Here is a 72,089-nt window from a genome sequence, read left to right on the forward strand (position 1 = left end):
GTGAGGTGGGTGTGTCCTGGGTAGAAAAAGACAATTAGTTTTATGCAAAATGATCCAAACAACGATTGTAATTAATGTGCCTCAACAAATATGCTTAGGAGTCTATTGGTTGGCTTTTATCAACACTCTGAAGCAAATATGCTAAATTGCTGGTGTAAACCTTAAACTCAAACTTTCACAGCAAATTGTTCAAAAGGTTACATAAGATGGCTTGGAATGTTAGTAGCAGTTCCACCAAAGCTAAGTAAAAGGCTTTTCTTCATGTCAACACAAGCAATCATTTAGAAGAATGTAAGGTGTTTTGGGTTCAATTGGTCAACACGATACATGTGCACACATTTATCTCTATCACCATTGGAGTTTGTGTAGCGTTCTCTCTCCCTCTTACTGTCTATAGATTGAACCTGACACATAGTAGAGACTTACCCTTTGGAATTCGGAGGGCCAGTTGTGGACGGAGCAGATGTGTCTGCTCCCCTGATCTCCTTTCCGCCATCCCAGCTGTGTTAAGAGAGAAGAAAAAGTTTATCAACAAATGGACTCACGCTAACTGTAGGTTAGGCAGTCATGAAAACGCTCTAACACCCACTCATTACCCCTCCACATTTCCCTGAAAGTTTTATTTAGACTTTGATATGGTGGTGATGCAGATTTGTACAGTGCAAGCGTCATTCTACTGGGTGAAGCTTGTAGCGTTAAGGATACGTACTCCCTGCTTTTGTGCTGATTGTGTTTTTCGGATGTTTTTGGTGCCTCAGCCCTGCCTGTTCTAAGTGTTGGAAACATATCATTTTGGGAGGGCTGTGGAAAACTAATCAGGTTAGACTTACACTCTCTAGGTTTTTGGGGACAAGATAAATAATCCTCCTTTTTACATGGCCCCTGTACACACCTCTAGGCACCTCCCTCCTGTTGGTTGACCCCACAGCAGGCAGCTTGCTATGGAGGCACATGAGATGAAGCCAAGCACCCTGTGCCTGTTCAGGCACTAGGCTGTGAGCCAGCCTTGCCCCCCTCCCTTCCGATGGTCTCAATGATTAGGAGTGACAGCATCAGGAGGCAATATTGGCATGCTGTCACCTCAGTTAAGGAGGAGGGGGAGTCTGTTCCAGACAAGTATTAGTGCAAAAATGTGGACAGTAAAAAATGGTCCCAGTAAGTCTTAGGGGGAATATGCACACCTATCACTTGGAATACTAATGCATAGAATGCATTCACATAAAGAACCTGCTGCCTTTAGAGGAACTTGAAGCCTGAGCGGGGACATACACAGTTAGCATTTCTCCACTTACTAAGTAGACACATTACTGGAAAAGCACACAACTTACCATCATCAGTTTTTTTTTGGGCCCCCGAAGTTGATGGCGTGGCTGGCTCGGGAGAAACTGCACAAAAAGAACACAAATTGTGAACTGGAATGTGGTACATTACCGAGGAAGAGTATTTATGAAAGATTGACAAACACACATTTTCAGTGTTGACTAAATCAGGACATGATTAAATTACAATGTCCACAAAAAATTTACAAGTACAAAGCACACCATTTCCAATGTAGAGAAACTAACACCAATTTAGAATAGGGTGGCTTGAGATAACTTACAAAAGATAACATGTCCTGTAAAGCTGCCCAAAACCACCTTTCAAACATTAAGGTTAAGCAAGAGTGTTTCATGACCAACCTTCCTGTCACATATAGCAAAACTACACTTGCTTAGACTCCAACTTAGATTATCCTAGATACACATCATCCTAGCACACACAATTCATGTGAGAATCTAATTTTAGGTACTTACAGACTAGTTCAGGGGAGCCTGGAGTGGGGGAGGATGGGGGAGACCCTACATGGGGGGATGGTGTCCCTTCATGGGGGGATGGCGTCGTATCTCCTAGAAACACAAAGACACAAATACAATCCTTGAACCAAAGCTATTTGATAAAGGCACACAGAAAGTATTTGGGAAACATTGAAGGTAGTAGTTACTTTGGACTGGGTAAGCAGCGGCCCCTCTTCCCCAGTCCTCCACAACTAACATCCTCAATGTCATCTGCTACATAACCCCAATGGCAAAATATATATATTACAGCCCTTAGATTTCCCAGGACACATTGAACACACAAACACATGTAGAATACTTACTTCCCATTTGAGGAGAGCCCAGGTCCTCATCCGTTTGAGACCAATTGGCCTCTTCTTGGGCAGCAATGTGTTCCTGGCCCGGATCCAGGCGACTTGGCCCTGCCTGAGGCTCCTCTCTTGCTGAAGTTACATCAACCACAAAAGAAAACAAAACAAACAATCATTCCTCCAAGTTCGACCTAATACACAACACACCAGCACATCCACATTACTTACAGGGGGCCTGAGAAGGCTGAGCCTCCACATCCTGATCACTGGTTTCTAAAATAAAAGAAAAACATTATATATTATTTATGGACACAAATAGGCAGTAACCTCTCATCATGCTAGCACCATACTCGATGCCCCTACAATTCAGAACATAGAAGTGCACTTACACCAATGAGATGCATTGACCATGTTTTAAAACAGGAGGGCACCATGCAAATTAAGCGGGCGCCTAAGGCCTCACACCTACAGGGGCCTTGCGGCCAGTAGCGGAGCACCAACATTTCGAAGGGCGCAGTCAGGGAAATCTCCCAAGTAAAAGATTGCTTTCAATCCTCGGATCAAAAAGTTGCAGCAGTGTGCTGCAGTCCCTTCACTGCGTCTGCCAGGTGTCTGTTGTCCGCTGACACTTACTCCTCCTTCTCTGACTGGGGATTGGCCGTCTGATCATGTTATCCTAAGATGTGGAGGAATCGGTAGGTGTGTACCTGCACCAGTAGGAAGTGACTGGCCGGTCAACTCACTCTGCTATCATCATTTGTTGCTCTGGGAGGAGAGCTCCGCCCTGGACCCGGAACATACAGGTAACCAGGCCCAGACTTGATATTTTGCAGGCTGGTCATAGATTTGTTGTGTCCACTATGCAAAGGGGTTGAGTTGCCCAAGGGAAGTTGGAAGAGTCTGAAAATGGTTGGTGGAGGAGGAGGAGAAGAAGGCCCTGGGTGGCTGGGGGACAAGGAGAGGGCCCCTGGGTGTTTTCTAGAGGAGGAAAGATCCACAATGACGCCAGAGTCAATTGCCAAGGAAGAGAGTGGAGCTGAGCAAGTCCTGCCTATCTGACCTGAAAGCCAAACATGGTGTAGATGGAGCCCTTTGCCCTACACAATGACAGCACCAGAGGTGGAAGGTGAGTGGTAGCGGGTCTTTGACATTATAGAGCATATGGACTCTGTCCATTATTGGTAGTTTTGTTTGGAGTTGTCCTTTAGATGTTTAACTGTGTTGTTTTTGACCCGAGCTGTGAGGGACTGAGGTATGACAGCCCACTATGCTGAGACTTATAGTGCCCTAGAATGTTGAGGACTGAGGAATCCTTAGTCCCTAACAGAGGGCACTACAAGTCTTAGCATAGCAGGCAGTATTTCCTCATTCCCCTACAGAGAGGATTACAAGTCCAAGCAGGTAGCCTTCTGCAGTGGGACTTGTTGTGCCCTTGACTGTGGTGGACTGAGGAAGGGAAGTGTAAGAGGGTCTCTGTAAGCTCAGATGTATGGGGGAGCTTTGGGGAACACAGAGTTCCCTTTTACACCAGAGTCCCCAGCTTCCCCCCTCAAATAATGGTTCCCAAACTCTCCTTATATCAGAGTCTTCACACTTCCCTCTTACAGTGTAGTAAGTCTGGAGACTCCGATGTAAAGGGGGCTCTGTAAAATGTGATTAGAGATTAGAAATTTCTAACATTTTTATTTTCTACTTACGATCCACAATTTTCAGCTGCTCAAATGGCTCGCTGCCTCTGAATGCATATTGGAGTGTGGCCGTCCTCCTCCTCCCCTTCTTCACCAAAAGCACAAGAGGGTGCCGGCCGTCCGCTTTGGCTAGAAGCAGAAGAAAAAAAAGAAACATAAAAAATACGAATGTACATAGTAGTATTAAAGGTTGTGAAGAGACACTTGATGGAGGTAGGAAAGGTAGGAGCGAGAGGGAAGGGGGGGGGGGGTGTTGGTATTAGTGTTGTTGCATAGCTAAACACATGTCCACCTACCCAAAAAATTGTAACCTATCTGGTCACATGTAATGTATATTTTTACTTACCAGAGATTTGCTCCACAGCCTTTAGCAGGAGCCTGGGTGAGCGCCTTTTGGCATCACTCCAGGCCCGCTGCAGATCCACTATCTCAGGCAGGAACTGAAATCTCCGCTGCAGCCTCATCCGGAGACGACACATCATCTTGTGCTTTTGGTGAAGATGCGTATAAACTTTATCATACCCCCAGAGGAGGAGGAGCTGTGGAAAGAGCAGTGTATGTTTGAGTCCAAGTATGTCCAAAATAGTACAGTCTTCAAATAACATGCTAGGTCGTCTTTGAGATATTGTAGAACAAAGAATTCCATTTCTGGTGATACATATACATCGATGTCCAAATCTATCTCCATGACATAGGTTGCCCCACACTGGTGATTTCCTCTACATGATATAGCCATTTTCTCAATTGGCCTTTCATGACACACCCAGGGCCGCCATCAGGGGGGGACGGGCAGTCACTGTATTTACAACCTTATTGCTGTCCTTTTAGCAGGGTGCAAGTAACTTTACACACATGTAGCATAGGTATCAACTTTTGTCACCATGTTAAAAGGACAGCAGTATGGGTAGCATTACAGTGACTGTTATTAGTCCAGGCTCACTAAACTAGCCAATGCTTGGAAAAGCAAGCCATGCAGATTGCTTTTCAGGTCCCTTTTAACACGAGCTGTCTGATTGGGTGTGGCTGTTAATTTTTAACGCAGACCTGATAAGCCCCTCAATTCTCCTTTATGGAGTGTTATATGTAAATGGGATTGCTTCATTTGAGATGCAGATTTAAACTGTGTATGGCCAGGCTGAAGGTACCCAAGTTGATTGGTCGATCACCTGGAGGACAACGTACAACCAGTCTGTCAGATTTTACACACACTTATCGCTAGCATCTCTTGTAGCCACTAGCAATAATCACTGTGTTTTCCTGGCAGGGGCAGCACCAGGAGAACACAATGGCTCCGCAGGAGGGTTTCCCCTGTCTGTGTTGATGGTGGAATCAAGGCAAAATGTTTTTCCTGCAAGCCACGGGACAAACAAAGATAGTTTTTTAATTAATCCATGATTTTGCCAAAATGGAAAAAAAAAGATGTTTGCTTTGTATATTCTTAAGTTTGCTACATAACTAGAACATGTAACAGTGTTATATCATTGCAGGAGATTTCCCTTCACTTCCTGTCTTGGTGTCACCAGGACAGGAAGTGAGGGAATCTCCCGTGGGGATATAGCCAGCAATTCTTTCCTTTTATATATACTATGGACATTATAAGGCAACAATTGCAAGCTATTTCCCCACAGTGATATTCCCCTCACTTCCTGTCTTGGTGACACTAAGACAGGAAGTGAGGGAAAATCTCATGCAATGATATCACCCTACTAGAAATTGTAGTTCCGTCTAAAAAGTATACATAAAGTAAGCACTTGGTTTCCAAAGTGGCAAAATTATGGAGGAGTTAAAACCCCATAGTGTGATCGGGTAATCTGACGGTGTGTTCCTACCCTCCTCAATGTGTCTGTTCATTAAGCTGTGCTGAATTATCCTTGATTCACAATTCCTGCAAGAGTTGCACATGGTATGTGGGAGATGCAAATTTAAGGTGGCATAATTATCCACACAATCACACATAATCCTTTTTAAAGGTCCCCAGCAGAATTTGATGGCATAGTGGTTCACAGCAGTGCCATCAGATTCCAGTTAGATCTGTAAATTAACAAAGCAATGTGATCTGGGGGTGTATTTAACTTGCAATGGACACCCCCATTCATTATCATATGGCAGTGTGAGATGGGTGTGTTGGGAATGTGATCCATTGAGACAAGTGATTATACACTCATGTGTTTCTTTTAGAGGTGATTTGTTCAAGGCAATCCTTTGAAGACATGACCATTCCAGATTTTTGTGATCACTGATTCCATCTCAGGTGAACCAATTAGCTGCTGTGTGCAGATCCAGCTTATGATGGTAAGAGTGTCAGACAAGACAAACGGTGCAGAGCTTGCAGTGTGTATGGATGTATGTAAGGCAATAATTTTTGGCATTATGCATTTAGGGAATATAATGTTTCTAATCTTGCATATATGAAAAGGGTCAATACATTTGTCTTTATCGAGACAGATTCCAAAGCGTCAGAGCAATCTGTCACAGATAATTGTGTTTCATTTTGTGTAAAAGTTGAAACGAATCAAATCTATCTATATACAGGCATAGCCCACTTTAAGTACACAATGGGACCAGGGCATGTATGTAAACTGAAAATGTACTTAAAGTGAAGCAATCCCTTTTTTCTTTTCTCGATGCATGAAAATACACCAGCTCCATTGTAAATTTTGGCCACATTGACATGGCCTTGCTCCCAAACCATGTGGGAGCATGTTAAGGGGATCCAGGACTATGACATGATAGATTACCTAGGCAAGCTGGCCAGCCACAAAATGGATATGGTGTAGTCCTGGGTACCTGGGTACCCTGTCGTTGCTCCCTAAGTTTGTTATCCCTGTCACTTATGGTTTGTGAGCAGTGTCATGGCAAGCTGAACAAGCTGTGTCCTTACTCACGATTGTATATAAAGTGAGTGTACTTAAAGCAGGGTATGCCTATCTATATCTATATAGAAAGTTCAGAGATGTGAACCTGTTCCCTATTATATACACTAATATATGGTATATAACATATTCTATAATGTATCTAATGTATATATATTGTATATAATATATACATAGTATATATATTGTCTAATATATATATTTTGTATAATATATATTTTTTATATACACATATATATATATATATATATATATATATATATATATATACACACACACACACACACACACACACACACACACACACACACACACACACACACACACACACACACACACACACACACACACACATATATATATATATATATATATATATATATATATATATATACACACACATACACATATACACATATATATATATATATATATATATATATATATATAGGGAACAGGTTCACATCTAGGAAGTTTCTATAACAGGAAGCTTCTAGATCACGTCTAATAGGCAGAAAGTGCATGCGCAGATCAGCAGACCAAAAGTTTCTTGCACACCCGCTAGATAAGCGACCCACCCAGCCACCATCCCCCATCCCCCATCCCGCACCCTGCACATTCACACCCCCTCCTTACCTTACACACAAATGCCACTATTTCGGCAGTAATCAGTGCAGGAGCCATGATGCACACTTACGACAGGGCCTGGACAATTTCCGGAAACGTGTGCACGCACCAAAAGTTTCGTTTCCGGTTTCATGTATAAATGTGAGAACGCGGTTTTGTATATTCGCGAATTCGCGAATAGTCAACATACACAACCATTAAGCAGATTTAACTTATAAAAAGAAATACAAATACATACATTTGTGGACACCAGAAAACTTTATTTAGACACATGAAGACATTTTAAAAAAAAATTGGAAACATGCTGTTTATTACATTTGTATTTTTCAAACAAAAACAACCTTTGTACAACATTTAGACCATATACATCGACAAAGAGCCCATAATCAACAGATGCATGTGCAGATTGACAGAATTATGTTAACAGCAATAAATACTTACAGAGAGTCAACACACAACACAGCCAAATCTCACCTCCATAAATAACAAAGGGCCAAAAATGTTACCCATAAAGCATGTGACACACAAATATATTGGACCTCTTCGTAGGTCAAATCTTTCCTGATGTCTGAGTGAGCTATATATAATCCAAGCAAACACACACCCAGAATGGTAACGCCCAGTCAAAAAATTAACTGTGTGTGTCCTGTGTGTTTTGGAGCATGCTCAGTTGCCAAAACAAGGGAAATAGAAATGAGGAATAGAAATGTATGTAGGTGTGTATAGTATATGTGAATTGAAAAAATTCTCTATTCAAGTTTGCTAGTCATTATTTAGAATGTTTAGATACAGGAATACATACATATATATACAATTACGTGAGAGAGAGAGAAATATATATTTAGGTAAACAATTGAAACACACCTTTTGGGATTTGGGAAGTGAGATTGTGACAATTGACCAGATATGTAAGCCAACAATCTGACTCATCACTCATGAACATCCCTAAATTTGGCGTGGCAATTATATCAGGCGTTCTTATGTGCATTTTGGCTGGCGTTTTCACAGGCGTTTTGACATGCATTTTTTGGGCAGGCATTGTTATATGAAATCACCTACAAAAGCCCCAAAAACAGACCACAAACACGTACATGTGAACGTAGCCCGTTTGGGGGCGTTTGAGGGGGATTTGTCCAGCTCAAGGATCAGCTCCCAAAACAGGCAAAAAATCCAATCCTATTCAGTTCAATGGCCCCTGTTCCCATGTGAGCATTTTGACGGCATGAGGAAAACACCCAACGCTCACTGAGAAATAGCACAATGATTAGGGAGTCTGCCTTCCTGCTGTAGGTTTGTAAGTTCGAATCCGGAAGGAGCCCTCTGTATGGGCAACACTTGGATATCTCCAATCCTCCAAATGTTGACATCATTAATTTTGTTCATGTTTGAAAAAGGCATGTGTATCAGCAAACTTTTAATCTAAAGACATGAACAAAATACAAAAGATGCCACATAAAGTCAATATGTAGCAATATTGTGAGCTAAAGCTCTATTTGTTTGTTGGGCATACTTTGCTAATTAGCCAAGTATAAGGGATATATATATATATACCTTCAGTTAAATGTGTAGTAAAATGGTAACACTTGGCCATACCCATATGGAAGAAAAGGTAGTATTTGCAATATATTTCTAAAAACATTCTTTGGAAACACATAAAATATTGTCAAAATTGTGACATTTCCTTGATATGTGTGAAATGCTAATAATCTTTCTTTGAAATATGTTTTACATCTATTTTTTTTCTATCTGACGACCAATTCCCCAATGTAATATTTTGTGGGTTTTTTCAGAGAATGTGGAGGTTCTATATAAACACTGTAGATTTGCCTGCTATGATTTCGGAGTTAGCAGGAAAGGTGTATGGAATGTGATGGTGTTTACTAAAGGATCCCTTGTTGGAAGTGTGCATGTTTTTCCAATTCCGCCGGTTTTTGCCATTTTCTATGGGCGAGACAGCGGATTTGCAAGCGGTATTCAAAAAAAAATTGACCCAAAATCGCGCTGGCGAAATTTTTTGAGCCTATTTGGCGTTGCGCATGCGCACATTCGCGCGTTCGCAGCTCGCGGCTGGAGGAGCTGTTTAACCTTTCCACACTTTCGCAGATATCTCTCTTTCTAAGTCAGTTTTTGAGATTTTTTAAACGCAAGTCATCTCCAAATTGACTTCCACACCTTCCACAGTGATTTGGGATTTTTGGGGGTACAGGGGAAAATTTGGCTAAACTTTAGTCGAGCTTTTAGCTGGCGTGGTTTTAAGTCGCGCTCTGACCATATTGCATCTTAATAAATCTCACACTAGGCGCTATTTTCCACCCGCCGTTCTTTGAATGCCAATTTCAGACTTAAATAATCGCCGGTTCGCAAAATCACGCCGAAACGCCAATTCGCCGTACTATGAATCAGGCCCATAGTGACACTGTGACAGGAAGTGAAAGGGTTAACTGGTGGGACAATCAGGGGGTTAAATATGTGCCTATGTGTACAGGTGTCAGTGCAGTGCTTGTGTACTCACTGTTGATGCTCTCTCCTCACTCGCTGGAACCAAAAAGGTCTCCAGGAGTGGAAATTGCATTACATCCTGTGCCTGAGTTTACATTACACAGGCACAGGATTTCTGTGATTCGCATCCGAATCTGGAACTAATCTGATCACTGCCGTGTCGGCGGGCGCGCGCACTCTCTACCCATGGACGCGAGCGACATACAGGTACGTTGATTCACGCAGCTGTGCCACCTGGTCGGCAAGTGGTTAAGATGTGTCTTATATGCCAGATAACACTTTTTAAGCATCAACAATTTTTTCCTTTTGGGATAAAAGTTTTACACACCTGAATAAAAGCTGAAAATTGTAAGCACCCCTGTCAGTGTTAAATGATTTGTCTCAAACCCCTAATTGCCACTTTTGCTAGATAGCTTGGTCTTTGAAAGTTGAAAAATAACAGACTTACTGGCCAAATCACTAGGTAAAAATAAATAAAAATAAATAAATAATGCATCCACCACACCTAAAAATTTGTTAACATGTAACATATAGTTTTTAGTTTTTGAGATTTATAACCACTTTAACTATTCAATACTTTATCAGATAATAAATAAATAAATGCATTTTTTTTAAATCCTTTGTTTTTTTGTTTTTTTTTAAGTTTTTCTTGATGTGACCACAAAGCTCTTGCTCTGATCTGTGCATTTATGAAAGTTCAGCATTAGTATTTGTCACGGCACTGCCGTGTACTCACCCGCTCCTTGGCACCCGCGGCATCCTTGCGGCAAAGTCACGACACTCGCCGCTCTCAGAGACCCCTCTCCTGGATCTGTGGTGGTTCCCTCTCGCCGATGAGGTCCACGGCGAGCATGCCGTCGCGGCAAGATGGCGGCCACCATACGGACCCACCATTCTGCACAGGGAGGAGATGGAGGGTTGCGGATCTGGTAGGGGAGGGAAGGTCAGGGACTACGGTGCAAATCAAGATGGCGCCGGGTCCCTGACTTCCCTTTATAGCTCCTGTGTGCCCCACATACTGGTGGGAGGTGGTTGGTCATGTGATCCTGGCTCTTTATTTAAACCAAGTACGACTTCCAGTCAGTGCTTGGTTATTTTCCTTGCTCTTGTATAACCTGCCTTTTGTCCTGTTTCTCAGTTCGTGTTCCAGGTTCCTGATAATTGATCTTCTGTTTGACTCGCCTTGCCTGCCACCTGACCTGACTCTGGATTGATCGCCTTCTCTTGCCAGCCGCCTGCCCTGACTTTGGATTGACTGACCTCGCTTTCTGCTTCTTCCCATTAAAGGCCTCTGTGCCACCACAGACCCTGTCCCCACTTCCAGGTGCTTCTGAGGGTCGTGATTGTAGGGAGTGCTGTTCTGCTGCACTTGGGTTCCATTACTGCTGCAAAACCCCAGGAGGGTTGTGACAGTATTTAAAGTCTTCTATAGCCATGATGTCATCCCGCTAGCATTCATAGCTCCCAGTATTTCAAGGTGCTGTTGGCCACTAGCTGAAGAGATAGAGAGAGGATGAGCCGGAGCACCACACCTTTTTGGTCATGTGATCGCATAGAAAAGCTCTGAAAAATATTCAAAAAGCAATGAATTGGAATATGTTAGCGGAGAGAATCAGATTAAAATGGTAAGCATCATTTTATAAGTACATTATTGTGTAGCTTTTTCTTCTACTTAACTTACTCTTTTTTAGGCAAACTTATAAATACATGTTTTTTTTTTAACATTTACACGTTGAAATTTATTGTTATGGTGTTTAAAAAAGCACCAATTAATCACCTTTGGATACATCTTTTGATGTATAAAATGCCAAAAAAGGATTTCAGAAGGCGCTAATTATTACTTGCATATCACTGGATGCAATTGGATGGCCAACTGAATATTTGGAGGCTTGAAGCAAATCAGCTGACTCACCAGTGAAAAGGATTTTTCATTTTTTGCTCACTGTTGGATATTTACTCACTTACCGGAGCCTGATCCAAATTTCCTACATCAGTACTATGTATAAATGCATATAAAGCTATATTATAGCAGAGGATAATTAGTGTGTGTAACACTCCAACACGTTGTATGCATTTCAAATTGATCCTTATTAGAGAAAGCTACAAATACACACAATTAATCTATCTGACACCCAGTCATGACTAATATACTTAGTTACTGTGTAATCTATTTCGGAGCATTAAAAAAAAAAAAAAATAAATAAAACAACCGTTTTATAAGTAATTATCTAATTTATCTCTAAAGAAATTAAATCTCTTTGTATAGCTCAGACATTGAATAATATGAATAAAACCAATATTATAAACAAGAAATAATACAAAACTATTTAAATTCCTCATTTATCACTGTTGTGAATAAAAGCCCCATCAGTATCGATTCAAATTATATGCCTGAGTCTGCCCTGCATACAACAATAAAAGGAAAAATGAATTCCTAATCACATAACCTTTTTACTTAAAGGCTAAGTTCACCTTTGTGAAAAAAAAATATATACTGTAAATGCACATATTTTTGCATTGAAAAACAGTGCATTTCTTATTTTTTTTTCACAGGAGCCTACAGAGCCTTGCACTAGCTATTAATGGTTCGTGGATGCAATATCAGGCTCCATCTGACTCCTCCTACAGCTCTGAGCCCTTACCAGCTCAGAGGTCCAGCTAATGTCAATGAACTACAAGGGTGCTCATTAGTGCCCTCACAGTCCACTGAAAACTACAAGTCACAGTGCCACAGTGGTAGATGGGATTTGTAGTTTCTTCATTCACAGATTCCTGTAAAATAAGGATGGGACTATGTGGGCGGAGCCCCGCACAGCTGCAATGATTTTCCAATGTGCCAATGAAGTACAGGGGGGTGGGGTTGTGGGGTGAGCGCTGCAGGTAATGGAACAATAAATATAGGTGTAAGATGTTCCAAAGGTGAACTTAACCTTTAAAGTTAATCTAAACCCAATTGCTAAAATCTCAGATAATATGAAACATATTATTATAATTTAAAATCTTTGTAAATCTGCAGAATTTATTAAAGTAATACTTAGTGATCCTGCCATGGGGGTCTGTATTCATATCCTTCATGTTATATGGTGACAACTGTCTCCCAGTTGCCCTCCTGAATGGTCACTCGCCCCTTTTGGAGACCACAAGCATCCAGTCGAGACACACTGCACAGGCATGGCATACTATTGCCACTATCAGGAAGCTGGTCCATGATGTATAGCCAATGTTAGGGCAATTGCATGTAGATAGGAAGTGACTTGTCAGCAGACAGAAAAATCAATGAAAAGAGATGAAAAAAATGGCAGTTTTTTTTTTTTTTTTAATGACAGCTTTAGCAAACTATATGTCATTCAGTCGGGGATTGAATCTACTTTAAAGGAAACCTGTACTGAAATATGAAGTTACCGCAAAGAACCACCTTCTGAAAATGCTAGTTATCTGGCTATCGCTAGTTAGAATATTTTTTAAGTCACTAACATTAGACAGCAAGTTAAGCCAGAATTACCAATCTCCATACTTATTTAAGGCCAAGGACTCAGAAAAGTACTGGGGCACAGCTCTTGCTAATCTTGGAGCACCCAACACCAAATGGTATTACAAGGCAGTCTTCTTGAACCAAGCAGAACAGTGGTAGTTCCCACTACTTCATGGCTAAAAGTTGAAGTTACAGCAATCTCTCTACCTCCCCATCTACTACTAGCGGCGATTTGAATGGACTTTCATGCATCCCATTCCTTTTTACCTTCCATCAATGCCACAATTGCCATCTGGAAAGCTATATGACAACCCTCCCAAGGAATCCACATAAAGACCCTGCAGTCTCTTCCACTCCTCTCTCTCCAACTACTATGACCAAACTTACCACTAGAGCATTGGTTTAAAGCGGGGATCCACAAGATTGAAGACCTATACTATCAACTTCATCTTAAAGATTTCCAGCAACACTCTGCCTCATACAACCTTCCTAGCAAAGACTTCTACATTTACCTCAGGATTCGTCATATTATCTCCTCAATATCTGTCACTGATGGGACTGTTTCTAAGTATCTGCTCTCCTTCTGCCCCCAACTATCAACCAAATCCAAGGGTGGTGCTTTTATAGCAAATGATTTTGTTAGTTATTCTGGGTTAGGAAGCTAGGTCCCTCCCCCCCAACCCCCATTGATATGCAAATAACCCAGTTAGATTGGTTTAGGAGCTAAACAGGGGAACAAGAATTATGGGGAGGTGGTGTTTAGGACTTTTAAAACAAGCATGTGTTCAGACAAAGCAGAGTTGTTTTTAGAACACAAAAGGAACAACTTGTCTGCTTTAGACTTGATTTGAGGATTTTGGAGAAATCAGTCCATCTCCATAATAAGAAGCTGAGTAACTGTTTAGGATGATCATTACATACACATTTGTACATGCTTAAGATAATTAGCTTGTGCATGTTGTAGGCTTACCTTCCTGATCCCCCGAGAGGCAATCGGATTATCCCTGGATCAACTTTACTTATAAATATTAGTACCCACTTATATTAAGTACACCCAGGAAACAATACAGGCCTTTTATTAACCACTTTAACACTAGCCACTGTGCTGCTACTGTGGCACAGTGGCTCGTTATCGTCTAGCGACGTAGACCTACTTCGCTAGACTCCTCCCCCTGTAGGCGGCGCTCGCGCGCTGCCGGAGGCGCGCTCCCGCTGTTTTCATTCACAGCGGGAGTCGGGCCAGGGGAGGAGCAGCGGCGATCGCCGCTGCTCTGCCCCGATCGTCGGGGAATCCAGTTTGGAGATCCGCCCGCCTGTGTAAACAGAGCGGGCGGATCTCCTAAGTGACAGGGAGTGACAGATCGGAGTGTTCAGCATAGCTGAACATCCGATCTGTCCCTGGCTCACTCAGTCACCTCCCCCCCCACACGTTAGTAAGCACCAGGCATACATTAACCCCTCCCTCTCCAATAAAACTAACCCCTTCCCTGCCAGTGTCATTTTTACAGTAACAGTGCATATTTATAGCACTGATTACTGCAGTAATGTCCCTGGTACCCCCAAAAGTGTCAAAAATGTCAGTCAAGGGTCCGATCTGTCCGCCGCAATGTCGCAGTCCTGCAAAAAAAATCGCAGATCGCTGCCATTACGCGTAAAAAAAAAAAACGCCAAAAATGACATAAATCTTTCCCTTAGTTAGTAAACGCAATAACTTTTGCGCAAACCAATCAAAATATGCTTATTGCGATTTTTTTTACCAAACATGGGTAGCAGAAAACAAATTGGCCAAAAATTAAAAAAAAAATTGGTTTTTACATCTTTTTTGGGGGGAATTTCATATAAAAAAATAAACGCTCTTTTTTTGTTTATAGCGCAAAAAGTTAAAATTGCACAGGTGATCAAATACCACCAAAAGAAAGCTCTGTTTGTGGTAAAAAAAGGACGTAAATTTCGTTTGGGTACGGCGTCGCATGACCGCGCAATTGTCAGTTAAAGTCGCACAGCGCCGAATCCCAAAAAGTTGCCCAGACGTAAGACAGCAAAATGCTCTAGTGGTAAAGTGGTTAAAGCAATCTAGTGAGCTAGCCAAAACCACCTCTGGAGGGAGTCTATTCCACATTTTCACAGCTCTTACGGTGAAGAAACCTTTCCATATTTGGAGAAAAATCTGTTTTCCTCTAGACATAAAGAGTGCCCCCTTGTCCTCTGTGTTGGCCTTAAAGTGAACAACTCAACACCAAGTTCACTATATGGATCCCTTATGTATTTATACATGTTGATCATATCCCCCCTTAATCTCCTCTTCTCAAGAGAGAATAAATTCAGTTCCTCTAATCTTTTCTCATAGTTGAGCTTCTCCATGCCTCTTGTCAGTTTGGTTGCCCTTCTCTGCACTTTCTCCAGTTCCCTGATATCCTTTTTAAGAACTTGTGCCTAAAACTGAACTGTATATTCCAGATGAGGTCTTACTAATGATTTGTACAGGGGCAAAATGATATCTCTCTCTCTGGAGTCCATGTCTCTGTTAATACAAAAAAGGACTTTGCTTGCTTTGGAAACCGCAGCTTGGCATTGCATGCTATTATTAAGCTTATGATCTACCAGAACACCCAAGTCCTTCTCCGCTATGGATTCCCCCAGTTCTACTCTGCCTAGTATGTATGATGAATGCATATTCTTAGCCCCCAAGTGCATAACTTTACATTTATCGACATTAAACCTCATTTGACACATAGTTGCCCAATGAAACAGTGCATAGAGGTCAGCTTGTAAGTTGGAGACATCCTGTAAAGAAGTTATTCCACTGCAAAGCTTGGTGTGATCTGCAATAACTGAGATGGTACTTTTAATTCCAGACCCTATATCATTTAAAAAGATATTAAAAAGTAAGGGTCCCAACACTGAACCTTGGGGTACACCACTGATAACCTTAGACCATTCAGAATAAGAATCATTAACCACTACTCTCTGAATTTTATCTTTTAGCCAATTTTCTATCCATTTAGAACATTCAACTACCAGAGCTAAGTATTATTTGATATTTTGGGATATTGGGAATAGGAGTGTATGTTTAAGTCTATTTTAGTATTTTGTGTAATGTTTATGGTAATTTTTATGTGTAAGGAACTTTATGTATTTTGATGTCCAGTAAAGTTTTGTTTTATGCTTTTTATCAAAACTGCTCTTGGTGTGTTTGTTCATTTTAAATATTCACTAGATATTTACATGGCTGTCCAGTATAGCTTCATTATAAATGTTGTTGTTTCCACATTTGTTACAAAGGAAATATCCTACATTTATAATCTTTTTTCCCGACCGACATCTACATCAAAACCCTCAAGTACGGTATTTTGGGAATCAAAACTGCAGGTCACACTCTCTCCGGAGGTTTGGCATTGAACCCTCAGGCTGCCAGCTGTCTTTTCCAAAGACATATCTCATTGGGAAACTCTCATGAAAATATACCAGAAAATGGTATTACACACCCAATTGACTGGCCCATTCATCCACATCTTACTCCCCGAAAGAAAATGTGATGCTATAGGGGACATCTTTCATATCTGGTGGGATTGTCCTGTCATTGATCCCTTCAGGGAAAATGTATCTACTCTGATAGCTGACATTACTTTTGCTTCACAGGTATCGACACTTCAAATGGCTCTCTTTGGTCTAGACCCATCTGTTTGGCCAACGACTTTCCTTCCTATTGTAACTCATATCTTAATAGCAGCGCTTGTAGCCCTAGCAGGGACTTGAAAGGACCCACTTCTACCAACACTATACTCTCTCATCTCTACTATCGATGACCTTATCAAATTTCTCTTCACCAAATCAAACCTTACTGGAGTTAAATTCCACAAACATTGGTCTCCATGGCTAGCACATCCCAGAAGCATTTTCCTTAGTAATCTGTAGTGATGTTCTCCTTGACAGTCCCCACATGGGAAAATCATGCCTTCAGAAGTCTCCGACCAAACAGAGCCAAAAGCCTTCCTCCTTCTTGTAACTTTCAGTATTTATAATACCTTTATAAGTCTACTTTAGAAACTTCCTGTATCACTCTCTGCTCATTCTGCTTTTCTTGCCTCTCCTCCTTACTTTGGATTCAACACTCCCCTTGTTCAAGGACTGATGTTGCAGTCCTATTTCTGCTTTAAAGTATGCACTTTATTGTATATGGATTTTATGCTTATTCAGTTTATAAGCTAATGTTGTTAGTCTAGGTGAAAAGCCTCTGCCTTCACTCTAATTTTGTACCCTATGTTTGCTTATTTCAATAAAAACTATTGAAAGAAAAAAATAAAAAAGAGAAAAGCAATGAAGCATTATTGTGACAGACAGGCAGCTAGCATTTTCAGAAGCAAAAGTCAATAATCACAGTCTACCTGCAATGGTGCCAAATGCACAAGTTCCTGCCCTACTTCTTCCCTTCCAGAACAAAAATCCACATGCTTAAGACTCTAACACTCCACCATCTTGTGCCCTCTCCATGCCTAGAGCCTCCATACGACATTCCCGGCTTCTTTACTTTACTGATGTTGAATTAAAGTAGAAGTTTAGTCGAAAACTAAAATCTCTAAATCTACTTGCAGGCACAATCTAAGACTAACCTATCTAGCCCTGTATAGCAAAACTCGCTACACATCACTTTTCTGAAGCCGATCCGATCCTACGTTGAGCTGTCGGTGCTGGCTTTTCTGTGCAGGTGGGTGCAGAAGATACAGCAACAACGCAAGCTCCATAGTAAGTCTATGGGTAAAGTCACTACCCAGGCATTTCACAGACGTTTTCGGCTGTGTCTTGCATAGAGCTTCTGCCGCTGGAGACCGGAATGGATCAGCGTCAGAAAATGTATGTGTAGCTAGTTTTGCTTTACAGGGTTAGATAGGTTAGTCTTAGATTGTGCCTGCAAGTTGATTTAGAGATTTTAGTTTTAGGCTGGACTTCTACTTTAAAGATGGCATTCACAGTCACATCACATCTACATACTATCCAGGGTCACTTAACAGTACCTTGTCAATCACATATAGTGGACCATCTGCAGCAGTCACATGTGAAAGCAGCACGCAACACATTTAGTAAGCCATCTTTCCTAGCTCAGTCTCTCTCCACTTGGGATCATTAGTACTCACTGAGGAGTCAGGAAGTCTACAGCTGTCTCTTCTGGGTGCAGGTCTACCTCTCTCTTTCCTCCTGCCCCGCCAAGGCCTCCACTTGCTGACTACATGTGTCTGATGGTGGGGTATCTAGCTCCTATGCCCCAGCTACACTAAGGCCCCTCTCATCCTGGCCTATATATGTGCACTGGCTCACTTATGACATCACTACAGGAGAGCTCTAATTAAAAGGTACCTAGCACCTGATTACACTATTCTCTGTTACCAGCACTATTCTAAGACAGAGCCACCTAGTGGCAGACTAGCTAACTGCACCTGCTTACTCACTAGTATTTCTAAGCAGAGGTTTCCTTGAAGATCAATACAAAAGAGTCTACTGTGTACGAAGCAAAAGGGGTGCTAGAATCAATGATAAATAGGGATGGGCTCAGGTGTTTTCAGATCCCAGGTCAAACCCATCTGAAGCTGTTGCTCTACTGGTCCACCTACAACTCAAAATTCCAGCAGTTTACCAGAAACCAGGGCCAGCTTAATTGAAGCAATTATTGTGTAGCTAACAATAGCCTCAAGAGAGAAGCATTGCACGCAGAGGAATAGAAAGTGTTTCCCTATTTTTAACCACTTTTTCACACAAATGTAATAATCAGTATTTGAGGCTCTAAAATTACTTAAAATCCACAGAACATTTTGTGTTTTTTGAATGCAGCGGCCCTCTAGAATAGACGGTTGCAATTTTACATATTGCACAATATTAGTGCAACTGTTTATGAAATAAATTTAATCCACAATTGTTTTGTTCAAAATAAAAGATGAGGTATTTTTAAGAAAATCCATACCAAATATGTCAAGCCTCCACACTGTGTGCACCCGCAAAAAAATGGCAAAAAATAATGGTTCTCAAAAATATTAAAATACGGCGCTTTAAATGCCCTTACAGAGTTAGGAGTGTACTGTAAGAGCATCCTATAATTACTGCTTTCCCTCTGGAGCGTGTGGTGATAGATAACATGTGGCACAATCGTTTACATTCATGTGTGCGCTCTATGTTTGGCTTTGTATGTGTGTGTGTGTGCGGGGTGACACGGGTGGTTTTAGTTTTTCTGTTATTTATTTATTTTTTTAATATAACTTTATCGCAATCATAAGGGTGCCAACAAGCCTCTTATGTGACAGCATTGGGCAGGTTCTCTTCATGGAGACATTAGAGGTCAATTCGACACCTAGTGTTTCCTCTGCCTTCTTCTCTAGCTGATCATGCACAGACTGGGCTTGATTTGCTGAGAGCGCAAGCGCTTCAGCCGTGATTTTGACAGCTCTGAACCTGAAACAGCTCAGAGCCAAACTAAATCATATTCACACTCATCAGAGGAGTTTAGGGAGGAGTGAGAGAGCCCAGGAACAACAGAAGGGGAAGAGTGGCACCCCTCGAGCATGTAAAAATGGTGTCTCTACAGCCCCCAGATTACTGAGTGCCTACTGAGCTAAACTGAAACAAGCTTGTTGTTGCTTCAGTTTGTTTAACCACTTGCCGACCTCTGCACGGCTATTTACTGCGGCGGTCAGCCCCTCACAAGCAAAGCGACATAGTACTATGTCGCTAGCCTGTGAGGCTCTAGGGAGCGAGCGCGCCGCGGGAGGCGTGCTCCCGCTCGCTCACGGACCCCCCCGCACGTGTGAGCGGTGGACCCGATGTCCACCAGTCACTCGCGATCGTCGGTTACACCGGGAGAAAGGCAGGCGGCTAATGTAAAGAAAGCCGCCTGTCTTTCTCCCCTGTGTAACAGCAGAGATCATACGGTCCTGCTATGTAGGACCGTAGATCTCTGCTGTTACATGAAAAGCCACATCCAATCACAGTAAGAAGCACGCCCCTAGGGACACACTTAACCCCTCCTTCTCAAATAAAGTTAACCCCTTCCCTGCCAGTGTCATTTTTACAGTTCACTGATTACTGTAGTAATGTTACTGGTACCCCCAAAAGTGTCAAAAATATCAGTGAAGGGTCCGATCTGTCCGCCGCAAAGTCGCAGTCCTGCAAAAAAAAACGCAGATCGCTGCCATTTCTCGTTAAAAAAAAACAATAAAAATGACAAAAATCTCTCCCTTAGTTAGTAAACGCAATAACTTTTGCACAAACCAATCAAAATACGCTTTTTGCAATTTTTTTTTACCAAACATATGTAGCAGAAAACAAATTGGCCTAAAATGTTAAAAAATTTTGATTTTTACATTTTTTTGGGGGGGGAATTTCATATAAAAAAATTTGAAAAATATTGTTATTTTTGCAAAATTGTCACTCTTTTTTTGTTTATAGCGCATGATCAAAAAATCGCACAGGTGACCAAATACCACCAAAAGAAAGCTCTGTTTATGGGAAAAAAAGGACGTCAAGTTCATTTGGGTACAGCGTCGCAAGACCGTGCAATTGTCCGTTAAAGTCACGCAGTGCCGAATCGCAAAATACCCCCTGGTCAGGAAGGGGGTAAAATCTTCCGGGGCTTAAGTGGTTACAGTGGTTGTTACCACAGAAATTATATTCACTGCCAGCCCCTCTATTATTAGGCATAACACAGGGTAAATATTTTTCTGAAATGAAGCTTGTAAATACAATTTTCTTCTGGCCGGTGACGTGACTCCCGGCCAGTCTCCTACTCCGATCCAGGGCTACTGCGGGAGGAGCCGAGATCTCCCTCTGACATCAGTCGGAGAGGTCACGTGGCCACTCAGCCCCTCCTGCAGTAATAGTAATGAGCCAAATTTACTTGGGTTCAGTGTGGGGAGGGTTCGCCGAACTTTACCCAAGTTCTGATGCCGAATCTGAGCCAGTTATAGTGCTATTCCAAAAGTAGTGCATGCACTACTTTTGGTGCAGTGCAGTGTATTTCAGCCCATGCATTTAAATAGGCTGAAATTGCACAGCGCTCAAATCAAACAGAAACTGCTTATGAATGCGATCAAGTTTCTGTTCGATTTCTGGTGTAAACCAGCCCTCGAAGAGAAAAAAAAATACTGTTTAAAGAGGTTGTAAACCGATAATTTTTTTTTTCTTTTCTTTACATCCTGAAAGATAAAGACATAATGAGCTAGTATGCATCGCATACTAGCTCATTATCAAATACTTACCTTAGAACGAGCCCTCGCCGCGCCGCTCTCTTACCTCTATGACGGGCGACATGTACAGTCGCCCGTCTTCCGGGATCGCGGCATCCGGCCATCTGATTGGCCGGAGCCGCGGTGACGTCACTCCCGCGCACGCGTGCGGGAGCCGACGGTCACGGCACAGGGCTCTGAAGGAACAGCACGATCTGCCGTTCCTTCAGAGCGCATGCGCCAGTGACGTCACTGGCTGCATCAAATGTAAATATCTCCTAAACGGTACATGTTTAGGAGATATTTACAGTACCTATAGGTAAGCCTTAACATAGGCTTACCTATAGGTACAACTTCCTGAGGAGGGTTTACTTCCTCTTTAAGTTGCTAGTAAATGACAGCGCCTGGCTGCTTCTCCCTGCTTGTAAATAAAAAGGGTTGGAATTCCCTTCACCTACTGTATACCTAATCCATTCTGGGTCTGGTGTAGATGTCAAGGGAATCCTACACAAAAAAGAAGAGATTCCCGAATTCCTCACCAGACTACTATTATCCAAGTATGCAGCCTGGCAGGACAGGCAAAGGGAGAGATAAAAGTGCTCCACCCCCACTGAACCATATAAGGCTGCTTGACCTCAACATGGGGAGGGTACATTGCCAGGGTGGGACGCCTGCCAAAGCACCTGATCCTCATGTTGATAAGGACAAAGACCTTTTCCTCACAACCTTTGTCCAGTGGTTCTGGGGATCTGTGGACGAGGACTTATCTGGATGCCCCTTTTAAAAATAGAGACCACCCCTTCATGTGAATGGGTAAGGAGCAACACTACTCAATCACAAAAAATAAAAGCACTAACACTTTATTTAAAGTGTTACTAAACCCAGGACCCTGAATTCACTATACCTGGCCCCCCACAGTACACAGAACATGAAAATGCAATTCTTTTAGTCAATATAACCAGCTAAATACCTTTTCTCATCAGCAGTATACAGCAGTATTGTAACTTATATCAGTGTCTGGTTAAAGCGTGTAAGAGGAGTTTTTATTCTACTCTGACTGTCCTATGAAGCTGCAGAACCCATGACCCTCTCTCTAGACCAGGGATATGCAAACTGTGGCCCTTAAGCTGTTGCAAAACTATAAGTCCCATCATGCCTCTGCCTCTGGGTGTCATGCTTGTAGCTGTCAGAGTCTTGCTATGCCTCATGTGACTTGAAGTTCTGCAACATCTGGAGGGCCACAGTTTGCATGTCCCAGCTCTAGACAGTGCTGATTGGCTTTGTTTCACATGCACCCTCCCAAGAAAAAACACCAAACTGGGCATGTGCAGAGTGCCTTGAAAGGCTCTGTCTTATCAAGAGATGGATTGGGGACAGTGGAAGAAGAGGAGGATCAGAGAAGACAGGATCAAACAGCCTTTTTACACAATGTGGAGGATTAACCCCTTAGGTTTCACAATGAGTATAACAAGCATGCTTTACTGCATATACAGACCGATTTTACTGTTGTGGGCTTACTAACACTTTAACTACTTGGCGTCCGCTCTATAGCCGAAAAACGGATACAGCGTGGGTTTAAATGCCGGAGAGGTGAACATAGATGTCCTCCCGTTCTCGCTCTGCCGGCGCCCCCTTGGGCCCGCTCTGTGATCGCCAAGTCCTTGGGACTGGGCTTATCACAGATCGGGTAAAGGGCCAATCACAGCGGGCCCTTTACCAAGTGATCAGCTGTCAGCCAATGATAGCTGCTGCATGTTGGCATTGATGCTTTTTTAATATATGTTAAATAAATTTTGCCTTTTTATATATTGTTTGCTAAGTACTCCTTTCTGGCCTGTATAGTCCGACAAAACTCTACTTTGTTCCAGTGTGCAGAAGGTTCATTCAGAATTTTCAGATCATGGAAACTCTGCAATTTCAGATTAAAGTGAACTTTTTAAGTTCATATGTAAGGGGAACTCCATGGATTCAGATGCAAAGGGTACTATGTGGATTCAGATGTATAGGGAACTCTACAGATTCAGATGTAAAGGGGAACTTTACAGATTCAGATGTAAAGGGGAACGCTGCCAGTTCAGATGTAAAGGGAACTCTGTCAGTTCAAATGTAAAGGGGAACACTGTGGATTCAGGTGTAAAGGGGAAACTCTGTGGACTCTGAAATACAGTAAGGAGGGATTCTTGTAATTAAATTAATATGATTAGAAATATTATTTAATGACAAAATATTTGTATAGTGTACACAAAAAAAAAGTTGCTGTGCACCGCTAAAGTGTTCAGATTTGGCTGGAAGAAAAGGTGGCATCCCTACCCAAGATAGCAGGAAGAGGCCTGCTGCAGGATGTGTGAAATAGACCTGCTGCTGGACCATAATAAGGTCAGGGGGGGACTTCATGGTTTCTTACACTGGGGCCCTGAAGGTTCTAGTTATGCCTCTGCTCAGGTCCTTCATAATACTAGACATGCTCACACTTTGATTTTTCATTGTAAAGCCAAACAAATTGCTTGTTACTGGCGTTGGTAATATTTACATATTGTTTAAATGATTTAAATATCAATTCTTTTAGCTTCTAATTGGAATTTTTGTAACATTTAACTTTATTTTCTTAACTTATTAAACATTTATTTTGAACATAGTGTAGCGAAATTCGGTTACAAGCATTTGCAGTGCAATATGTATGTAGGTGGAGCTTTTTTAGGTGTGGCTTACATGCGGGCGGGGACAAAGGGGGTCCTATGATCTCCTCTTGCCTGGGGGCCCCATGAGTTGTCAGTCCACCTCTCGAGATAAGGCTTTGAATGTTAGGATGCTGGCAGCCGTTAGCTTCCTAAAAAGCAGTCCAAGTGTAAAGCTGTCACATTTAAAAGTGGTAATATTTTCACTGCTAAATGTATCACTTCCCTTCTTGCTGCAGTCAGAGATTCAGCTTTAGGGCGGGACCTGTGACGCAGGACGTCACTAATGAGTGAAGCAGCGGTCATCTCGTTGGCGGTCAAATATTTCCGGCAGACAAGCTCTTTTTACTCTTATTACCTGTAAGCAGTTATTTGGCATAAGAAAATAAATGGTGGTTCATTAGGTGTTGCACTATGGTTTTCTTTTTTGCTTTTTTCTGGTTTATATGAGTGATCAGTCTTGTACCATCTGTATGGAGTCGCACCTAATTGGCTTGATCCTGGAATCGCTGAGGATTTCTGGAGGAGCAGTTTGGTGGATCCTTTGAGCCTTCTTTTATTCGTGGGACGGTAAGCGGCAGTGTGATTGGGGTAACCCTCTCTCTCTTTGGTGGTGGTGGCACTTCAAGGAGACCAATCAGCTGGACCCTACCTATACCTGGACTTTTTATATAGCGCTGCTTTTCAATTTTATACTGTTTTTATGTTTTGTCCAACATATGTGCAGCAACTGTTTTTTTATCTAATAGACCCAATTGCAGCTTTTTGTTTCATTTTTTCAGAGATTCAGCTTTGCTGAACACCTAATCAGTTTGGCTGTTTGCTAAACCTCTTAAGAAGCAAAATGCAGTGTGAACATGGGTTTGGACTGACCTGGGAGCACATTCCTAATCACTAACTGTAGGCTCTCACATGTATTATAACTCAGTCTAGTAAAAAGTTTCTTCTTGACACTGACAAAAAGCCAGATTTGTTTTATGGAATAGTGTGGTGAGTGCGGTGGTGCTTGTCAGGTTTTTGCTGCTGTCTGTGTTCCTATTGGGTAGATTCATGCTTTATATATGTTCTGTGACCACAACCACTGTGACATAAAGTGATAGAAATATTAACATTTTACAATTGTCCCCATGGTAAGGTCCTTCCAATTGGGACATCTGTTTGGCTTACAATTGTATAATAGGTTTCCTTTACTTTGAAAAGATTTCCTCTCACTTTGTTTTGTATCTGTGGGATAAGAAGTGAAAGGACCTCACGAATGCGCTTCTGGAGGAATGGTCAAACATTCCCATAGACACATAGACACACTCCTAAACCTTGTGGACAGCCTTAGCAGAAAACTTGAAGCTAGTATAGCTGCAAAGGGTGGGCCAACTCAATATTGAACCCTACGGACTAAAGCTTCATACACAAGAGGGGGAGCTCATGGACACAAGAGGGGGCGGGATGCAGCCAGGTGGGGGGAGGATGGAGCCAGGTAGACAGGAAAGCCGGGGAAGCAGCCAGGTGGGGGGGGGAGCCAGGTGGACAGAAGAGGGGGGATGCAACCAGGTGGAGGGTTCACACACCAGTGATAAGCTCTGGTACTCCTTTGGAAGCCTTCATCCCCAGTGCTACTCCCCACCTGAAAGGTTCTTGGGGGGTATCATTACTGGCACTTTTTTCCCAGCTCCGTCCACATGTCAGGCAGCAGCAGTCTGTGTCACCGTCCCAAGATAAGAAGATGGGGTCTCCTTACAGGCTGTAAGTCACAGCTAATGCAGGGGAGACCTCTTCCAGCTCCTCCCCCGTCATGGGTCAGCTGATCTCTGGGTTCTGTCCCCCGGGCCCCAACGGCGGGCCAGTAACCTAATAGGCAGCCGGCTGTGGAGAGGTTGGGTGAGTGGCATAGGCTGCAGGAGCTCCATGAAAAAAGTGTCCGGTGTGCCCTGTGTCCAGTCCGGGCCTGGCTGAAAGAGAGCAGTGCATGAACAAGACACTAACAGAGTGTCTTTTCCAGCCTGGAGGAGAAGCATTCTGACAAGGCTTCTGTAGCCAGGAGAATGAGCAATTTTTGTTGGATTGATGCAGTGCTGAAAACCCCTACAAGGGCAACCTAGTAATTTGATTTAACCTTTTCCTATGAAATAAATGTGGGCCACTGGCACTGAAACCTATATTACTGGCTGGAGTGGACTCAAAGGATAGGCTAACCTTTAGCAGCATGGTACATATTACGCCCATAATTAGGGTGTAATATGCTCCTTTTCACCACCCACCCTTCACTGCTAGAGCCCTCCTCCCTGTGACAGCAGAGGGGAGTTCCGCTCCTCACACCCGCTGTCAAATTTTGAAAACGGCAAATCTAAGCACGACTGCTCCTGTCTTCCACCGCGGCACACAGACTTGTGGTTTCAAAGGACCATGAACGTGATGATCAATGCTCTCATGGTCTATGCATACTGCTTACAGCTCTGTAACTGAAATCCTATATGGAGGAATGGGCAACAGAGCTGCAGGCAATGTGTGCAGAAGCCTGGCGTTGCACCTACGATCAACTGATCGTGGGTGCAAAGCTCTGCAGGCTCCTTTGAAAAAAATTCTGCAAAAATATGCGTATTTAATATTTTTTTTTTTAAAAAGGTGAACTTAGCCTTTAAACACTTGACCTCCGGAAGATTTACCCACCTTGATGACCAGGCCATTTTTTTGCGACACGGCACTGCGTTACTTTAACTGAAAATTGCGCAGTCATGAGACACTACCCAGATAAAATCAAATAGAGCTTTTTTTTTGGTGGTATTTGATCACCACTGTGTTTTTTATATTTTGCGCTACAAACAAAAAAAGACAATTTTGGAAAAAAAAAACTATATTTTTTACTTTCTATTAATTAACATATCCAATAAAAAAATCACGTTTCTTCAAAATTTTAGGCCAATATGTATTCCGCTACATATTTTTAGAAGAACAAAAATCCCAGTAGGCGTATATTGATTGATTTACTGCAATGTTATAGCGTCTACAAACTATGGGATATATTTATGGAATTTGTATTTTTTTTTTATATATACTAGTAATGGCAGTGATAATTGACATACAGTATAACAGGACTATGATATTGCGGCAGACTATTGGACACTAACTGACACTTTTGACCCTGCTCATGAAGCTTACAATCTAAAGGGAGGAAGAGGTGGTACAAACGCTAATAGCTGCGGGGGATGAGGTAGAGTTTTTCGTGGAAGTGGGGTAGGCTTCCCTGAATAAGTGAGTTTTTAAGGATCACCTAAAGGCAGACAGGGTAGGGGCTGACTGGACATACTGGAGCAGGGAGTTCCAGAGGATGGGAGAGGCTCTGGAGAAATCCTGAAGGTGAGCACAGGAGGAGATTACAAGGGAGCTAGAGAACAGGAGGTCCTGGGAGAAGCAGGGAGGTCAATTTGGCCGATATCTGCAGATAAGTTTGGTGATATAGCTGAGGGCAATGTTGTGAATTTTATACGATGGGGTAGGGATTGCAAGAGAGGAGCAGCAGTCATGGATCCATTAGTAAGGTGTATTAGTCTAGCAGCAGCATTCATAATAAACTGAAAGGGGTATAGCCTGTGTAAAGTTAAAAGGAAGAAAGATACGGCTGCACATCACCATCAATCCAACAATGATATATTGTGTCAACAAAACTGCCACCAGGAGATGAGACACAGAAAACAGGTGATGCATTTCACACTTAACTCGTGCTTCTTCAAAGTGTGAAACGCGCCACCTGTTTTCTGCTCCCATGTCCTGGTGGCAGTTTTGTTGACACAATATATCATTGTTGGATCAATGGTGGTGTGCAGCCGTATCTTTCTTCCTTTTCCCTTATACCATGGTGGTGAGCCGGGGCTAGCACCCAGCCCATCCAATCCATTTGGAATACTGTCACCTGGAGCAGCATTTTCTTTCCTTGAACCTGTGTAGGCCAGGGAGGAGTCAGTTGCATTATTCAAGGCAGGAAAACACTTGAATAAGTGAATAGGTTGTTTTGTGGTGTCATTAGTCAGGAAGGGCGAATTCTGAAAAGGCTGACACTATGGCTGTCCTGTGCCCTCCCTCCTTACCACTTTATAGTGAGGGGACTGGATTATCCACAAGCTTCTTTATTGGCCTTTCTTAATGTGTTTGCCATAGTTCAAATGCCATACAGTGCACTATGGTTTTAAAAATTTTCTAAAGTGAATGTTCACATAAAAATCACCAAGAATGCCAATCTCAAAGCCATAGGACTTGCCTCAAACCTATGGTAGCAACTATCCCTAACCCCACCTCTACAAAAATATTTCATTCATTTCACATTTTTTTTTAGCAAAAGAAAATTACAAAACAAGATTTTTAATTAATAAAACAAAACTATGTTTATTCCCCTCTCCCTTTACACACTGACATACACATTACCCCCTATTGGTTCATTATTGATAAGTACTACACGTAGCTTCATTGTAAATAGGCTGGTATCTGGCAAGCACATAGGAGTTTCTGCATCATTCTTCCGTATCAGGTTAGAATGCCATACAACTGTAACAAGTGGTTTATTGTTTAGAACATAAAATTATATTTCTCTAAATTGTAGCCATTTCTAAAATAAGCTCAAAAACCAGTTCATGCGGAGTCTAACAGATAACTCTTTATGGCAAAATGGTTTTGTTTATCGTGTATTCTCTGAACTGCAATATAGAGGAGGATGACTAGCTCAACTACACACTGAAGGGTTCCCACTGAGTCGCTGGAAGCCTGCAACTGCAGAGTATACAAAGAAAATCACCATAAAATTCAGTGCTACAGTTGAATACAAACAGTCTTCAATTCCTGCTGTGATTTGGCATCCCCCTTTGGACAGCTGGAAACTGAGCATAGTATCTGCTGCCAAAAACACATTATAAGGGAATTTGAATGCCCAGTTTCATGGAAACAAACCGTAACTGGCTTTATGACTCAGCTAGAAAATAATTAATAAAACCCTTGATTCTATATATATGAAACCAGTGCAGCTCCAATCCCTGCTTGGTGCTTATGGTGAAAAAAAAAAAATAAAAAAAAAACCTTTAATGAAAAGAGCTTTCAATGCTTAAGCCATCAACTCTACTTTTAAGAGGGAGAAATTGCTAATAACATGTATACCCACCTTCTGTTTCATTTTTATGAGTCTGCTGTTCAGGTATTATTCAAAGCACTACACTACTGCTTGTAGCAAAATGATTTTGTGTGCTTGATACTGTGCTAACAATGTAACCATGGTTATTGATTATTTGAGTGGTTTGAGAATCATGCTTAGGAGTATAGCAAAGGGCAAACAATAAAGATGAGCGAACAGCATTCTGTATATGATTGTTATATGGTTATGTGGTTTAACAGATCCACCTATGAGCTCATCTAAAAATATAAAGCAAAGCACAGTAGTGAGCAATGAGCAGTGACCTATATTAACCAATCAAAAGTAAGCTTTACCATTATTATTCTGGCCAATAAAGGATTAAGGATTTGTGCATGCTTGCAAATATAGTCCATTCTTGTCTTTTACTTTTTTTTTTTTTTACAGTATTATTACAATACCCTTTTTATGGGATATGAAATGTGAGTCCATAACGTATAAATAGGTATTTCCCAATAAAATAGACCTCAGTAAAAACATGAAAGGATACCCACCTTCCACATTACTACCCCCCCCCCCCTCCCTCCCTGGGAACCACACATCTTGGCCATTTTAAATGATACAAATGATACAAAATCTATTCATATCGCCCTCTGGTAACACCCGATTTCACCATCAGGTGTTCCAGGTAACATTTCTGTCTGTAGCTCCAAGCATATAAATGATGGCTATTTGGAAGTAAGATCATACCTGTACATCCCACTGCCCTCTTAGGTCTGTGACCAGTTTTAACTTCCTGCTCTTCGGACAGAAACATAGAAGAGTGACGGTAGAAAAAAGAGCAAGTGATTCATCAAATCTGCCCCATTGTTTTATATATATATATATATATATATATATATATATATATATATATATATATATATATACAGTATATATATATACACTATTATATTGTGAAAATATTGGGACACCTAACTTTCCACGCACATGAACTTTAATGGCATCCCAGTCTTAGTTCGTAGGGTTCAATATTGAGTCGGACCACCCTTTCCAGCTATAACAGCGCCAACTCTTCTGGGAAGGCTGGCCACAAGGTTTAGGAGTGCGTCTTTGGGAATGTTTGACCATTCTTCCAGAAATGTATTTGTGAGGTCATGCACTAATGTTGGATGAGAAGGCCTGGCTCGCAGTATCTGCTCTAATTCATCCCAAAGGTGTTTTATCAGGTTGAAGTCAGGACTCTGTGCAGGCCAGTTCCTTCACCCCAAACTCACTCATACATGTCTTCTTGGATCTTGCATTCTGCACTGGTGCGCAGTCATGTTAGAACAGGACGCGACCATCCCAAAATTGTTCCCACAAGGTTGGAAGCATGAAATTGTCCAAAATGTCTTGGTATGCTGACGCCTTAAGAGTTTCCTTTACCGGAACTAAGGGGCCAAGCCAAACCCCTGAAAAACAACTCTACACCATAATCCCCCCTCCACCATATGATTTGGACCAGTGCACAGTCTTCATGGAAGAGTTAAGGCTGTTATAGCTGCAAAGGGTGGGCCAACTCAATATTGAACCCTATGGACTAAGACTGGGATGCCATTAAAGTCCATGTGCTTGTAAGAGCAGGTGTCCCAATACTTTTGACAATGTATTGTACAGTATATACATTTTATTTTTATTTTTTTACTTCTTAGTTAACAATCTATGTTTGTCCCAAGCATGATTGAATCCAGTTCCTGTCTATGGTAGATTGACTTCTGTACAATGTCAGTCCCTGCTGAAAAGGTCAGATTTTTGATTCACGGACAGCCAGATTTACATGCCATATCTGAGAAGATTGGAACTCTCAATAAGGGAAATATCTTCACAAAGACAGAGGAAAATAAGTACCTACATTTTCCATTATAGATTTATAATGGGGCTCAGTAATTTAAAACCCAATTTAACCACTTCGTGCCGACGGAACGCAAATTATTTTCCTCATCTTCAGGGGGGTTGTACTGGCGTGATGCCTGCAGCTAGAGGCATCATCCCAGTGCCATTGTTTTAGAGCCAATGGTCGGCTTTCTTGTACAACCGAGGCAGCTGAGCAGCCTCTCGGCTGTCATTATAAGGAGCGGGATGGGAGGTCCCCCCCTCCCGCCACCTTCTGCGTGGCTCGCCCAGGTCTCCAGTCCCACCGGGACAAGCCGGCACGTCCGCCGGCAGGCAGAAGACTGGAACAAAGCGGCATTTGGCTCTAATCGGGTCTCCGATGAAAAAACCTGGAAACTAGGTCATGATATCACTTCTGGTTACTGGAGCCTTAAAGGCGCCAGATTTTTTAAAAAAAGGACAGCATTCAAAACAGCCAAACTTGAAGTTTTGAATGCTTTTAAGTCTTTTAGGCCCCAGATCCCTCCATAAAGAGTACCTGTCACTGCCTATTACAGTCACAAAGGATGTTTACATTTCTTGTGAAAGCAATAAAAGTGATCAAAAACATTTCTTTTTTTTAAATGGATAGCGTAAAAATAAAAAAATAAAATAATTAGAAAAAAAAAATGTAAAACAGAAGTTGCGCCCGCATATGTAAACAGTGTTCAAACCACACGTGAGGTATCGTTGCGATGGTTAGTTCGAGAGCAATAATTCTAGCACAAGACTTCCTCTGTAACCCTAAACAGGTAACCTATAAATTGTTTTAACCACTAGTTGACCGCTCACATTGCTGCTACTGCAGCAGAGCGGCTCGGCTGGGTCCAGCGATGTAGACTTACATTGCTGGTTCCCCTCTCGGCGGCTCGCGCACACTGCCAGAGGCTTGCTCCCACTGTATTCAGACACAGCGGGAGTCGGGCCAGGGGAGGAGAGGCGGTGATCACCGCCGCTCTTCCCCGATCGTCGGTGAAAGAGTGAGGAAATCTGCCCACTTGTGTAAACAAAGCAGGCGGATCTCCTCTGTGACAGACAGGGACAGATCATAGGATTCAGCATAGCTGAACCTGCGATCTGTGACTGTGTCACACAACCCCCTCCCCCCACACAGGTCAGTAAGCATGAGGCATACATTTAACCCCTTGATCACCAACAGTGTCCCTGTAAGTGTCATTATTACAGTAACAGTGCATATTTTTAGCACTGATTACTGTAGTAATGTCACTGGTCCCCCCAAAAGTGTCAAAAATGTCAGTTAGGGGTCCGATCTGTCCGCCGCAATGTTGCAGTCCCGCAAAAAAATCGCAGATCGCCACCATTACTAGTAAAAAAAAAAAAAAAACAATAAAAATGAGAAATCTTTCCCGTAGTTAGTAAACGTGAAATTTTTGCGCAAACCAATCAAAATAGGCTTATTGTGATTTTTTTTTACCAAAAATATGTAGCAGAAAACAAATTGGCCTAAAATTTAAAAAAATTTTGATTTTCACATTTTTTTTTGGGGAATTTTTTTTGATTTTCACATTTTTTTGGGGGGAATGTTATATATCAGAATGTGAAAAATATAGGTTTTTTTTTTCAAAATTGTCATTTTTTTTTTCAAAAATTAAAAATTGCACAGGTGATCAAATACCACCAAAAGAAATTTGTGGGGAAAAAAGGACATAAATTTAATTTGGGTACAGCATCGCACGACCGCGCAATTGTCCGTTAAATTAACGCAGTGCCGAATCACAAAATATGGCCTGGTCAGGAAGGGGATAAAATCTTCCGGTTTTAAAGTGGTTAAAAAGACGCTCATTGAGAATTTGTTTGTCAAAGACATGTAGCTAAATACATTTTGGCCTAAATATATGACAAAAATGGAATACATTGGATATTTTTTAACTGTCAAAGTAGAAAATGTAAATTTTTTTGCCAAATTTTCGCTCATTTTTCTATTAATATCGCAAAAAATGAAAAGCGCAGAGGTGATCAAATACCACCAAAAGAAAGCTCTGTTTGTGGGGAAAAAAAGGACGTAAATTTCGTTTGGGTACAGGGTTGCATAACTGCGCAATTGTCAGTTTAATTTGCGCAGTGCCAAGTTGAAAAAAGTGGCCTAAACGTTGAGCAGGAAAATCCTCCGGGGCTTAAGTGGTTAAAGCAGGTCGCCAATGGAGATTTTTAAGTACCGAAATTTGTTGCCATTCCACAACTGTGCACAATTTTAAAGCATGACATGTTAGGTATCTATTTACTCAGAGTAACATCATCTTTCACATTATACAAAAAACATTAGGCTAACCTCATTGTTTTGTTTTATTTAATTAATGAAAGTGTATTTCTTCCCAAACAATTGCATATGAAAGACTACTGCACAAATACCGTGTGACATTAAAAATTGCAGCAATTGCTACTTTGTTCTCTAGGGTCTCTGCTAAAAAAAAAGGAATATATATATATATATATATATGTATATACTGTGTATATATATATATATATATATATATATATATATATATAATGTTTAAGGGTTCTAAGCAATTTTCTAGCAAAAAATACTGATTTTAACTTTAAAGCAACATATGTCAGAAAAAGTCTCCAAGGGGTTAACCTTCAGTTTGCAAAATACATTCCATGTGCTGCAAAACAAAAGATGTGTACGGTCTTACAATTTGTTTTCTTTCTAAAGCTGCTACAGCCTGAGTAGAAAAGCATGTCCCTTACCAGCAGCTGCAGGCTGAAACACTTGTTCTCTATGAGGAAACAATGGATAGGTCTGACACGCCCCCTCCTGACTCAGAGGGAAGAGTATCAGACTTCTACAAAGTGATCACTGCTTCCCTACAGAAAGCAAAGATCCCAATAGGCAGCATGCTGGAAGGGGGCAGGCTTTATATTTTATATTTAGGCTGTGGCAGCTTTTTAAAGGAAACAAACTTTAAGATTTTGTACACCTTTGCTTTGATATACAACCAGAATGTGTTTAGATCACTTAACCACTTTACCACCTGAGGATTTTCCTGCTTAACGTCCAAGCCACTTTTTGCAACTTGGCACTGCGCGACTTTAACTGACAATTGCACGGTCATGCAACGCCGTACCCAAACTAAATTTACGTCCTTTTTTCCTACAAACAGAGCTTTCTTTTGGTGGTATTTGATCACCTCTGCGCTTTTCATTTTTTGCGATATTAATAAAAAAGAGCGAAAATTTTGCAAAGAAATTTACATTTTCTACTTTTACAGTTAAAAAACATCCAATATATTAAATTTTTGTCATATATTTAGGCCAAAATGTATTTAGCTACATGTCTTTGACAAAAAAATTCTCAATGAGTGTATTTTTAACCGCTTTAAGACTGGAAGATTTTACCCCATTCCTGACCAGGCTATATTTTACGATTCGGCACTGCGTTACTTTAACAGACAATAGCACAGTCGTGCAACGCTGTACCCAAATTAAATTTATGTCCTTTTTTTCCCCACAAATAGAGCTTTCTTTTGGTGGTATTTGATCACCTGTGCGATTTTAAATTTTTGAAAAAAAAGAGTGACAATTTTGAAAAAAAAAAAAACAAAGTTTTTACATTCTGTTATATAATATTCCCGAAAAAAATGTATAAATCAAAATTTTTTAACATTTTAGGCCAATTTGTATTATGCTACATATTTTTGGTAAAAAAATCACAATAAGCGTATTTTGATTGGTTTGCCCAAAAGCTATTGCGTTTACTAACTACGGCAAAGATTTGTCATTTTTATTGTTTATTTTTTTTTTTACTAGTAATGGCGGCGATCTGCGATTTTTTTGGCGGGACTGCGACATTGCGGCGGACAGATAGGACCCCTGACTGACATTTTTGACACTTTTGGGGGTACCAGTGACATTACTACAGTAATCAGTGCTATAAATATGCACTGTTACTGTAATAATGACACTGGCAGGGAAGGGGTTAACACTGTTGGTGATCAAGGGGCTAAAAGTATGCCTCATGCTTACTGATGTGTGTGGGGGGAGGGGATTGTGTGACAGAGACACAGATCGCAGGTTCAGCTATGCTGAATCCTGTAATCTGTCACTGTCTGTCACATAGGAGATCCGTCCGCTTTGTTTACACAAGTGGGCGGATTTCCTCACTCGATCCCCGACGATCGGGGAAGAGCGGTGGTGATCATCGCCTCTCTTCCCCTGGCCCGACTCCCGCTGTGTCTGAATACAGCGGGAGCGTGCCTCCGGCGGGGCGCGCACGCGGCGCCGAGAGGGGGGAGAGTCTGGTGACGTAGGTCTACAGCGCCAGACGGTAACGAGCCACTTTGCCACAGTAGCCGCACAGTGAGCAGTGGGCAAGTGGTTAAACTGAAAGCTTTACATAATTACAAAGGTTAAAATATACATACAGTATATCCGTCAAGTTCAAGCAAAATCATTATGAGAAACCCAAAACTCTAAGGTGTGAAGCCAGCCTAAACCATTAAAGTGATTGTAAAGTCTTGTTTTTTTCCCTATAAAAATAACAAACATGTTCTGCTTACCTCCTCTGTGCAGTTGGTTTTGTACAGAGCAGCCCAGATCCTCCTCTTCTTGGGTCCCTCTTCTGTGATCCTGGCCCCTCCCTCCTGTTCAGTGCCCCCACAGCAAGGTAGTTGCACTTTGCAAAGGAATTTGCCCGAGAACTTAGTGAATGGGGTGATGCTCTGCTGACTTTTATCATCTAATCATGTGTAAGCAAATATGCCGTTTTTTTTTTTTTTTTAGTTGTCTGTGATTGGCTATTCTATGGGCACAACACTCACTAAGCTCTGGGCAAATTCACTTGCAAAGTGCAACTTCCCTTACAAAGTGAACAGCCTTTTTATCTTTAGTAAATCAACCCCTGGGTCTCTTTAGATTCAGGAGGATTCTTTGGACGTGCATACAAGTATAGTGATTTCTCTAGTATGGCTGTCAGTGTAGATGCCAGGATGAAAATCAGAGAAATTCTGGAGGAATGCTGTGCCTCTCTTAATGGTTTTGTTTGAATCGACCGTGCCTTTAACATTGAATCAGTTGCATAAAAGCTTTAAATGCACTGAGCTATTTGTGCTTATAGCAGCCACTTCTAATAATAAAAGAAATCCATCAACTTTAAATACTTGTGTTTCCTACAATGATACATAGTTTAATCCTGGGTACTTCCATGCATTAGGGACTACATCAATTTACCAAAATAATACCAAATTAGTACAGTAAATATTGAAATCAGACCTTTTGGGCAAACCATTGGCCTAATTTTTTTTCTACAATCTGTTCCTTATCTCAATTCATCAATAACACTGCCTTATTATAGAACTATGACAGCCAGCTAGAGTACTTGATAAATTATACATCTCAAGCCAGAGTTAAAACTTGAAGCTCAAGTGCTAATTATCTGTACAGGCCTAGCTAATAACGAGATTTCTTGTTAAGTATCTGATCACAGCATGGACATCATTTGTCAAGGACCTCAAGTCTACCTCTGAGACCCTCTCTTCTGAGTCTCCCATGCCTACCATATGTAAAACCAGGATCTTTGTTTCCGTAATAACCTTTTATTAGAAGCTGACACAATGATTAAGTTCACTGTAGACACATACAATGAATTAGACAATTACCCGTGCTGCTTTAAGCTGCTCCGGCTCCTAGCAAGACAAAATAATTAATATTGTATTTTAATTTGATGCGCTTCACATTTAAACCCCAATTTGCAAGGTACACCCGGAAGGAGGTGGGCACTGCTCTTGCCGTGTCTTCTTATGGAATGAAGGGCCCTTGCAGTTTAAAACGCGGTAGCGCAGAAGGTACAACATTCTATGATCACTTCTCAATAGAGCAAAGAATTCTACAGCATAATGGGAAAGGTAATTACCTACAACTAACTTTATGGCCTTTCCTTTAATGAAACTCTAATCTCTCAGGTCTATATGCTTTAAGCATTTGCCTGTTGACTGTTTCATTCCCGGAACATTCAATCCTATCTCTAGTTTTCCCTTTACACCGCTCCTTTTAAAGGCGCTAATTAGGTTTCTATACAAATATTAAATGTGAAGGCAAAACCCATGATACTAGCAGAGCGTTCAAAGAAATCAGGGGCACTTACTCCATTATAGACCAGAAAATTAAAATGATCATTATACCTTTTTTAATTACAGAAGCTCATTAGAGTAGACCAGTACAGAGTGAATAGATTACTACATACATCATTTTCATATTTTAATTGTACTTTCTTAAAGCACATTTATGGTTTAGGATTAACTTGATGCCATTAATGAAAACGGATGTATAGTATTATCAGATTAAAGGCCAGTTCAACCAAAAACTGATATTAAATTTGGGGTGGTCATTGATAAGGTGGGTCTCATTGGATAGATTTTCAGATATCATTGAGATTTTGACCATGCAGTATTTTGTACCTCTGCAAATAACAACAATCAGAAGTGGTCATAATGTCTTTCTTTACTTTTTTCAGCTCAATTTTTATAGTAATGCTAAAGTAATATTAAAGTAGAACTGTAGGCAAAACTTTTTTTTCATTTTGGATAAAGTAAGGGAAGGTTGTAACCCGTGTAATGTTTATTTTTGCCATCTTGGTTCCATTGATGAGATTTACCTTTACTTCCTGTCCCATAGCCAAATAGCAAGTGAGAGAAAATCTTCTACAAATAAAGGTATTCTCTTGGGAACACTCTAATCCCCAGAACTAGTGTCCCTTTTGGAAGATTTCCCATCTATTACTTTTCAGGGGACAACCCAAAATTTTGGATTTTCTTTGACTTTCACTTTCAAGGATAATGGTAAACAGGACAAATAGAGAGAGTGAATCTCCCCAACGGATACACACAGCAATAAAAACTGACAGCTGTTCTAATCCCTCTCCAATCTATTCAAAACAAAAAGAAAAGTTTTGACTTTAGTTACAATTTAAACCTTTTTTATTTTGTTTTTGGATGTCCATACCTACCGTACCTGTTTCTTTTCCTAAAAGATGGTCTCTGGTTGGTCCCCAAGCTGCTGCCTCCCCCTCGTTGTTTGAGGGTGTCTCCTTTAGCTGGTCGGGTGCTAAGGAGACACCTCTGTGTCTGCACTCCAGTCTGTGCCCTTTACCCAGCTGTGCATCCATAGGTGCAAACAATGCCCAGCAAGCCACACCCATGCCCCCTTTCCTCCTTCCTCCCAGTAGTTCAACTAATGACAGCAGGAGCCAATAAATGGCTCTGCTGCCCTCATTAACTGCTCCCAGAATTCGGAAGATCATGGGGAACGACCAGTGACTGGAGACCACAGGTATGTGTTTGGGGATGGAGGCACAGAGAAAGTACTAGGGAGGTTTTTTTACCCTAATGTAGAAAACTTATTAGTCCACATTTGCACAGGTCCTAGCAAATTGGGTTCAGCAGCAATGCAGTGATTGCTGGCTATATGGACAGCCATAGAAAGCTGCGGCCACTGTTTTCTATATACAGAGTCTGTATGACCACTCTAATCCTTGTAGTAGGTTAACCTCATTTACATTTATTATAAGTGATTGATGTAGTCCTAAGGAAGACTAATCAACTGTCGCCCATAATCAACTGGTAAAGGACAACTATGGTAAAAGTATTGTACTATATTGTACTATATCATGTAATGATAGTATTCTATATCACAATCCTCTTTTTTTTCACATGCCTTTATTTATAGTTTCTCTACAGCACAGTACTCTTTTCTGCAAAGCAACAGTGACAAATATTGGGGCCACTTTTAACAACTTTTAAAAACAGCATATAAATGAATTTCAAAATTCAAAAAAACAATAATAATCATTTATTTTTTTAATCAGGAAAAAATGAAATGCTACATAAAAATATTTCATATATATCACTTGCAGCCAGCAGATGGCTACTGTCTTTTTTAGCTAACTTAACTATTCTGTTTTGTTGTTAGTCTGTGTAATTTGATCTCCAGTTATTCAAATTTATTCACAACTTGAACAAACTGTATTTTCCATTATATATAAGTAGTCAACTAGCGCTAAGTGGTGCTGGACTTTCTTATTGGAAATCCCAGATGATCTCCAAAAAACTGTTAGTGAAAGAACATGTATTAAATGCAGATTTGTGAAATAAAGATTTAAAACAAAGCGAAACAACAAATTAAAGTTATGGACTTGCATTGTAAAATTAAACTGCCCACTTTTAAGCCTTTGCAGACAAGAGTAAAAAACGCCACGTTCTTTACTAATCTGAATGCAGGCATAATGTTGTCTCTGGAACAATGCATACAGCCATGTAAAAATCAGTAATACAGCAATGAGCACAGAGCCATAAAACTAAAATAGAAAATGTTACGTTTGAGTGCAGTCATTTACGCACATCGAAGTCCATATGTATATACACATTTTTTTTAGCACAAAAGGTCCTGCGTAATGATCAATAAATACTTGTGTAAAGTTATCCTGTTTTTTAATTTTTTTTTTTTTTGCATCTAGCATATTTGTATATGTACAGTATGCCCCCAGACCCAGATTTTTGGATTGTGTGCTACAGATCTGAACGCAGTCCATTTTGTGCTACAGATCTGAACGCAGTGCATGTTTAGGCACTGGTGTAAATGTCTCCAATGGAAAAAAGGCAGCCGCGTTCAGATCTGTAAATAAAAAGCTCTTGTAAATGCTTTTATTTACAGCCGTCTGAATGAGGTCATACAGACATAGATAGATAGATAGATAGATAGATAGATAGATAGATAGATAGATAGATAGATAGATAGATAGATAGATAAATAGGTAGATAGATAGATAGATAGATAGATAGATAGATAGATAGATAGATAGATAGATAGATAGATAGATAGATAGATAGATAGATAGATAGATAGATAGATAGATAGATAGATAGATAGATAGATAGATAGATAGATAGATAGATCCTAACTTCAAGTTCATTGGAGGCTATTCTCTAAGTCGGTGCCCCCCCCCCCCCCCCCGGAATCTCAACTTCCCCTTTAAAATGGTTGTTAGGCCGCTTTATACCATCCTGTCTTGTCTGTTTAAAAATCCTGTGTGCCCGTGCCCCTGTGTCTCTATATGTGTTTTAAAAAAATAAGCCGTCCTTTACCGGTTTTCAGGGCGCAGATCGCTGCTCACATGACCCACCGACTCTCTCATCTCCCCATCTGACAGCTGCCTGCAGTGGGCGGGGCCGAGGATTCCCTTCTTAAGTTCATGCGGCGGGTCACTTGAGCGGCAATTAGCGCTCTTAAAACTGGTAAAGAACGGCTTATTTTTATAAAACACAGACCCGGGGGCACACAGGATTTTTAAACAGACTGTAGACAGAATAGGAAACGTTAAATGAAACTACAGCAGCAGGAGGGGAGCGGGATGCTCTGCATAAAGATGGCACAGGCTATAGGCGGATTGCCAAGACCCTGAAACTGAGTTGCAGCACGGTGACCAAGACCATACAGCGGTTTAAAAGGACAGGGTCCACTCAGAGCAGGCCTCGCCATAGTCAACCAAAGTAGTTGAGTGCACGTGCTCAGCATCAAATCCAGAGGTTGTCTTTGTGAAATAGATGTATGAGTGCTGCCAGCATTGCTGCAGAGGTTAAAGGGGTGGGGGGTCAGCCTGTCAGTGCTCAGACCATACGCTGCACACTGCATCAAATTGGTCTGCATGACTGTTGTCCCAGAAGGAAGCCTCTTCAAAAGATGATGAACAAGAAAACCCGTAAACAGTTTGCTGAAGACAAGCAGACTACATAATACTACAGACTACAGAATATATATATATATATATATATATATATATATATATATATATATATATATACAATACCTCACATTTTTGTAAATATTTTAGTATATCTTTTCATGTGACAACACTGAAGAAATTACGCTTTGCTACAATGTAAAGTAGTGCGTGTACAGCTTGTATAACAGTGTAAATTTGCTGTCCCCTCAAAATAACTCAACACACAGCCATTTATGTCTAAACCGTTGGCAACAAAATTGAGTACACCCCTAAGTCAAAATGTCCAAATTGGGCTCAAAGTGTCAATATTTTGTGTGGCCACCATTATTTTCCAGCACTGCCTTAACCCTTTTGGGCATGGAGTTCACCAGAGCTTCACAGGTTGCCACTGGAGTCCTCTTCCACTTCTCCATGTCGACATCACAGGGCTGGTGGATGTTAGAGGCCTTGCACTCCTCCACCTTCTGTTTGAGGATGCCCCACAGATGCTCAATAGGGTTTAGGTCTGAAAACATGCTTGGCCAGTCCATCCCCTTTACCCTCAGTTCTTTAGAAATTCAATGGTCGTTTTGGAGGTCGTTATCATGTTGGAATACTGCCATACAGCCCAGTATCAGAAGGGAGGGGATCACGCTCTGCTTCAGTATGTCACAGTACATGTTGTCATTCATGGTTTCCTCAATGAACTGTAGCTCCCCAGTGCCGGCAGCATTCATGCAGCCTCAGACCATGACACTCCCACCACCATGCTTGCCTGTAGGCAAGACACACTTGTCTTTGTACTCCTCACCTGGTTGCTGCCACACACACTTGACACCATCTGAAACAAATGAGTTTATCTTGGTCTCATCAGACCACAGGACATGGTTCCAGTAAACCATGTCCTTAGTCTGCTTGTCTTTAGCAAACTGTTTGCATGCTTTCTTGTGCATCATCTTAAGAAGAGGCTTCCTTCTGGGATGACAGCTGTGCAGACCAATTTGATGTAGTGTGTGGCGTATGGTCCGAGCACTGACAGGCTGACTCGCCACCCCTTCAACCTCTGCTGCAATGCTGGCAGCACTCATACGTCTATTTCCTAAAGACAACCTCTGGGTAGGACGCAGAGCATGTGCACTCAACTTCTTTGGTTGATCATGGCGAGGCCTGTTCTGAGTGGAATCTGTCCTGTTAAACCGCTGTATGGTCTTGGCCAGCATGCTGCAGCTCAGTTTCAGGGTCTTCGCAATCTTATAGCCTAGGACATCTTTATGTAGAGCAACAATTCTTTTTTTTCAGATCTTTAGAGAGTTCTTTGCCCTGAGGTGCCGTGTTGAACTTCCAGTGACCAGTATGAGAGAGTGAGAGTGATAACACCAAATTTAACACGTTTAGAAATGGCATTAAATTCAAGTCTGGAAACTGCAAGATTTGGCACAGTTTCTGGAGGAGTTGAACCTGGCAACTGACTTTTGGTGGAGGCTTTAATAGACCTATTACAAGCGCTGGCAGACTCAGTCACATCCATGATAAAGGTTACTCCACTGGAGGGCAGATGGAACTTCCAGACAAGCCTTCAAAATTTCCTATAATGGGAGGGTATTGTTTGGTCAAATGCTGAACAACGCAATAAAGTGAATGACAGGAGGAGAAGTCTTGACTGTGGCAACAGACTAGTAAGAGGAGGCAACCATCTTTCACTCAAGCCTATTGAACTTCAGAAGGGTGCAGGAGGCCAAATCTTCTAGGACAGGCTGTAGATTAAGCAGATCACAGTGGAGGTGCCTCAAAGTTACTACCTACATGAATTCAAGTCCAGAGCAAGTTGCTAAGGTGGCTGGAAAGTTTTTTGAAGGTGCGCCCAAATAGTGTCTTCCAGTTGGGGCAAGGAGGCCTGAGTGAAGGTAATGTCTGTAGCCTCCTTCTGGAGGGTTTGGACGACAATCATCAAAGACCAGTGGGTCCAGAAGACAGGTGGGAGTAAAATGGAGAATTCTAAAGTTGACAATTGAATCCATTTCATTTATGACCAACAGATCTCAGAAGAGAAAATGTTTGCAAGATTACTTTTAAGGATTTATACTACAAGGCCATCATGCCAGAGATGCCTGAAACATAGAATCATCTGGGGGCTTTTCTCCCCAGTTTTTCTGGTTCCTAAGGCAGGAGCCTTCTGGCCTGTTTCAGTTTGAAGGTATTGAATGTGTACATACACACCGATAGGTTTAAGATGGAGTCCATGCAGACAGTCACAGGTATAGTTCAGCTAGAGGAACAGTTAGTGTCAATCAACCTGCCGACTCATACTTCTATGTACCGATTAATTCTGAGCACCAGAGGCATGTGAGATTTGCGTTGGCCAGATGTAACTCTCAGTTTAGGCGTCTGCCTTTTACAGAATTGGCACAGCCCCAGGAATCTTTTAAAGATCTTGTTGGCAGTGTTGGTACCTTGGGCCAGGTGGCACATGAGGGCATTTCAATTTGCCTTCTTTAGTCCGAGCTGGGCTGTCTATGGTTTGGAAAATCTTTGTGCCTATACAAATTCAGCAAAAAGTTTGGACATCTCCAATGTGCTTCTTGGAGCATGGTGGAAGGCAGACTCTAGCATTGCAAGCCTTTTAGGATATTCTTCAAGGGGGCCTGAGTGAAGTTGATTGACAACAAAACAGCAGTAGCCTACATTGCTTGCCAAGGGAACACCAGAAGCCTTTTCCTGTTACATCTTGCAAAATAAACTTTTCACTGGGCAGCCAGTTAACGGTCTTCTTGCCAGGAAAGCAAAATCCACTGTCGGTTCGGTTAAGCAGAATATTTTTCAACAAGTGCCTCAAACAAATATTGGCCTAGTGAGGCTTTCCAGCAGTAGTTCTCAGGCACGCAGCTTCTAATATCTGCAACAGGATACTAATGCAAAGACTCCATCATACAAGATAGGTTCACAGTGCCATGGAATTTTCCATTTGATCTTTGTCTTTCTCTGGTGTCCTTGAATATAAAGGTGCTTCTGAGAAACAAGTCCATGCCATACAGGTCCTTTCCACCTACCGAGAAGGCCTTGGCTTTCACTGCTCTCTCAGATGTCATCAGCACCATTAAACCTGTTTCTGGTCAAATTAAATCTTTTATGGCAAGGTCAGTGACAGCACCCCAATCCAATGAGACTTATTTAATAGCCTGGCTATGGAATAGGCCAGACTAGAGGTGCAGGGATTCTCATCCGAGGTTGTTCCTTCGTGAAGACCAGAACCATGCATGAACACTACATATGAGAGGATATGAAAGAAGTTTGTTTTGTTTGTTCAGCAAAATAATTATTTCCTGTGTCTCTGCTCTAGCCAATATCCTGGACATTTTACAGTCAGCGCTGAAGTTTGGTCTGGCATACAACTCCATTTAAGGTACAGATCTCTACATGTTGAAGACTGCAACACTTTCCTGCAAGGACCCTTTGGTATCAGTAATTTTTTTTTTTTACCATAAATAGTGATACTACTTCTTTCTTCAAAGTTCAATTTAAAAGTAGTATCCAGTTTCCAGCAAAACTGGGAAGTAGTCGCTCTGAGTTTTCATACAGGAGTCACTAGATGCACAGCAGGAAGACTTCAGTTCCTTACACATGGTCAAGTTACTAACAGTGTACTTGGTCAAAGAGGAAAGTGGACAATCTTTTCATTTAGCCATCAGGTCTTTAAGAGTCACCCACTGTTGAACTTTCAGGGTGATTAGATTGGCATGCAGGTTTTAGGCCTTTCTGCTCTGGAACAGTTGCAAGCTTATTTGACTAGATTGACGGCAGCCTTTGAGGCAATTATGCCGGGATTGTTTGGAAGATCTTTTTAAGACAGCTAGCTTGAAGTTCTTGTGTGGCCTTCATTCAACCTTACAAACTAGATGTGCGGTCAGCAAGTTTTGGACAAAAGAGATCAATTCTTTTTGGCTTTAGCAGCTTTCTCTTTGATGCTTAGTGTCTCTTTTCATGTGTTTTCTCCCACCCTATATTCAGCTATGGTATATCCTGTTGTTTGCTGACGTGCGGTGGGCCAGGAAAATGGAAAATTGTTATCAGATACTTACCGTAATTTTCCTTTCCTGGCCTATCCTCACATTAGCACAGGACTGCCTACCTAGTCGCCTGTCGCAGGCTAGGTTATCAAACACTTTCGTTGGGGAGGGGCTGTCTTTTATTTAGCTAGGAAGAGGTAGTCCTGTGGGCTCCAGAGGAGGTGTTAACCCATTGTGTGCTGACATGAGGATAGGCTAGGAAAGGAAAATTACTGTAAGTATCTGATAACAATTTTCAGATAGATAGATAGATAGATAGATAGATAGATAGATAGATAGATAGATAGATAGATAGATAGATAGATAGATAGATAGATAGATAGATAGATAGATAGATAGATAGATAGATAGATAGATAGATAGATAGATAGATAGATAGATAGATAGATAGATAGATAGATAGATAGATAGATAGATAGATAGATAGATAGATAGATCAGAAAACCACACACACACATATATATATATTTATATATATATATATACATACATACTGTATATATATATTTCTGAATTTTCAAACCTCGCTGTTCTGATTAGGGAACTGAAGATGTTGGTTTTAATATTACACGTCACCTCATCATAAAGATACAGGTGAAGTAGACATATAGTTGCCATATGTATTCGTTATAGACCGAGCCTTGCAAAGATATCAGCTAATGAGTTCATTTTTCCTCATGTTGCCATGGTGACGATATAATCATGAGATAATAGCCTACTCAGACAACATACGTGGATGAATGCTTGGCCAACAAGTCAACTAGAACACACGGTCCCCAATAGATCTTCCAGGGCTCCAATACTGATTACAGTTCATTCTGTGAGCAAGAGTTTTACTATCAATTTTGTTACATAATATGTGCTGTCCAAGGAATCCCATAGCCAATTAGCTTTATCCAATGATCTTAAATAATGACCTTTCACGTACAAAGTGGAGTACATTAAGAGCTCTGTTATGTGTTATGAAATCTGATGAGCCTAAATTTCAAGGCAAATCAAAGGATTTTAGGGTCTCACTTCACTTGAGCAGAAGAATAATGGTTGAAAGTATTTTTTTTATAGTGAGAAAATTCCTTTTCTTACTCTATGACCTTTTCTGACTGTAAAACAGTAAGAAACTGCAAAATCTTCTAGCCCATGGGATTATGAAGTTCTATTCACCTACATATATTCTCTGCTTCTATCACTGTATATCCAAAGAGATTAAACCTTGCAAGTGTGTCTGATAAAGACAGCATAAGGCAGAAAATGGATAGTTACAGAATTAGAAACAACATCATTGCTGATCTTAAAACTAGGAAACTTTGTTCTAAGTGTATAAAAGTCATCTCAGAGTAATTATACATTACTCATAATACATACAGTACATTATGATATTCTACAAAAATGCTTATAACAGCAGACACTGCCATTGCAAAATGTTGCTTGGGGAAGCCATAAGCTATCAACCAAAAAAATGTCATACAGCAAGCAGTCTCTTCTCCTGATAGCCGCGGAATGAGGATGTGTAATTGGGTGTCTAATGGAGACCATTGAAGTGCACGTGAACTCGATAAGTGAAGATTTGCATTCTTATACAAAATGCCTAGAAATGTTAATCCTTCCTAAGCAGTACCCTAAAAAGATTGAACTTTTTTTCTCAAAAAAAGAAGTGCAAGTGTTGGCAGGGACAGTTAGCTTGCCTGCCACTAGATGGCTCTGTTTCCATTATAGTGTTAGTTGGATTAGTGCCCATAAAAATTCCAGTAGTGGGTGGAGCCCAGGGAAGATGGGGCATGGGAACCAAACACCCCAGAGCGGTCAGGACGCAGTCTACTGCAGTGCTGACCCAAAGGGCCCTTTGCAGGACTGAACTCCCAGGCATTTGTGAATAGTGGTGGAAGCCTGAGGAGGTATTTTCCATCTGGGATCGTGCCTGGCTGAACAGAGCTATAATAGAGACATTGGGAAGAGACTGATATTCTATAAAGCACCTTTGCTCCCCCTGGCCCTCAGTTGTGGGTCCTTAACATGGTGAAGGAAGCATGATGCTATCAACCTAGTATACAAGGGGAAGTGGTCCCAACACTGTGGTGCTCTGTAGGAGGAATGGAGGTGTAAAAGGAAGATGACTTAAAAGACCTGCTTGCATTTTGCTCAGAAATGATAGCTACAGAATGTCTACTCTTGTGCGTTGCATTCCATGCTAAATAATTCTAATAGTACAGTATGTCAAATGTGATGTTAGATGCCACAGAAAGTTTGTGAAGCTGTGAAGTTACAGTAAAGTATGGAAAATGCATTTTATGTGTGGACATTCCTTTATTCTCAAATATTAGGATCTTTGGCCAGGGATGTTGTGAGCAAGCCTAAGGAGTATAACACAATATGACAGAGATTTCCATCAGCAACAGGTGAGTGGCTGTACAGTCCAAGAAGAAGAGGAGCGAGGGCTTGCATCGTTTTGCACCAATAACTGCCTCATTATTAGTTGTTTTGGCAATTCTATATGGGTACAGGTATTTCTCCTTGTAGGATTGCTAGCTTTGAGTGATGATACATTCCTTGTAGGGTAAGTATTAGTCCAATAGTTCAGGTGATATACTGGTCATTTGTTAGGAGGGTAAGTTTAATGGTTGAGTTAAAGAGGTTGTAAACCTCACGGAATCTGAGCAAAGCACATATATCTGTAGTGTTTACTTATCTCTCTCCAAAGCTCTAAGTGTAATTTCTCTCTGGTGCTTCATTCCTCTGTTATCAGCATGAGTCATTTCTGACAGGTTTTCCTGACACATGAGAAAAATTTGTGTAGGTGGGGAGGGGGAAGAGCTTAGCAGAAAGCTTCTCTATTCAAAACACAGTTCTTCTGCTGTATGGAGGGGGTGTGGCCCATTCCCCCAGAAGATGCCACTGCTGACAAAACATGTAGGAGCGTGGCTACTCTTGGCGTCCGTCTGCATTAGCCATCGAGCACCATCTAGTGCTCCTGCTCTACACTATCAGCCTGCTGATCCACCCTGTTGTGAAGCTTATCAGTGAACTCTGTAAGCTTTCAATAAACTTTGATGTTTATTATGGACTTCACAATGGAGATTTGTATTTTGTTCCTAGCATTCCATTGGGATTGACTGTGGAGTGATGCTTATTGTTTTCCTTGCTGACTGCCCAGCCTGTGTTAACATCTTATGCGCTTTTGGCCATTAAACCTTTGGCCCATATTTTCTGGTAAGAGAAGTGATGATCATTTCTTTCCGTTGATAGATCTTCTTACACCTGAGTTGGAAGAACATATGCTAATGGTCTTTATTATCACTGTGGACTTCACAATTTCCTTTTTATTATGACATAAGGACATTTATATATGCACCGTGTTTGCTTGCACATTTGTTGTTACTTTTATGTACAGTTAAGTGTTAGAAGTATATCTGCAATTTATTGAATGCTGTACCATATTGCACTCTCTGGCACTTTATCTACTGTTTCTTATTGGAACATGTATGTTTAAATATTTTCTGGGACAACTTTTTATTACACAGGAAATAAGGGGAAATCTCTCTACCGGAGCCCTAGATAGCAGTAGCAACCTACCAGGGGTTCTATCCCTTTTCTTTAACCACAACACAGATAGAAATAAAAATGATTTTCTTTAGTAGAGTAGGCAAAAGCTGCATTAGCACACTGGAAAGGAATGCTTAAAGTGGCAGTAAATTTAAGTCTGTTTCAAATCGTAGCAGCTTCCTTGGCTAGTTGGCTGGAAAGGATAGGAGGGTTCGTTCCTCTTTAAAGTGTGTCTTCAGTCAAAATGTAAAAACATATATTAATTTCCACGCTGTATGTCCATTTTTTCCTGCCTCCTCCTAATAATCTGAATGATCTTAAACTTTGAAAACTTTTTTTTAATCAGATTTTATTTAAAGACAGCTTTTATAGTTTAACACCACAAAGACAAAACACCATGCAGGGCGCAACACAAATACATAATAATACACAATGTTTAAACCAGAGTAGGAATAAAAACGCATATAAGGAGAAAAAGAAGAAAACGTACAGTATGTTCCATACCCTGGGACCATTTAGAATAGATTTATACCCTACATAGAATTTCTCAAACAATAAGTATGCTTTTGATAAGAAATATATCTATTTAGATCCATTATCTACTCAGAAGGAGCTGGTGGGCCAGGTCAATTTGCCTATGAGCTATAAAGGCTTTGGAGATGATAAGTACCAGATTGTGGTCCTCAGAAAAGGAATCTATATAGCCTAACAGGCATGTAAGGGGTTCCACTGAAATATTAACACCCAATAAGCCATTCAAAGTAGCTACAATCTCAGGCCAATGTCTCTTCAACTTAGGACATTGCCCATGAGATGGATAAGGAATCCTAAAGCATGACCACATGTTTTACAACATGGGTTATCATGTTACTCATCCCTATTGCATAGAGTAACTCAGGAGTTCTATACATCCTATGTATAATACATACCTAGGTAAATCAATAAGAAGGCGAGAGAGAGAGGCAATGCTGATGTCAGAAAAAGGAAGTGTATTCTGTGACCATAGAACAGTACAAGACCAGTTGCCTCTTTTCACAGAACACCGGGTAAGGAGGAAAAAAGTTATCGCTGCCTTGGGGGCGGCCATGTTGTTGGTTAGTAGCGGGTGTTACTAACAATGTCCAGTCATTATAGCGTCTACCATAGTGTACAGAATGACGGTGGTCTGTGAAAACAGCAACTCGTCGAAATCTCCAATTATTCCTGCTCTAGAGTCACCGGAAGTGACATGGTTGGAGATTTTGGCAAGTTGGAGTTTTCGGCAGAACACAGCCTGCAATACCACGTGACTCAGAGGGCCAGCAGCTGGTGGGGCATGTGGGTTTTTGCTAAGAGAACACATTTCAGAGGGTGTGGCCTCCTTTTTTAAGTCCACCCAGCACCCTTTCAGTGTGTAGGGTGCAGTGTGTTGCAGTGCTAAAGGGCTGATCATGGAAGTTGCACTGTCTGCTTTTTTTTTTTTTTTTTGCAACAAACTATAATCCGGCATTCAGTAAATGCACTGTGCTGGAAAAAAGTACTGCATTCAGTACATTTTTCAGCACACACTGCCTTCACACCATCGCAAGGCAGTGGTGTAAACTAGCCACACCTGGGACAAACCATTTTGCCTTCTCTTGCGGTGGAGGTGTGGTGGGACTGCACTGGGATAGCTGCCCAATGCTAATGTTTATAATATAAGGATTTTAACAAAAAACACAAAAATGTTGTAAAATAAATCATACCAATGTCTTATGCATTGAAAATGTAATTCAAATTAATTAAACATAATACATATAGCAAATTAAGAAAGTGTTGCATTGTTTACATCTCAGAAAATATTTATACCTTTTTCTGTTCCAGTGATTTTTATTGAGTAGAGAAATAAACAAACAATGAAGTACTTAATAGTACAAATATATGTGGAACTATGATGTTACAATGAAGATTGTCAAATTCATCACAATCAGGTCATGTCACAACTATACTTTATCTTAGTAACAGTCTCTGACCATCTCTTCCCAGAGGGGCAAGATGGAGATCTATGAAAAAGCAAGGAGTGCAACGGTCTAGGTAGAACATTCGCTGTAAGCATAGTAATGTTGATACTAACATTTATGACAATTCAGGATTAATATGCATATAGGGTTCCTAGGCAGTAAAGAAGGAGGGGGGGGGGGGTCTTGTAAAGTGACTTTCGTAAAATAGAACCAAATTTGGCAACACTAATCCAGAAATTTCCAAGTACAAGTTGGGCTATGGGCAACCCTGGAGCCCACTATCAAGCATGCAGAAGATCAGGTCAAAGTTAGATTTATAGAAAAAGATGGGGAAAAGAAAGGAATGTGAAAGAAAAAAAGAAGGAAAGTCACAGCTGATTACCACAGTCTAGACCACCGCCACCCCACCCCACCCCACCCCTCATGAGGACTGGAGATAACAAATCCAGGGGTTCCAAAGCTTTTCGAAGCAATGCTGTTGGTAACAAAGGATGCTAGCCAATTTTTGATTTATCATGATCCAGTAACTTTTGTTTTTTTACTAACGCTAGATTTATCACAGGAGTTTTCCATGTTCACGCTATGGTGATCTTAGCTGCCAGGAAGATAAAAAAGGTGAGAATCCTGAGATTTCTGGGTAACTCATTTGAAATATCAGAAAACAATGGAGTCTTAACATCCTTGGGAATATTCAGTCCGGTCACTGAATATACCAAATTTAAAATTCTTGTCCATAACTGTCCACAACCCCCAAATATTGAGCATGTTACCCTCCTGGCCGCATCCCCTGAAACAGAAAGGCGAAGCATCCTGGTAGATTTTGGCTAACCGCATTGGAACGAGGTACCATCGGGATTATACCTTGTAATTCACCTCCGCCATGGAAGAGTTTAAAATTCCCTTGTTCACCAGGGTGGACCACTGGAACCAAACGTCCTTATCTATAGTCTCCCCCAGATCCCCCTCCCAAGCTGGTTGGTTAGAGAGTTTAGAGCCCTGATCCGCAAATAGAGTATGCAGCTCTCAGATACTACTACATGTTCCTGGACTCTGTAGACATTTATTTTCATAGAAAGTCCATGTAGTGATGTCTCCCTTCATCTCCTGTACCGTGTCTGCAGCCCCTATATCTTTTGTACCATGTCCGCAGCCCCTGCATCTCCTGTACCATGTCCACAGCCCCTGCATCTCCTGTACCATGCCCGCAGCCCCTGCATCTCTTGTACCATGCCCGCAGCCCCTGCATCTCCTGTGCCATGCCCGCAGCCCCTACATCTCCTGCACCATGCCCGCAGCCTCTGACATGTCCTCCTGTACCATGTCTGCAGCTTCTGACGTATCCTGTACCATGTTCGCAGCCCCAGCATCTGCTGCACCATGCCCGTAGCCCCTGCATCTCCTGCACCATGCCCACAGCCCCTGCATCTCCTGTACCATGTCCAGAGCCCCTGCATCTTCTGTACCATGTCCAGAGCCCCTGCATCTCCTGTACCATGTCCGCAGCCCCTGCATCTCCTGCACCTTGCCCTCAGCCCCTGCATCTCCTGTACCATGCTCGCAGCCTGTGACATGTTCTCCTGTGCCATGTCCGCAGCCTCTGACATCTCCTGTACCATGCCCACACAGCCTATGACCACCTCCTATATCATGTCTGCACTTTTACCACTTTTAACCTGAATTTGCTCTTATATACATAAATATATAAAGCCCTGTGCACTTTCATATCTGTCTTATCTATATACTGTATAATACACTCTTCAAACGTGCTTTAAAATACATGGTTTTCCCTTTTATGAACAAGAAAATAATTGCGTTATGCTGTTGGGCGTTATAATAATGTTATGGGGCTGGTATGAAATTATTTCCAGGGCTGAATTTTATTCCCAGTCAGGCCCTGCCTATAGCACAATGCAGTCTCTAAGGTAGGCAATATACGGTCCCAGCAAACAATCCCAACTGTCACTGGTGTGCAATGATGTCATATAGACAGCTCCAATGCCAAGTCCAGATGAGGCAATAAACAAGATTGTCATCAAGGAGCTCAATAGGAAAGTCCCAAGAAAAAGCAATCTTCTTTATTGGAAAAAAGCACGCAACCAGTTACATGCTAAGAGATCAGTTTCTCAAGCCTTGAGAAAGAGCCAGGTGCCTCAAAATGTCTCCCAGAGACCTAATTTTAGCTCCTGTGGATTTGCAATTCTCCTTGCAATGGCAATTGTCTGAGCAAAGTCATTTCTGGTCCACCTGCATGCATTGGAAAACAGTTTTCTGTGTCCATTACTAGTGGAGTTTTCTCTGCCCACACTTCACAGCATCATCTATGTGTCCTCCCAAGCCCCCTGGTGGCCACAGGTTGAATGGACCCCAACAATACTAGTTATAGCACACTGATGTCTGGGCAGCTGGCTGTCATTTCTTTATATAAGTGCTTGCTTTTTTACAGTAATGAAGATTGCTTTTACTTGGAACTTTTTCTGTGAGTCAATTTCCTATTGAGCTCCTTGGTGACTCTCTTGTTCATTGCTTCATCGGGACTTGGCATTGGAACTGTTTGCATGACATTACTGCACACCAGTAACAGTTGGGATTGTTTGCTTGTACTGTGTGTACTGCCTACCCTAGAAACTGCATTGTGCTATAGGAGCATAATTATTCATTTTTGGTGGCGCAATATTCTATTATAGACTGGTTCCATCTAACAGGTGTGTTAGTGCTAGGATTCATTTGTTTGGTTTCCTTCCATCCATTCTCCTTTGGATTTCACTCCAACAGCACCTCCTCACAGAAGAAATTTCTCTGATCATATGAACTTTGTTTAATAGTTTTATATTTGCATGTGGTTTATGGTTTGATACCTTTTTGGTTCAAGTTTGCGCCATCACTGTTTCTTTTTATGTGGAAAAATTGATCATGCTATACTTTTTTTAATGCACATGAAAGCACCACAATGGTTTAAACTAGTTATATTGAAATACATTCATTTTTTCCTTCATACACAATCATACTGCATTTAAAAATGCTTTTCACTACATGTGTTGTAAGCAAGCCCTTAGTCTCAACCTGCATTTTTTAAATTGGGTAGCACTCATCTCATCACAGTTTCTTTGCAAAGACAATCAGTAGTACCTTATTATGATGGAATCGTAATGGACAGGGGTCCATGTCAGCCCAGTTGATGTGGAGACCCATGAGTAGAGCAGCAGCAGCAGTTACTAATGGTGCGGCACAGCAGGACAGACCACTATGGAGCATGCCATAGACTGTGTAGAGACCCAGGTGTCACAGATGCTCGCAGGGTTCTTTAGATGTCCCTAGATGACATGGAATGCTTTGAGTTGCACTGGAGTCATGGGGAACACTGGGGTCTCTAGACGATACAGTATGCTCTGGGATGCACCGGAGTAACGGGTTGCAGAGGGCTGCACTGGGGTCAGTAGAAAACACAGGATGGCCTGGGATGCACTAAATCAGGGGATGCACTGGAGCACACTTGGGTCACACAAGATGCTCTGGGGTACGCTCGACATCAAGGGGGCACACAGGGGTGCACTAGTAATGAGAGGTACAGCAGATATTATCAGGTGAGGAGGCACAGTGAAACACACTGGAGACAAACCAGGCACCAGAACTCTGGAGAACTGTGGGACTAAGGAGGCACAAGGCCTGGGTGAATGAGGATCACACAGGGAAGAGTGCTTGTGCTGTGTTTAAACACAGGCTTTTGCTATGGGCACACTCAGCCAGTGGTGAACCACTTACTGAGCAGTTGATTATTATGCAAGAGGAATCAATAATGGACTGCACTCTGCCAAACTCTAGTGCAGCAGATTTTCCATTACTTGCTCATTTCTAGGAATAGTAAGAGCAACCTTGGTATTGCACGTGGTAAGACCTGCTGTGTACTATAACATACTATAAACACTAGAACAGAGTTGAGTAAACTCCTACAAATTTTCTGCATGGTGGTTTTCCCAGCCTACAACCACTTACAGCATACGCTACCAGCTCGGTATAGGGCACGGGATATTTATTCACACTCAATGATTACCCTGTTTGATTCATTCACCTCTACACCAGAAACAGCCAAAAGCCTGTATTTATGATCAACTATTTTAACACTTTTTAGATTACTCATGCATTCTGTTGTCGTATAAACTACATCATTTTGGATAATTAAACTAATTCAATGTAACCTTGGACTGGTTCAACATAGCAGCCCTATTCCTGCAGCCCACTTTCTCCAGAGAGGCTCCTGATCTTTTATATTAAACTATCTCACAGATGTCAATCATGTTTGTCTAAAGTAATTCTGATCCTAAAGTCTACCATTATCCACACCCCTGTAATACCCTAACAGTTCATTAGGCGAAATAGATAGTGCCATTAATGAGTAATTCCTCTGGGTTATTGCTGAAGCTGCATAAATATGTGATTATGTTTTCATGAATGTATCTTTGCAATTCTAACAGTGTTCATACTAATCTGTGCAAGAATAATGTGCATAAATAAATACAGTCCTTGTCTCCTTTGTTTGCACTTTGTTTGCCATGTGATAAACACTGATCCTTTATAGAATGTTTATGAAGGAGACAGGTTTGGGTTTATTTATGAAGGTATCTGAATAGAAAATGTCTTTGCCCCCCTAAGCTAGTGGTCTCCAAATTTTTCAGTATGAGGTTCACGTCCTATATTTTACAAATAATAAATGAATGAGTCCACCCATACATAAGGGACCCTGCTAAATCAGAGTATTCATCAGAGCTCCCCTTATATCAGGGCCTTCATTAGAGTCTCCCCTTTACATCCCTCCTTACATCAGTGCCCCCCCCCTTACATTGGGGTCATCCCTTTCATTAGTGCCGCCATCAGAGTTCCCCCTACTAGTGTGAGGCTTACAGTGTGGCTTTAGCAGCAGGGCATGAGCCAAGAGGCAGGACAGGTTTGGATGGAGGAAGTTCTGTCTTCCTGTGAAAGCTGCGGAAAGTGGTTGCAGCCTGTGGTTGGACATTTAAGGATCAGGAGCAGAGTGATAACTAATCCTTCTGCTCCCCCCTTCTGTCAGCATTTTCCTTGTCAACACATGGGTGTGAAGCATTGGTACCTAGTGCTGCAGTACAGGGGATCAGCAAGATTAGCAAAAGGCTGATACCAAAAGATGTATTTTTTAAAATTAATTAATAACTACATCTACTGTCAATTTTCTGACTGAAATTTTAAAGATGCCCCATTTCCCGTGATCCAAAAATATGTATAAAGGTGTTTGAGAAAAAGCAGGGGGCCACTCTCTGTGATAAGGCAAAGAAAAATTAAAGGGACCTGGAATTCATGGATCCCTCTCATTCTTTAATAGGATTTAAATGACTTTCAATAGATGATTTAATATTCAATGGTAGCAAGGGGTGATCATCATCTCGCATGAAGTCATCTGTGATGGCCCAACTCCAACTTTCTCTTCTGATCCCCATTCTTTGCTACTTCCTTCCTCCCTACTCCCAGTATTCTATATTCCTGTACACTCTTTCCTCAACTCTTCTCTATTTTTGGGCTTCTCTCGCTATAGTTTCAATGTTTCTATAATGGTGCTCTAACATAATTGCTGCCAATGTGTACACTATCCCCTCCCAATAGCTACATCTGCCTTTTATGTTGTGATAAGGGACTTCACATGTGACACCTTGATGCACTTGATGCACTTGATGCACTTGAGACTGGATTTTGATGATGTACCCTATGCCATGTTATGTACCTGTACTCCTATAAGCTTGATGTTGACTTAAAGTCATTGTAAAGTCTCTTTTTTTTTAATAACAAACATGTTATACTTACCTGCTCTGTGCAGTGGTTTTGCACATAGTGGCCTGGATCCTCCTCTTCTCAGGTCCCTCTTCTGTGATCCTGGCCCCTCCCTCCTGTTGAGTGCCTTCACAGCAAGCAGGTTGCTATGGGGGGCACCGGAGCCGAGTTACAGCTCCCTGTGCCACCCAGCTCCACCCCCTCTCTCTCCTGATCGGCTAACTGAATTTGATTGACAGCAGCGGGAACCAATCGTGCCACTCTGCTGTCTTAGCCAATGAGGAGGGGAGTCCGAGGCAGATGAGACACCCCAACATCGCTGGATAAAGATGGACTCAGGTAAGTATTAGGGGGGCTGAGGGGGGGGGGCTGCTGCACACAGAAGTTTTTTTTAATCTTAATGCACAGAATGCATTAAGATAAAAAAACCTTCTGCCTTTATAATCCCTTTAAGCTTTTGTGTATTGTTTATGTAAAATCCTTTCATTAGAAATTTACTGAAACAAAATCTGTCTAATTACAAAAATTAGCCGTTGGAACAAATCTATATGTATTTTTTCAAGTTCATTGAAATGTACTCATGGTCTATGACATGCTCACTTTTAAATAAATCCTATTGTTAGAACACAATCACTTATATGATTCACATTGTATTGAATATATCCAAACATACACTATATTACCAAATTTATTGGGACGCCTGCTTTTACACGCACATGAACTTTAATGGCATCCCAGTCTTAGTCCGTAGGGTTCAATATTGAGTATGCCCACCCTTTGCAGCTATAACAGCTTCAAGGATGTCCACAAGGTTTAGGAGTGTGTCTATGGGAATGTTTGACCATTCTTCTAGAAGCGCATTTGTGAGGTCAGGCACTGATGTTGGACCAGAAGGCCTGGCTCACAGACTTCACTCTAATTCATCCCAACGATGTTCCATTAAGTTGAGGTAAGGACTGTGTGCAGGCCAGTCAATTTCCCCCACCCCAAATTCGCTCATCCTTGTCTTTATGGACCTTGCTTTGGCCTCCCAAGGCAGGCGTCCCAATACTTTTGTTAATATTGTGTATGTTTGCTAAAAAATGGATAGGCTTTTTTGAAAATGTTACACCATTATCTATCATTATTGCATGCAACCTTATATTCAAGAGTAATTCTTCTTTAAAGTTCGCAGTATGCAGTGATAGTTCTGTAACATGGACCTTTTACAACGAACAACCTCCATTTTTTTCCCTTTCTTTCCTTACAGCACACATTTACAGGACTATACACAAATCACACAAGTAAAGAGAAAATGCTAGCACAATGTCCCTGCCTATCCCATACTAATTACAGAATTAGCATCAATCATTGTTTTTCTGTGCCCTGTAAATAATTACTGTCAAGAAAAAAATTCATTACAAACTTGTCCCGTAATTGTTCTTACTAGGACGGGAAACCTCTTTAGCACTTCTTGTGAAATATTTGCTGACTTCAATCAGACTAGAGACGTTTGCAGTGATGAAGCCACTAATATGTGCCCTATCAGTCTCCCAGGAATTTCACTGCCCCAGTTTTCACCCTCTCCTTGCCAATTAAGCAGCTACATTATGTATAATAGTAGAAGTCACTTATATTTCCGCATGGTTGTATGCATCGGAAAAGATGACAGTAAGATACTGGTGAATAATTAGACTGTATTCTAAAGCCTTAGAAAAACTCAATTTTTATTCTATTTTTAACTTGGTTGGTACACCTTAACTGTGTAATTTTTTTTCTTTGCTCCTAAGAAGCTGTGAAGAACCCCCATGCTCTGAATTATCTTAAATTACAAAGCAATGAACAAAATAAATTAGGCGACAATGTTTGAAAAGAGAACACATTTAAGGATAATGAGCATCCCGAAAAAGGTCAGTGTATTTTGCGAGTGTGGAACACACTGCTTAAATCTGTATTATAAAATCATACAACATTAATTAATCCTCATGCAGAGCAGAAATTTACAGATGTAACCTTTTCAGTTGTGCTTATTACCAAAAATGTGTTTCTCTATTCTGGACTGACCAAATTTTATTTTATACTGTTCTCAGCATAAAATAGAAGGGATTAGACTTAAATATGATATATTTAACTATATTCTTTTGTTACTCTGGTTCCTTTTTTTTGTTTTGTTTTCTTTGTAAGAGAAGTACAGTGTAAACTAAAGCTAATGCATTTTAGTCAACTGCCTAAATGTTCCAATAATTTATCTATCATTTTTGCTAACTTCATTTTGTAAATATTTTTCTGTATAAAAAAGTAAATTGAAAAAAATTTTTTTTTACGTATTATAAAGAGTTTTTTAATTCTACTAAGGTGTATTTATAGCCAAAACATTTTTGGCTGGCTGGCTGGCTGGCCCTCACTGGGGAGATATTTCTTTACTTCTGCCCTTGGACACCAAAATAGGGTAGATATTATACAATATCTCCAAAGAGAGTGAATATTCTATCACAGATCTTCCCCTTTGGTTATTTCCACTCACCTACTATTCTAATAGCAAATCCAACATTTTCCCAATACTTTCTGCTCTGATGAAAGATTACAGGACAAATAGATAGAGTGAATCTAACAGGGACAGACAGCAAAAGAAACCTGATAGGGGTTCATTGCTTATGTGCTCTGTACAAAACTACTACAAAATATATATATATATATTTGGCTATAGATAGATTTTTAGAGATCTAGCCAAATTCCTATTATAATTTATTGCTGTAAGATTATATTTTTTTGAATAACCAATATAACCATAGCTACGCAATTGTTTTCATTTATGTATTTTATTGAATTTCAATAAAGTTTAGGTTTAAGAAAATATTTTTTTTATTTTTGGTCAAGTACAGTAAGCATGAATCACTACATACTATGCCAAATTTACCACACCATGCCAGCAAATGGCAAACTCCAGGTAGTTCTCCACTGTTTCTTATCAAGTCGTTTATTTTGCACTAGGGATAACTCATAATTATTCTCTTGGTATTTAGGTTTATTAAAAAATAAATACACTGGAGTTGCTTTAATAAAGAAGTAGAGAATATTCACTTCGCTGAGTGGATAAGGTGACACTGGGGTTGATTTACTAAAACAGGAGTGTAAAATCTGTTTAAGCTCTGCATGGTAGCCAATTTCAGCTTGTTCAGTTAAGTTTTGACAAAAAACCTGGAAGCTGATTGGTTTCTATGCACAGCTGCACCAGATTTTTCACTCTCCAATTCTAGTAAATCAACCCCACTGTGTTTACTTTGAATGTCCAATCATGTACAAGAAACATAAAAATAAGGACTGTTGCTTGCAACTGATTGGATAGTTAAATTGATTCTAAACAAATGAAATAAAAACAGACATAACAAACAGGTTATACTTACCTGCTCAGTATAATGCTTTTGCACAGAGCAGCCCAGATCCTCTTCGTTTAAGGTCCCTCACCAGCGTTCCTGGCTCCTCCCCTGCCAAGCGCCCCCAATAGCAAGCCTCAGTCCCGAGTCTTGCACTGTGTGTCCACTCACACAGAGTGCTGCTCTGCCCCCGCTTTCTTGTCATTGGTTCACTGGCTGTGGTTGACAGCAGCAGGAGTGAATGGCTCCCACTACTGTGTGAGCCAATGAGGAGAGAGACCCGAGAGAGCCACTGCTTTGATGCACATTGCTGGATCAAGATCTGGCTCAAGTAGGTATAAGGAGGGCTACACTGAGAAGGTTTTTATTAAAGTAAAAAATCTTGGGACTTTAGAATCCCTTTGAGGCCTCATGTACATTGCTGCTGATAAACGGACGTTTAGGAGCAATTGGGCATTTTTTTCATCAGCCCCTGAACTCTCACCTATGTTATCTTATCTGTCCGTATACACTGAGTCATTTATAGTAATTTTAAGGCAGTTCAGTTTAGTGGCATTTTTTTTTTAAAGCAAAAAAATGCGTTCAGACGGAAGTTTATTGGCCTTTGAAATGCCAAATGCTTGTTACAGGGTGAAAACGCTTCTAAACATAGTAACACGTTTATAAGCGTTTCGTTTATAGGTGTTTTCAATAGGGATATATTTCTGACCATTTTACAATGTAAAAACGCTTCTTATTGCAAGCGCCGCTAGACGCGGCATGTAAACACGGCAAAACTGACATTTTTTAACCGTCCGTTACTAGCTGTCAAGTTCCAGCATTCAGGAGAGGTTTTCAAGTGTCCCGTGTACATGAAGCCTAAAGCTTCACCATAATTACTAATCTAAGGGATCCATAAGGCCACATTTATAAAGCATAGTGGTGAGCTTTTATATATCTGCTTTGCGCTCCATCAGACTGGGATGTCCAAAGCTGGAGGAGCGCAACAAAAATGAATAGGAAGATATACAAATAAATTATTTAAGATTTTAAAAAAGATGGAAGGAGAGTCCAGTCACATGACTCGTCAAAGTCATATGGCTAGCTCATTTCCATGCAAGGAATGTTAAGCAGAGAGATATTTTAGGAATAGGCCATAAAATAAGGGAAACAATGAACATAACCAAGCAGAATATAACAAATAGTGAATAGTGATAATGGTTCACTGTTATAAATGGACCCCTACGTGAATATTCACTTCTTCTACTTTAGCAAATTACTAATTATTTTTACTGCCAGAGGTGCTTCAGCAGTTCCAACAACTTTTTTTTAAACCATATTAAAAACAAAAAGATGACAGTTAAAAGCACCCCTGGTAGTCTTACAGTTTGTCTTAACCCCTTTTACAGCCACTTTTGATGGTCATCTTGTACATGTAGAAAAAATATAATTAAAAGCTGTAAGAATATTTAATAATAATATCTCGCGCTCGTACTTCATTATGTCAGAATATTTATACTGCTCTGAATATAGCAGTGTCTTTTTATGGTTAATAAGCAAAGATCTGTGCGGTAGGAGAGTCTTCACCTATTGCCATAAATCAATATGTCGTGAATTCTTTTTAATTGATTAATTTCTTTTTAAAAGCATATACCAATCTTAGTGAGTACAGTCTACAGTAAGGAATATATATAAAATATTTATTCTCAAGACATGTAATCACAATATATGATCAAACAAGAAGTGACACAAAAAGATAACTCTTACATAAAATACTAACTTCAAGCAATCAATGCAATGTGAGGTTTAGCTCAATAATGAAAGTGAAACTGAAATAAAGTGAAAGCAAAATGAAAGCAAGATTAACATTTCTTCCCAGGTAAAGCATAAACCATAAATAAATGTTCTATATAAACAGACTACAATGGTCTGCGCAATGCATAGCCGAAAGTCACTTCACTGCAGATGAGTGAGAATAAGCCATGCAAAACGGAAGACTTAAAATTGCAAATAATGCACTAAATCTGATATTAATAAAAATGTATAAAAACAAAAATCAGCTTTTTAGAGAAAAATCTACCATGGTTTATACGGCTGGGATTGTAATCTCATTACCCTAAATCTGCAATATAAAACATATAAGGAAGGAATAAACAATTGTTAAATAAAATCAAATAACATAGCAAGGCATATTTACCACACTTAAGATGGCCGCTAGCTTCAAATGGTCGTTACCAGAGTCCTAAGATGGATGCCAGTGAGGGAGGAGTTTCGTTTGGCGTCCCTCAAAGTTTCAGATGAATGATGGATCAAGATGGAGTATGTCTGGATGAGTCTATAGATGGATGTAGTAGCGTGTGTGATGTAAGTGTAAGGTGTGTTGTCAGAGGGATGAAACATTATTCCCATTGGTTGGGATATTCTATACCTAAACTGGTGAGGTCATAGACACACCTCTCTTGATAATTAACCCAATGTATATATAACAAAATTAAAGGATGATTTCTCTATATGTAAGAGTAACTAGAAAACACAACATAAAACTTTGTCCATACTCCCAGTACATACATACATGTCCATCTGTATCTCCATCATTCACCTTGGCAAGTAATGCCATTTCAATAATTATATTTTTAATACAATATAATATTTCTATATGGGAATATCTGAATAATCCCAAGACTGCATTTGGTATTTCGTCTATAGAGGGCAGTGTCGTACTGTTCATTAAATTTTGTATTTAACATAATTACCACTATATCCTTATCTGATGACCTCTTTGCCCTCTGGCTAGTGAAAATCCATTACTTATTTGGATTCTGACATAACTGTCAGACATCTCGTCTGGTTTGTAGAATTTACAACACCTTGAACATTCAAACACAAACTTCTCTGAAATGAGGTAATTAGTGACAAGATACACATGTCTTTACACTAAATAATAATGTATTCTAAGTAAGATTACTACTACTGTAAGAATATAAACCCAAAATGTGATATAACATTCCTAAATATATATGTATATATGCCTTACATAATATAATGACATAATTATGGCTAATATCTTCTCACGCATAATAATGTATCTATAAAACTTATATAGTTCATCTTTAAATGTCTGCTAGAGTATACTTGGGTATTGTCCATTGTTATATACTTATAGACAGACTGGCACTACCATTATGTCTTATCTGAAAGATGTCTATGTAAATCTTATTTACGATCTTAAAAAAAATACAAAGACCTCTGTTGAAACCCTATTCTGTCTTGTAAGCTTGTAAGAGACATTTTGTTTAACAAGTACATATATGAACTTTCTTTCACCTTCAAAACAAAATGGAAGCCATGCTGTACTGTTCAGCATCATAAGATATGAATATACATGGCTTTTAAAATCATTTTTATTCTATTAGTTAATTACCCCCAATAATCCCGACCTATCAAAATACAGAATAAAATATTGGTAGATGTCCTTTAATTAAAATTTCTTCAGATTTATTATATTTAAATAACGTAAAACAGAACACTGGTCAAAATATTTCCTTTAATTTTGTCTAGGGAGATGTTAGGGTTTTATTGCTGTCTTTGTTGGGAAGATCTCACTCTTACTTCCCATTTGTGTAGCTCTGGGACAGAAAATATGGGGTAAACAAAAATCATTTTTCTGGCTGTCATTGGCCCAGTAGTAGCAATAGGAATATTTTATAATGAGGAGGTCTGTTTTAGTGAGAGCATTCAACAGTAGGATTTCTACTCTACTCTAGTTTGTGGAGAATTCTTTTCACTTCCTGGGACAGAAAGTAAAAGGAAACCTCTGCAATGGAGACATAGATTGAAATAGATATAGAAGAGCTACAAATACACCTAGAAAAAAACACTGAATACTGCATATTGGGTATGGAAAACCTTTAATTCTTTACTTCATAGTAGAACTAGATAGCTAGAGGCTCTACCTGTCTACTTGCTTTATCCACAATAGTCAAAGATGTCAAATTCCAACAATTATTCTAATCCTTCTATGCTATCTAAAGTTATAAAAAATGCTTTGGCTGGAGTTTTTATAATTCACAGAAATACAGAGGAGAGCTTTTGACAAAAATCAAATTAACTCAAAGATAGTTTTAATTGCTGGTAGCTAAGTCATATAAAGATAACCAACACAAATGGGGGATGGAGGCAACACCATTAAGGCAGACAGAAACAATAAAACAAGGGGATACATATACTTAACAATAACAAACCCCACCCCCACCTCACTATCTAGCAAGGGTCTATGAGACATTCCTGCAATATTCTAGCAATCTGAAAATTCAAATTGTTTACCTTTATATATTTCCTGAGGGACATTGTTCAGAAATATTATTGTCCTGAGTGAAAGAGGCCCTTCACAAACACAAACCGTACATATAGAACCCAGGATAACTGGGGTAACACGAAATGCGGTGCGGTTGTACAGTGAGTCTGATTAGTCCAAACCCCGACTGGGGTTCTTGGTCACCCTGTGCCCCTAATAGACACAGGGTGACTTACACATAAGAGGGGCCGGGTAAGCTGGGCGAGGAGTTTCCTGACCTCTGTAAAGTAAACTGGGTTCGCCGAGCCCCCCAGCCAAAGTGATTCCTGTCACAACTTCCTCATAAAATCCACAATAATCATAACAATGGACACAGCAGAACAGTCCAAAATAACATATCTGAGATGCTCCCTGCAATAGTGCAGCAAAAACATGCATACAAAACTGCCATAGATGCAGGAGTGAAAACTAAATGAAGAAAAATAATTCAACTTAGCAGTCAGGGAACCTCATTGTGACCTGAAGGGGCTCTGTATTTAACTTTTTGTGAGGCATCCTTGTGTGGACTGCATTGCTCCTTAGAGGAGAGGGTTGCTTTTCTGACTGATGGAGGAGCTCCAGCAGGTTGCATGTTGTTGGAGCGTAAAAAACTGTTCTGCCTCCGAAGGTGAGTGAAAAGAAAGACACTCTCCCTCTGATGACGTAAGGTAAAGGATGGTGGGGTAGGCAAGGGAAAATGTAATGTGATTGTGAAATAGGCTAGAGCATACATGGGAGAAGGCTTTATGTTTGCAGGATACTTCCTGTGAGTAGTTGGCAAAACAGTTGTCACTGTGAAAGAATGTGAGAGTGTAAGGTTCTGGCACTCTCAGTGCCTCCTATCACATCATTTCCGGGTGCTTTCCATCTACCTAGATAGATGAAGCACATATAGGTGTGTTTCCCTTTAAGAGTGCTGACATCATCACTGAGCGCCGGACTGAACAGCTATTTAAATCACCAGCTCTCACTCACATGTGTTCGTTCAACCTGCTTTGTGCCTTGATGCTAACCTGTCTTGAAGCTCTCATGCTTGCAAGCATACCTCGCTGTCGGAACCACGCTGCGCTGATCCCTGTATCCTGCTACCGGATCATCCGCTCTTGTCAAACCTCTCCTCTGCTACATTGCTACTAGTGATAAGTACCCCACAGGGGAAACCTCAATAACCTTCATACTAAAGCTTACACTGTCTAGCTCTGCATACTAAGGACTGTTACTACATCTGCACTATCTAGATTGCTAGCTCTTGAGCCTACTATCATCTGCTCTTGCACTGGGTTAGTCTCTCCTGTATGTCATCTGCTATCCTATCATCTACTACCATACATGATTGCTAACCTATCTGCATCCCACCTGTTACTATCTCATTCTCAAGAACATTCCTCTCAAGTGTCTGTCACCTATCGTCTCTACTCAACCTGTCTCTTCAGCCTATCACCTCTATACTACTATATACATAGATCACTCCAGGAACTTCTTATTGAGTGTGTGTATTTACTTGCTGAATTGAGATCATCCACACATGATGAGTCTTGGGGAGATGGGATTGGTGTCTCAGCGTTTCTCTACATGACTACTGAAGTGGAATATTTCTGCAGCTGTAAATCCACATCATACATAAAACGCAGGAGCGTTACAGATTGAACGAACCAGATAAAATGGATTCAGCAGAAATGACCACTCAGGTGACACAGTTAACACAACAAGTAACTGCGTTAATACACGCACTTACTGTATTAAAAGAAGACAATCAGGCTCTGACGCAGCAGGTGGCCAGACTGACACAGCCTACTGCTGCTCAACCCCCAGAACCTCTTGTCCTTCTACCAGACAGGTTTGATGGTTCCCGTTCCTCTTTTCTTTTTTTTTCGTATGGATTGTGAGCTCCTATTTATCCTTAAGCCTAGGACCTATCATAATGACTTTATTAAAGTGCATGCTGGCATTAATTTGCTTTCTGGCAAAATGAAAACGTGGGCATACAAGAAACTGCAAGAAAAAAGTCAGATCCTAGACAATTGGGAATCATTTGCAATTGCGATGCACTCCCAGTGTCTCCCCTCCCAAAAATCTACTCCTAAACCTGCTCCAGGTAACCGCAGACCCCGGCTACCTAGGGAAAAAGGAAACTAAATGAATATGGTGATCCTGCCTGGTCATGGTCCAAGCCTGCCTTAAACAGTCAGCCTTGTCACTCTGACACATCTCATTTGAACCCTGATCCTACAGAGATGGATGAGGAGCCTATGGAGATTGGTGCCGTACATACTAAGTTGTCCTTACAAAAAAAAAAAGATCACAGGAGAATCTGTGGCCTTTGTTTTTATTGTGGAGAAGGGGGACATTTCATTACATCCTGCCCAACCAGACCCCATAGGCCTAAGGCTCTCCCAATGGAGGCCAGGCGAATCCGAACTGTCTTCCCTGAAAAACAGCCTGGAAATTACCAAGGCTGTTGCCAGCCCTGTCCCCGTTCTATATCAGAAAAGGACACCCAGAAATTGGCAGATGTTGGTATAGATACTCCTATTTTTGCAAGTACATTTCTAGCTTCCAATGAAAACATTGAGATTCTTGCACCTGACTGCGTACGCGCTTCTAATGGCACGGTGGTATGTAGGAAGGATCTGAGGATGTTTGAAGAAGCATTGGTTGCTAGGACTACTAGGACTACTTCAGATGGTTATGCGTCCGATTCTAGTGAGGGGTTCATGCAGCAGACACCCTAACAACAAGTGATCCGATTCTCACATCGGTTACCAACCTGATCCGATTTTCATATCGGCAACAAGTGATCCGATTCTCACATCGGTTACCAACATGATCCGATTCTCATATCGGCAACAAGTGATCCGATTCTCACATCGGTTACCAACCTGATCCGATTCTCGTATCGGCAACAAGTAATCCGATTCTCACATCGGTTACCAACCTGATCCGATTCTCATATCGGCAACAAGTGATCCGATTCTCACATCGGTTACCAACCTGATCCGATTTTCATATCGGCAACAAGTGATCCGATTCTCACATCGGTTACCAACCTGATCCGATTCTCGTATCGGCAACAAGTGATCCGATTCTCACATCGGTTACCAACTTGATCCGATTCTCGTATCGGCAACAAGTGATCCGATTCTCGCATCGGTTACCAACCTGATCCGATTTTCATATCGGCAACAAGTGATCCGATTCTCAGATCGGTTACCAACCTGATCCGATTCTCATATCGGCAACAAGTGATCCGATTCTCACATCAGTTACCAACCTGATCCGATTCTCATATCGGCAACAAGTGATCCAATTCTCACATCGGTTACCAACCTGATCCGATTCTCATATCGGCAACAAGTGATCCGATTCTCACATCGGTTACCAACCTGATCCGATTCTCGTATCGGCAACCAGTCTCATCCGATTCTCGCATCGGCAACTAGTCTTATCCGATTCTCGCATCGGCAACTAGTCTTATCCGATTCTCGTATCGGCAACCAGTCTTATCCGATTCTCGTATCGGCAACCAGTATTATCCGATTCTCGTATCGGCAACCAGCCTTATCCGATTCTCGTACCGGCAACCAGTCTTATCCGATTCTCGTATCGGCAACCAGTATTATCCGATTCTCGCATCGGCAACCAGTGTTATCCGATTCTCGTATCGGCAACCAGTCTTTTCCGATTCACACATCGGCAACCAGCTTTTTCCGATTCTTATATCGACAACCAGCCTTAGAGGCCTTCCGGAGCCGGCCTTACGGGGGGGTACTGTAAGGTTCTGGCACTCTCAGTGCCTCCTATCACATCATTTCCGGGTGCTTTCCATCTACCTAGATAGATGAAGCACATATAGGTGTGTTTCCCTTTAAGAGTGCTGACATCATCACTGAGCGCCGGACTGAACAGCTATTTAAATCACCAGCTCTCACTCACATGTGTTCGTTCAACCTGCTTTGTGCCTTGATGCTAACCTGTCTTGAAGCTCTCATGCTTGCAAGCATACCTCGCTGTCGGAACCACGCTGCGCTGATCCCTGTATCCCGCTACCGGATCATCCACTCTTGTCGAACCTCTCCTCTGCTACATTGCTACTAGTGATAAGTACCCCACAGGGGAAACCTCAATAACCTTCATACTAAAGCTTACACTGTCTAGCTCTGCATACTAAGGACTGTTACTACATCTGCACTATCTAGATTGCTAGCTCTTGAGCCTACTATCATCTGCTCTTGCACTGGGTTAGTCTCTCCTGTATGTCATCTGCTATCCTATCATCTACTACCATACATGATTGCTAACCTATCTGCATCCCACCTGTTACTATCTCATTCTCAAGAACATTCCTCTCAAGTGTCTGTCACCTATCGTCTCTACTCAACCTGTCTCTTCAGCCTATCACCTCTATACTACTATATACATAGATCACTCCAGGAACTTCTTATTGAGTGTGTGTATTTACTTGCTGAATTGAGATCATCCACACATGATGAGTCTTGGGGAGTTGGGATTGGTGTCTCAGCGTTTCTCTACATGACTACTGAAGTGGAATATTTCTGCAGCTGTAAATCCACATCATACATAAAACGCAGGAGCGTTACAGAGAGTAGATCTCTTAAATAGGGATGAGCCGAACACCCCCCTGTTTAGTTCGCAGCAGAACTTCGGACCTCACGTGACGTCAAAAGGGGTCGTACCACTGGGTGACGTAGCCAGGTGGCGCCGCTCCTTGCCTATATAAGAAATGTCAAAGCGCAGAGCTGGCATACAGTTTGAGGCGAGAGTGTTTTTTCTTTTTTTCGAGTTAGGCAGGCGTCAGGATTGACGATGGATTTGCAGCGAAGGAAAATATTTTGTTATTTTATTTTTTTAACCATTCTGGACTGGAAGGTTTTACCCCCTTAATGACCAGGCCATTTTTTTTGCAATTTGGCACTGCATGATTTTGTGACTGCTTGACTCGTGACTCAGGTAGTGAGGAGTGAAATCAACAATTTACGCCCTTAGAAAGCCTGAAGTCGGGGATTCGTTTTTGGGGTCCTGTACGCAGCTAGACTGCAAAAATGTGTCACACGCATTTGGTATCCCAGTACTCAGGAGAAGCAGAAGAATGTATTCTAGGGTAGCATTTCACATATATGCAATATAACATTTAAGTGACAACTTTGTGTAAAAGAAAAAATGTAAATTTCCTGAAATTTGTGGCAAAATATAAAATATTAAAATATTCCATTAACTCAACATGCCTCTCAGCAAATAGCTTGGAGTGTTAACTTTCCAAAATGGGGTCATTTGGGGGGGGGGGGGGGGGGTTGTGCTATCTTGACATTTCAGGGCCTCCGCAACTATGATAGGTAGTGAGGAAGTAAAATAAGCAATTTACGCCCTTTAGAAAACCTGAAGGCGGTGATTGGTTTTCAAGGGTCCTGTACAAAGCAAGGCTCCCAAAAAGTCTCACACATGTGGTATCCCTGTACTCAGGAGAAGCAGCAGAATGTATTTTGGGGTGTCATTCTACATAAACCCATGAAACAAATTGTAATTTTCTCGAAACTTGTGGGAAAATATAAAATATTTCATGGACTCAACATGCCTCTTAGCAAATAGCTTGGGGTGTCTATTTTCCAAAAAGGGTTCATTCGGGGAGTGTTTGAATTGTCCTGGCATTTTATGCCCAATGTTAGAAGCTTATGCCACACATCACCCACTCTTCTAACCACTTGAAGACCAAGCCTTGTCTGACACTTTATTTACATGAAAAAAAATATTTTTTTTTTACTAGAAAATTACTTTGAACCCCCAAAAATTCTATAATTTTTTAAAGCAAAGGCCCTACATAACAAAATGATGGGTGTTGCATTTTTTTTTTTAAGCCAACCGCTGGCTGTAAAAAAACGATACCAAGATGATGCCTAAAACTCAAAGTCCAGCGACGTACCAGTATGTTGCTGGTCCTTGTTGGGCATATATTGTAAGGTTCTTTTTTTTATGCAGTCTGTGGCTGAACGTGAAATGAGAACCTAACAGATTCCTCCATTCACATTGATCGATGTGGATGAAGAAATATCTGCCAGAAAGTGTGTGGTATGTCCACCATTAGATCTTCTAGCATCCACCCCCTTCCAATGATGGGCATACATGCAGCCCCATGGGCTGAAGGAAAAAAAAAAAGAGCATAGCAGATTCCTCCAATCGCTTCGATCAATGTGGATAAGGAAATCTCTGCCAAGAAAAGTGTTAAAAAATATATAGTGAAGCATAGGGGAGATCCGCCCTCTGTGTCCACTTGATCCCCTATGCTTCACCATATATGCACTTCTTTTTAACTGCGGTGGTGAAATAACCTCCTACAGCGCTGCAATCATTGATTTACGTACCTAGAGCAGCACAGGGGGGACCGGAGAACAGCAAAGGGGAGACCGGAGAAGACCGGAGAAGAGCATGGAGACCGAAGATGAGCACGAGAACTGGAGAAGAGCAGGAGGGGCATTAGGGAGAACAGAAGTTGCAAGGGAAGATCAAGTTGCCAGGAGGGAGCAGAGAGGCCCACGGGCAGCAGAGGGAAGCTGGACAGGAGGGATGCCCTCCATGATCTTTCTGCAGCCACTAAATGCCTACAGGAAGGAGAGGAGGAGAAGCAGGCATGGTTTGGACCCTCTATATGCCACCCCTCCTGTCCAGGTGTAGAGGGGAGCCACATGGGCCCCCTGGAGCATGGGGCCGGGTCGCAATGGCAACCCCTGTAGTTAAGCCCCTGCAGGTAGTTATATAGCACCAACAATAAACACAGCGGTATACATATTGTACATTCACATCAGTCTCTACCCTCAAGGAGCTTACAATCTAAGGTCCCAATCTTACATGCATACATACTAGGTGCCAACATTCAGAACATGTCCCACTGAAAGCAGAAAAATAAAAACCAGACATATAGACTACATAAATAAAAGATTACAAACACAAACATGCTAGTAGCTATATCGCAGGAGATGAGAAGGCAGACGTTGATTGCTGAAACATTGCCCTTATTATAACAGTGAAAGTGAACCCATTTATTAGTAAAAAAACAAGCCATACAACTTGGCTGACAAGACAATGGGGAAAAGTTCGAACAGAACCAAATTTTTTAAAGAATCTGGCTTCGGCTAATCTCAAAAACCAGGTAAAAATAAAACAACATACAACTCTTACAGGAGTAAATTTCCCTTCCTAGGGGTAGATTTCCTCTCACTTCCTGTTGTTTCCCTTTGTTTGTAAGTAGGAGTCCATTGTAAGTTGGATGTTTGTAACCCGGGGACCGCCTGTATACGTATATTAAATCTAAATATGTTGGCCAGCACTGCTCTAACTTTTTAACTTTAGTTATGACCTTTCAGCATTGTATCTATAAGATGCTGAAAAACATTGAAAGCCAATGATAGAACAACTATTACATTTTCTTATTCTATGCAATGTTATCTGAAAAAAGCTGTAATATTTGGAAAAAATACATGAACACTGGAGAGCTGACAACTCTTCATTTATTTTTCCTGATGACTTCTATTGAGAGAAATGAAATGTGTCCCCCTTGTGGCCATTAGCTCCACCAGGCAGCTACAATAGTGAATCATCAGCTTATGCTCCTAATATGGCCAAAGACTCATATGCGTTTGCCAGATGTCCCTAAATATTAGATATGTTCCTGGAAATTCTGATAAAAGGCTAAAAGAGTTAAAATTGAGTTTTTCTTTATATTTCATATTTTGTTATTACCTATATCTTTTATTGTATAGGCTTTTTTAAACAAACATGAGCTGACCCTTACAACTTTTACTGGGCACATGGAGAAAAGGTTAACACTGTATCCATAAAGGTCTATAAAGTCCTTTAGGTTAATATTTATAAAATACTTTTGTTTTCTATGCAAAACAAAGTATTGCTTAAACCAAGTGACATTAAAACATACAATTATTGATAAACAGTTGTTTAAACAGATATTCTGAGCACCGCAAACCAAAAACGCATTTTTAATATTCAAAGCAAACTTCCCCATCCATCCATGTCTCTATGCTTTATTTTGGTGAGAAATCACTTTGGAAAACACCCCCTGGCATTTCTGGCCGTGGCCATCTTAAGTAAGGGCAGATGATTCAGGTAGCATTTAGTTTCTGCC

The sequence above is a fragment of the Pelophylax lessonae genome (genome assembly GCF_965119305.1).
Source record: "Pelophylax lessonae genome assembly, chromosome: 6".
Taxonomy (NCBI): Eukaryota; Metazoa; Chordata; class Amphibia; order Anura; family Ranidae; genus Pelophylax; species Pelophylax lessonae.